Genomic DNA, 51,746 nt, shown 5'->3' with positions numbered 1-51,746 from the left:
CAGCAGCAGCAGCAGCAGCAACAGCAGCAGCAGCAGCAACAGCAGCAGCAGCAGCAACAGCAGCAGCAGCAGCAGCAGCAGCAGGCACACCAGCAGCAGCAGCAGCAGCAGGCAGCTCCTCCCCAACCCCAGCCCCAGTCCCAGCCCCAGGTAGCCACTGGAGCACAGAGCCTGGCTCAGGGATGGTTGCCCAGGTTGGGCACACAGCCAGTGAACCGGGTTGGGCAGTTTTTTTGGGGGCAGGGGGTCAAGATGGGAGGCAAGGCATGGCCCCCGAAAATGGGGTCAGGAGATGAGGATGGAGAACAAGGCAGAAAGTTCAAGGTCAGTCTTCCACTTCTGGTTTCTGCCTCAGTTCCAGCGCCAGGGGCTTCAGCAGACGCAGCAACAGCAACAGACAGCAGCTTTGGTCCGGCAGCTCCAACAACAGCTCTCCAGTAAGCCTGCCTTCCTCCTCAACCCCCCCCACCTCCCCTGTTGGGGGAGAGCCCCAGGGACTGCATAGTGGGGTGGGGAGTGGGGGCAGGGAGGAGCTCCTGTGATTGCCTCAGGCCCAGGTCTTCCCATCCCTTCCCTTGGTACCTGAATAGCCTTTCCCTGCATACCTACCTCCTTGCTTGGTCTCCCAGCCTGGATCATCTCTGGTTTTCCGCAGATACCCAGCCACAGCCCAGTACCAACATATTTGGACGCTACTGAGCCACCTGGAAGAACGGCTTGTGCCCTGGATGTGGCCCCACCCCTTCATCTTAATTCCTGGTCTCCTTTTCAGGCTAGCACCAGTAGTGGTTGGGGCTCTTCCCTCAGGCTCCATTTTTAATAAGTTTTTAGTATTTTTGTTAATGTGAGGCGTTGAGCTGTTGGGTTTTGTATATTATTTATATAGAGACCCCAGAGCTGTTGCACCCAATACACAGAGCTTCTTTGCAAAGGAAGTGTGTGACTTCTGCATGGCTGGCAAGGGTGGGCTCTGGGGAGAGTGTCGGGGGTTGGAGCAACCAACCGGTCAGAGCCTTTTATCCCAGGTCCCATCCCAGTCCCATCCCGTTCCGATTCAACCCTCTATTTACCTTCCATCCCCTCAGTTTCTGAGTTACAGTTGGATTGCTACTCTCCTCTCTTCTCCAACCTGGTAACATCTTGTATAGGTTTGGGCCATGAGTTTCTTAAGGGCAGCTTACCTTTTTAGCTAGACATTGCAGGTTCTTTGTAGCTTCTCTCCATGAGGGCTAGACCGCTGGGGTTGGGGAGGGTCTGTGAGGCAGGAGGATTTTTTTTTTAAGATTTTATTTATTTATTTGACAGAAGGAGATCACAAGTAGGCAGAGAGAGAGAGGAGGAAGCAGGCTCCCTGCTGAGCAGAGAGCCCGATGCGGGGCTCGATCCCAGGACTCTGGGATCACGACCTGAGCGGAAGGCAGAGGCTTTAACCCACTGAGCCACCCAGGCGCCCCTAGGCAGGAGGATTTGAGGGGAAAAAAAATCCATAGAACCTGATTCTTCTGCCACCCATCCCACACACTCACTGGGTTTTGAACAGGCTTCAGGATGGAGGTTGTGACAGACACTGCCTACCTTTTTTGCCACCTCGCGTGCTCCGTGTCATGTACCAAATGGCATCTTAGAGAACTTTCCCTGAGAGTCACATTTTTGGGATGAAAAACAGGCCTGCCATTGGCAAGTGTCCCCATCAAACTGGTGGTGGTGGAAAGCCAGTATGGTTCTAGGGAGAAGAGACACTCAGTAAGAGGGAGGACCCCTTTCTTCTCTCTCCACCCTGTTGCTGGAACTGTTTGTTTTCACATGACCCACCTTGGCAGTGACCCAGGATGACTGTTGCTCCCTCCCATCTTGCAGTGAAGCCGTTGCCCCAGAGTTGCATTGGGAATTGCGGTAGGGTCATTCTCAGTCCCTTTGCCTTCAGGTTTGGGGCGTTAGATCTAAGGCCTGTTCAGGAGGGCAACTGGTTGACTACAAAGGAGTCTTCTGGTATGCGCAGCTGGGGCTGGAAGAGGACCAGCCTCAGCCTGGTGGCTGGGTGGAAGAAGGTAACAATCTGACAACTTCAGGGGAACATCCAAGCCATAGCTGCACTGGGTCACTGGCAAGTGTCAAGTGTGCTGGTAAAACCAGAAACATTGATCAATACCCAAGTTCTAAAAAATAAAAAAAAAAAGAATAAATAAAGCAAAATCCCACTTCAAAGTCCATGGCACCCTCGCTCACACGGGACTCAGCAAGTTTCGGAGCTGTGTGCACAAGGAACAAAACCCCAGACAGGGTCCAGGCAGCCGTGACTGTGACCAAAGCTCACTTCTGATCTGTTCTGTCCTGACATAAACACTCTGAGGAGCTGCAGGCTTGGGGTCACAGCTGGGATAAGGGACACTCTGAGGGACTCGGGTGGGGGAGCAGGGAGTAAACAAAAGGGACAGGTGCACTACACACGGAAACCTGAGACACAAAGACAGTGGGATCTGGAGGGGAGAGCCTGAAATGGTGGAGCAACTGGCCTGCTGACAGTCTCAGTCTGACATGCCCTAGCAGCAGCAGAAAGGAACAACGTTGACCTTTAGGGAGAGTGACAGGAGGAGAGCCAAGTGCCCCCACCCTCCACTGCTGGCTGCTCTTGCTGCCTCCAGGTGCTGAGGAGGGGAGAGGCGAGGGATGCTGAGCAAGGTGGAGGCTTGTCTTTTGTAGAGTATGACTGGGGGCTCCTGCAGGCGGTGCCTCAGTTTCTCCCTTTGTTTCATTGTTTCAAGCTTTGCAGGTAAAGTTAGAGCTAGCTGCCCTGGAAGATTACCTGTCCTGATTTGAGGGATGCGTATGTGAGGGAGAGCCGGTGAGCCAAGCGTGCTTGAGCAGGGGAGGAACTGGGCCATGCCCCAGGACTTGAGCCATCTCTGGCACAAAAGGAGTTAATGGCAGGGACCGCGCCCCCCCGTGTCCGGGCACGCGCAGCGCGCCCCCTCGGTGCGCGGGCACAGCAGCCAGGCTGCCGGAGAACAGATCTCGGGAATTCAGGTGCGGAGCCCTTGGCCTGGAGGCGATATGGGTAGTCCGCGGACCGGTTCAGTCGCTCGCAACAGCCTGGGGAACAGGTGAGGCCGCTTGCCCCGGTCTCTCATCCTCTAGCTGCCCATACCTTGCCCCGATCCTATCCCCTCCCAATCCCTGGCTCCTCCGCTCCCCAACCAATGCTCCCCATCCTTCTCAACCCCATGTTCTCCTTAGACACCCCTGACCCTCAATATCCCCCCGCCCCCGCCGCTTAGCTTCTCCTCTCCACCTCCTCCCTGAATCCCGCATCCCTATCATCCTCCCACCCATGGTCCCTCTATTTCCACAGCCTGGCTGCATGCTCATCAAAATGTCCCTACTAAGGGGCCCTGGCCCTATTCCTGTGTTGCACATTGCCAGTCCCCCCTCCCCCGCAGTGCAGCCCCATCCCTCTTCCATCATAGCATCTCCCAGCCAGGCTCCCTCCCCCACTCTCTGCAGCCCCCCTCCCCCCAGGCTTTTATTCTATCCTCCCCCATTCCAATGCAGCTCTGTCCCCCAATACCATTCAGACCCGCATGGCCCCCAGTACTGCAGTTCTCGATACCAGTCCATTCCTGCACAATGCCCCTTGCCCAATACTGCTCCAGCCCCCAAAGTACCTCAGATGCCACTCTAATCCCCGACATTGGCACTTCCCCTTGTCTTCTCCCAAATTGCAAGTTGGACCAGGATGGAGATCTTGGCCTTAGGGGCTCATAGTGGGTCCTAGGGTACAGAGGGCGTTTGGGGGTCGGCCGATTTGTCTAGGTGTTCAGGGGGGAGGGGCTGCAGGGAATGGACTCAAAGGGGACTGGCATTTGGCACTGAAGGGTTACTGGGAAAGGAGGCAACCCGAAGGGGTTAATGGAATTTGTGGAGAGGGGAGGCACTGAGGGGGTTAATGGTGTGGGGGGGTTGCTGGCGGGGAAGCCGTGTGAATGAGCGGTCTGTGCCCCAGAGTTGCCATGGAGACGGTGAATGGGGGGATTGTGTGAACTCAGCTGCGGACTATCCCCCCCCCCCATACACACACACACCCACTCCCTCCTGCCCCACCTCCCTACTCCTACCCCTTCCTTCCCTTTACCCTCCCCCTCCCAACCCCGGGTGCATTCTGGGCAGTGTCTGGGATCCAACCCCCAACCCCGTACTTTGCTCCCCATTTCCTCTGAGCCCCCACCCCTTTAGTCGCTTTGCACGCTCTCCCTCTTCCTTCTCTCTTCCTTCTTCCCTCCCTCTCTTTCTCCTTTTCTCTCTCCAGCTCTCTATCTCTCTCACCCTCCCTCTGCATCCTTTTCCTTCCCTCTCCCTCCCTCTCTCTTCCTCTCTCTCTCTCTCTCTCTCTCTCTCTCTCACTCTCACACACATTCTCATTCCCCTCTCGTGGTGGCCCATTGCCGGGCGTTCCCAATCTCCCTCCCCCACCCCTTCAGCCAGTTCTTAAAGGAGCAGGCCGGCAATCTTGGAAGGCGGGAGAAATAGGGAAAACTAAATTGTGCGTGCGTGTGTGTGTGTGTACGCGTGTGCTTGCGAGCGTGTGTGTCTGTCCATGCAGCAGGGTCTGTGTGCGCCTGTATGTGTTGGCTGTCTGTGTGTCAGAAAGCCTGTGTGTCTTGAGTGTGCTGCTATTTCTGTTTCTGTCTCCACCTATGTGTCACCATTATGCAGCATGTTTCTCTGGATATTTACCTATGTGGTGTGTGTGGGATTATATTCCAGTAAGTCTCTGCATGCGTCTCTGAATGTCTTTCTCTGTGATTCTCTGGCTCCGTGAGGCTCTCGGTCTCAGAATGTGGGACTATATGAGGGATCTCCATGGGTCTGGAATATCCGTCTCTGTGATCGCAGTGTCTGTTGTGAGCCAGGCTTGGTCTCTCTTGCTCCCTTTTTTGAGTCTTTGAGACTTTCCCTCTCCAAGGGTCTCTGAGTGCGGTGTCTCTCACACTCCGTTGTGTATTTTACACTGACTGAACCCCAATGCCTGGGGTTCTAGGCAAAGTGGTCTCTGTCTCAGTTTTGGTACTTGGTGTGAATTACAGAGAGCCCACAGAAAGGACCAAGGCTTCCGAATTCGGGAGTGGTGAGGGCTGAGGAGAAATGTACAGGAGGGGCACGGGAGGCTCTGGGGACTCTGGTGAGTGGCCATTCTGCCCTCCCTGCCCCCCAACCCTGGTTGATTGGTCAGGGGGGTCTCCATGTGGGCCTTTGTGCCTATCTGCTGCTTTTCCTGCTGATGCCTTGGAACCCCAGAGTGAGGTTAACAACCCTACCCTCTCCTGGTGTGGGAAGTCTTCCTGTGGGGTTAGCAGGTCCCGGGGTCTAGAGAGTCCACTATTCGTGTCCAGCCCAGTGTGCTCAGGGACCTGAGGTCCATAGGTTCCAGTGTTCCCCACCCCCTGTGACCACATGCTGCTCGGGCCCCTGGCTGAGCCCCCATGAGCTCCACTGGCAGAGGAGTTGGAGTTGGGGACTGGAAACTTGGAGTGGCAGCAACTGTCCCTGGGTCAGTCCCCTAGGATTTCCCAGCCTTGGCCAGGCACACAGCCAGGGTCTGAGAAGCTGGTCCCCAGAACCCCAGGCACTGGAGACCTCTCCTACCTGTAGGAGAATCAGCCAGCCCCCAACTGGGGCCCCCAAAGACACCCCCTTCCCTGACTCGGGAGCCCTCCCCTAACCATCTTAGATGACGCCTACTTCCCTCTTTCCACAGGCCTGTCTGGCCCTGAGGGAGTCCCCTTTCTGAAGCTGTGGTGCTTGGACGACCTCTCTACGTTGCCGGGCACCTGTAGGTGTCCCTCGAGAGCTCAGTCTTGAGGTTCAAGTCAGTGTGGCCATGAAGGGGCTGCCTGTCGGGCTGATGCTGTGACCCTGGAGTCTGCCTTTCCTGCCAGTCCCCCTGCCCGGAACATGTGGCTGCGGCTTGGCCCGCCCTCGCTGTCCCTGAGCCCCACGTCCACGATTGGCTGGAGCCTGTGCCTCACCCTGTGGTTCCTCAGCTTGGTGCTGAGGGCCAGTACCCAGGCCCCAGCGCCCACAGTCAATACTCACTTTGGGAAGCTAAGGGGTGCCCGGGTGCCACTACCCAGTGAGATCCTGGGGCCTGTGGACCAGTACCTGGGGGTGCCCTATGCAGCTCCCCCCATCGGCGAAAAACGTTTCCTGCCCCCTGAGCCACCCCCATCCTGGTCGGGCATCCGGAACGCCACACACTTTCCCCCAGTGTGCCCCCAGAACATCCACACGGCTGTGCCCGAAGTCATGCTGCCCGTCTGGTTCACTGCCAACTTGGATATTGTCGCTACTTACATCCAGGAGCCCAACGAAGACTGCCTCTACCTGAATGTCTATGTGCCCACAGAGGATGGTGAGTGCTATGGCCAGGCGCTGTGCCCTCCCTGCCCCCCCCCCCCCCCCATGGTGTTCATGGCTTGCATGTCATTGTGTGCCCTGCAGCATGCCTCTGTCTGTCTGTGAAGATGCTTCTAACCATCACTCTGCTTGGCCTCCTCCCCATCTTCCTCCTCCCTGTTCTCCCTTCACCCAGCATTGTCTGAGCTCCCATGTGTGAGTGACACTGTTCCCAGGAGGGGGCCTGGCCAGGCCTGAGAGCTTTGACAGGTCTAGGGCCAGAGTGCTGGATGGGGGTTCCCTGGGGGAGTATGGGTCCCTGCTGGGCAACTGCCTGTGGGAGGATGCTGGCTCCACCAGGCCCCCCTGTTGCCATTCCGCCTGCTTTGAAAGGTAGTAGGTGTGTGTGGCCAAGGGAGCTGGGTGTGTGTGGGGTGGGGGCCAGCCTGGTGGGCATTGCTTAGGTGCCTCCTCTTGGGCTAGCCGCTGCCTCCTCCCGTGGGGCTCACACTAAGGTAAGTGACAGAAACAAAGAGATGGTGGGACAGGCTCTCTGCCATGTGCCACCTGCAGAGCAGCTCTTGGGGCCTGGGGAGGGGGTTGGGGGGTGCATGCCCCTGGGCAGAGGCCTCCTGTTATTTTTTAGTTTTTTATTCATTTTACAGTAAAGCGGATTTCCAAGGAATGCGCCCGAAAGCCCAACAAGAAAATTTGTAGGAAAGGAGGTAGGTAGCGAGCCGGCGGGGAGGGAGAGAGAGAGAGAGGGAGGGCTGCCTGCCCACCTACCCTTGCCCTTGAGGACCCAGCCTTCCTTCAAGTAGCCTAGGCTCAGGGGGCGGTCGGTGAGCAGGCCTAAGCTCCACCTTAGCCAAGGGCCCTGGCTGCTCTTCAGGGACGATTTGGTGGCCTAAGGCAGGTTCAGGGCAGAAGCTGCAGCAACCCTGTTTCTTCCCATCTTCCCAGCCCGGGATTCCACCGTAAGGCGTGTGCCAAAGACAGAGCCCATGGCTCTCTCTTGAGTCACCTCGCGCTGGGGGTGGGCGGATCTCCAGGCACCCAGGATGAAGCCAGAGGCTCTGCCCTCTTCCTGGCGCGGCAGCCCTGAGCTCACCCCTCCGTACTCTTTCCTGGGGTTGAAGTCTAGACTCAACTCTCCAACCCTGAAGTTTAGACCCAAGTCATCCTGCCAATCACCCCTGGCCCACCATACCCCAGCCAGAGCATAGCTGTGTGACCAGACCGCCCCCCCCTTCCCTGGGCTAGTCCCATGACAGACATTGGGGGAATCTAGGAACCATGGACTCGAAAAGGAGACACAACATCCTGAATTTTGCATTTACCCAGAAATGTACTTCCCTTGTAGAAATAATTCCTCCTGTTGTGGTCCTGTAAAGCACTTTCATACTTAGCTCATAAAATCCTCCCCACATCTCTGGGGTCTTGTAAGGCAGGAATCAGTTTCCCAATTTTACGGATGAGGAAACAGGCCAAAGGGAGTGACTTGCAGCTGCTCGAGGCCCTGTCGCTGGTCTGTGGCAGAGCTGGGACCCAAACCCGGGTCTCTTGACCCTCAGGGCCATGTTCTTTCCACTGTAGCACGAGAGGCAGCTCCCATCTGGTCATTCCTACCTTCATGGCTCTGAAAACAATGGTGAAACAGTGGATGGACTGGGTCTAATTGGAAAACAGTAACAGCTTAAGGAACAGGTGGAAAAATCACAGCCTGATCCCTACAACCTTTTGGCAAGCTTGGAGTTTGTTTTCCTTTGAAATCCTAGGGCAGGGTTGCCCCCCTCACAGTGAGTGGTGTTGTCAGGATTCCTGGGCCAGGATGTTCCCTGCTGAGCAGGAATCTCTAGGGGGCAGATTCTGGCGGAATCCACACGTTCAGTTTATGTGTGCTGAGTAACCCTGGAGCACGGAGTGGGGCCTGAGGCTCTGGACACAGCGTTCTGCCACATCTCCACAGCCAGCCCAGGACCTCACAGGCAGTAGGTGATCAGCACACACTTCCCCACACAAGTGAAGAAGCACTGTGGTGTTGCAGAAAGAGAGCAGGGCTGGGAACCCAAAGCCTAACTGAACCCCAGCTCTCCTGCTAGCTTGCAGTGAGACTTTAGGCAAGTCTTTTCCTGGAGGGGCCTTTGTTCCCACCTCTGAAGGTGATAAGGAGACCATTCAGGCCTTAACATTCTACTAGTGATAAGGAGACCATTCAGGCCTTAACATTCTACTAGAACAGGAAAGAGAGCTGGTGCCAGCTTACCCACATTCTACTAGTCTGTGAATGAATTCAGGAGAAGGGTCTCTTAAACCTCCTCCCGTGGGTTACTTGCTTGGGTGGGGGCTGGGGGGCAGGGAGAGAGGTTGACAGTGAACTTTAACCGTTTCCAGGAGGAATGATCTCCCCAGAGTGCCAGTGAGAGCCCAGGGCATTCCAGTCCCCAGAGTTTGGCTAGAGAGCCGATTGGAAGCTCGGGTCAAATGCAAACATTTAGCTCTCAGGATTGTTGACTGTGGTTAAGGCCATGAACTAGGCACTGTGGGGCCATGGAAGGCTAGGAGGCAGAGGCAAGATTTAGACCTAAACCATGGCTTCATCACCACTCTGACAAAGCTCCCATCCTAGGACTGAAACCTGGTGGGTTCAGCTAAGCCCCTCGGGCCAAGGTGTGAAGTGAGCCCCTGACAGTGTGGGGGAGGGCATTCGGTCATTTCACTGTTCAAATTAGTTCCGTATCCAGGGCCAGCTGGCCATTTGGAACGGAATTTACAGACCCCCGCTTCTTGGAGCAGAGACAGACACCGAGGTCATTAGGCTTGTGGTGTGTATAGGGTAGGCAGAACCAGCCCCGGCTGGGACCCTGCAGCAGCCCAGTGCTGGGACAGGGGATGGTTGGTGGAGCTGGCCTGTGTGATGGGCATGACAACAAGGAGTTGTTCCTTAAGCGCTCAGCTGAAGGAGAAAAGGCATCTATCTTGGTGGGTGGGGGGAGTGGGGAGCAATAGGGTCCCACCTTCTAAGTCCATGCCCATGCAAGTGAGGGATTTCCTGGGGGGGTGTGGGGGAGGAAGACCTGCCCCCTCCCCCCACTTCCACCTCCATCAGGTTGGAGGGAATGCATGTTTCCGGATGAGTAAGTCCCTTCTTCCACTTGGGGGGCTGTCCATCATGTGGGTGATGCTGTCCCGTGCCCCATAGGGTTTCTGAGCTCAGTCCTGGCAGGTGTTAAGACGGTAGGTGCCACTGGAAGTTCGGGAAGCTGGAGGTCATTTCTGCCCCTTGGGGGCGGGGGTGGGGAGGGGTGGGAGGCTCTTGCCCTAGTTGAAAAGCCATTTTGTAATATGAGGGTGGTTCCTGTTTTGATTAATAGCTGTGAGGGATTTCATTCACCAGAGCCCAGACCAGCTGCAAAAGAGGGCTATTTGCTGCCTGCAGGCTGAGAGTATCTGGTGTCATAGACCAGAGGGTAGGCCCTGGGGTGCTGGCAGAATGACCTTGGTCTCCGAACTCTGCCCAGCATCCAGGCAGTAGGCCCTCTGTCTCCACAGCCATGCTCAAGATGCACTTCTCACCTCCTTAGAACAGGAAAGAGAGCTGGTGCCAGCTTACCCACAGGTCCTTAAATGTCTCTCTTCTCTCCTCTGTTCCCTTCTTTTCTCTCCTTCCCTTCCCTCCCCTCTCTCCACCCTGCCCCCCATGCTCCACCTCTTTTCTTGCTGATTTTTTTCCTTCCCTCTCCCCAGTTCCCAGAAAGGTGGCATGGTGCAGTGGAAAGACCATGGGCTTTGGAGCAGACCTGGGTTTGAATCTTACCTCTAGCGCTTCCTAGCTGTGTGATCTTGAGCAAGTCACTTTACCTATCTGAACCTCAGTTTCCCCATCAGTGAAACAGGAGTAGAGAGTACCCACCTCACTGGGGTGTGAGGATCAAACAGTATGGCAGACATAGAGTGGCACACGGTAAACACTCGGTCTATGGTAGGAGCTGTTATCATTATTCCTCTGTTTCCCCCTCTCTCTCTGTCTCTCTCCATCTCTCTCATATCCCTTTCTCCTTCTCCTGTTCCTCCTTTCCCTCCCTCCCCCTCTGGCTCTCTCTCGATCTCAGAGCAGTGCTTGCTGCTCTTAGGCTGGGTTCCTGCTCACAGGAACCCCATTTGCCATCAGCCAGAGCAGGGGGCCCCAACGAGGAAGACCGGAGGGAAAGCTTCATCTCCCATTTCCTCCTCTGGGAATCAGGGTCAGCTGAGGCCCAGCTTGAGCCTTCCCACTGGGCCCAGGTAGCTCAGGGCCAGGGGGGGCCCCAGTTCCCGGCTCTGCCCTAATAGCTCGCATCCATATCCAACATTCTGGCAAGGCCACCTGTCACCCTCAGCGCCTGCCCTGGCTCTCCAGCTCAGCCTGCCTGTGTACACACGTGCAGCCCCTGCCACCCGGGAGAAATCCTTTCCCTGAGTGGGTCTCTGGCTCTCTGCCCTGGCCCATATGCTGCTCCCGCCTTCCCAACTGGAAAGGGAGTTGGCTGAGATGGGGGGGCGGGGCAGGGAGGCGCAAGGAAGCCAGTCCAGCAGGGGCCTGCAACACCATCATCGGCTAATGAAGGTCTGGGCCTCAGCCCACCCATTCCCTTGGTTCTTGCCATCCCTCCTGCCTGTCCTGGGCCCAAGCCCAGAGCTGGCTTGCTGGGCCACACTGCAGTCATGCTGTTTTTGAATTCTCTCTCTGTTTTGTTCTCTGTTCTGTGCTGTTGTGTCTCCCTGTGTCTGGTCCCCAGGATCCGGCGCTAAGAAACAGGGCGAGGACTTAGCGGATAATGACGGGGATGAAGATGAAGGTATTTGGGGGCTGCAGGGCGCGGCGGCTGGTGCATGGCACAGAGCCCCTCCTCTTCTCGATGGGGAGAAGCCCCGTCTGTCTGTCTGTCCGTCCGTTGGTGTGTTTCTGTTCCTATACAAGGCTGTTGGGCTGTTCATCCATCTTTGGCCTGGTGGGCCGCTGGGAGTTCCTTGGTGATGGACCCGGCTGGCTGGAGGGAGCAGGGGACCACCAGTAAAGCTGGGGGGGAGGGGGTGGCAGCCTCCTCGCCCCGGTCCCCTACCCTCGTCCTGAGTCCTACAGTAGAGAAGTGGGCACTGCCAGAAACAGCTTCCTCCCGCATCCTCCGTGGTTCAGCGGGCACCTGCCCCCACCGATCAGCAGGGAGAGTGGAGAGAAAGCAGGGCAGAGGGAGGGCGGGGAGAGAGGTACAAAGGAGACCGGATGGTGAGGACGTACCTGGGTTTCACTGCGGAGACACATGTGTTTCGTGGGAATGCAGGCTCTTGGGAGAGGGGCCTGGCAGGCCGTTGAGCTGAGGAGTGAGGCCTTGACAACCAAAAGGGCTGGAGATTAGCAACACCTAAATCACTACTGTCCACCCCCCCACCCCCTGGCCTCCTCCCAGGAAAAGAGATATGGCCTCAGGGCCACGGACTGCAGTGGTTGGCTCGGGACAGGACCAGGAAGGCTGTGGGCTAAAGTGCCAGGCTGAGGCCAGGACGCCCAGCCCAGTCAGTAGATGGCATAAGATACTTAGGTGATGGTGGAACCAGTCTGCCTTTCTCCTTGGGAAAACAGGTTGTGTTTGCTAAGCAGCACAGAGCATTTCCTTCTACCTTCCTTGCCCTGGCCCTGCCCCTCCAGCCCTGGAGGAGCCAAACAGCTGTGGGGGCGGGGGGGTGTTCCGCTGGTGGTTGGTAGGGCCGCACTGGTGTGGCGGAGTGTTGGTCCAGCTCACACACTGAGAGGCTGCAAGTCAAGGTGATCAGGTCAGGAGCCTTCAGCCTTCTCTTGACTACCCAGACCCAAGGCCACCGCTGTGCTCACTGGGCTTGGGAGTGGCCGCTTGAAGGTTTCTCACTGAATGGCCTTTGGGGAGGCTCCATCTTCATCCTAATGCTGATGGGAGGGGAGGGACTGCAGAGTGGGGTGGAGGGGTCTCTCTCATTCTTAGTTCTGCCCCTCTCCTCTCCCCATCCCCAGTGCTTCCAGTTAAGTCTGCCTGACGCCCCCGGGGGACAATGGGGTAAATGAGCACATGGCTGAGAGACCATGTCACTAAGGTTCCCTCTACCCCATCACTGCCCTTCACTCCCTTTTACCCACATCCTTCCTTGTTCTCTCCCTGTGCCACCCCCTTCTTCCCACTCCTCTTGTCTCTGTCTGCACTGGGGGGGCCGGCTGCTGCCAATGGCCTTACTTCCATGTAACTTGGTCTAGTCTTGGGGGTTTCAAGGCTCCCCAGCCCCTGCTCTCCTAAGCGTGTCAGGTCCCAGGACTCCGGGTGCCCCGGGGGCAGGGACTCTCTTGAGCCAGCTAAGAGACCAGCCCTGCCTCTTCTTCCTGCTCCCCTGTCCCCAGGGCCTAGCCTGTCGCCTATCTAGGCCTGGCTGACTGCCTTCAGCTGGGAGGCTGAAACCTGAGTCTTTAAAACCAATGCTGAAGTCCACCTCCGGCTAAGTCTCTGGCCAATGCTCAAGCTCCGGGCCCAGCAGTCCCGTGAGTCCTGCCCCCAGAGCTGGCGGTGGTGTCCTGGCACCTGGGATAGCTTTGCTGCCCACACCCCCACCAGGGCTGGCGGGGGTGAGGGAGGAAGGGCATCCTACCCAGCCTGTGTCTCACCCCTTCTCCTTGCAGACATCCGGGACAGTGGCGCTAAGCCTGTCATGGTCTACATCCATGGAGGTTCGTACATGGAAGGGACAGGCAACATGATTGACGGCAGCGTCCTCGCCAGCTATGGCAATGTCATCGTAATCACCCTCAACTATCGGGTTGGGGTGCTAGGTATGGTTCTCTGCTAGCTTCCTTGAAGGAGGCCCAGGTTCTCAAGGAAGGAGGAAAGAATGCTGGGGATTTAATGCTGGCCTCCGTTCTCTAATGGGTACCAGTGACCAAAGTCAAGTGATATCACATGGTCCCTAACCAAGTGCTGGGTGCTTGCCCATGTTCCCAGGCTCTTTCCTGGAGTGTTTAGCTGCCACTGGAATTTCAATTCAACCTCCACACCTTCTCTTAAAGGTCACAAGCCAGGTCGCTGCTTTCAGACCATTGCTTGGCTGAGTTTCACAGGGTCTGGAACTTTCTAGTGTCCGTCCCCTGTCCCTACCCACCCAGACCCACTTCCTCAAAGCCCCACACATATACAGATAGTCCTTCTAGCCCATCACATATCCACTTTCTCATGTACCCTCACCTGACTGCACATCCACACTGCCCACCACACACCCCCTTGCATACTATTATTTCTCACACACCCCACAAATACACACATATACCTGTACACATAGAGACCCCCACATCCACATCTATAGGCCGCCTTTCTCACACACACATGCATGCTCCTCCACCACTCCATAAACACTCCACACATATGGTTTTCCCCACACATATCCACATGCCATATACCTCTTTCCACTCCACATCCATACCCCATATGTACACAGATCTCTCAGAAACCCCCACCAGCATTCCCGTCTATCTCTCCCTGTACATCTCTGTATCCACTTTTATACCTATAACACACTACACGTACCCACACTCACACTTCCTTCTACCCCACGCAGACACTCTACACAAAGACTCACACCGTACACATCCACGCTACACATAAACCCCACATGCCTATACCTTGAATGTACATAAATATTCCCTCCACATTTACACACACACACTCACACCCCACCGTGCTTCCCAGTTCCACCTCCACTCGGACACCCACACGCGCGCATATGTCCCTCAGCTTCCCTACCTAAACGCAAACCAATTTTCCCCCTCCCTACGCACATACACCCACACCCGCCCATCCACACCTCCTCACGCTGCACATCCACAAATCCTACACACACACCCCCTCACAAATCCTACACACAAACCCTTCCATGTCTCCATGCCCATCCCAGGCACTATACTTACATAGCTCTCTGCTGTGTACACACACCCATAGACCTCCTACATGAATACCCACATCCCCACGTAGATACATACACACATGTATACACATACACGCACATAGACACTCCTCCCCTACGTACCCTGCGTATATATGTGCAGTACACACACATACATTTTCCCCGCCCCTACCCTGCCTGACAAACACATACACACTCGTGTACACCTGCTTGGCCTCCAGATCCACACACCTCGCCTCACCCCCGTGCGTGTGAGTACCCCACACTTGCGTAGCACATATAGACACACGTACGCATTTCTACTACTCTCTCTGTGTCTACATCCCCATATACTCCCACCCCATCACACAAACACACTCTCACACGTACAGGCTTCCTTCCCAAATGCCTCCTCTTATGCACCCCTGAGTCTTTCCCCCCACATCCTCTGCCAGCCACTGGCTGGGCTTGGTGATGTAGGCTGCCCCTCTGGGCTGTGTCTTCCTTGCTGACTGTTACTGCCTATCTGCGGCCAGGTTCCTGAGGTACACAAGTACCTTAGAGAGGGTGACACAGTGTACAGGGTCTTGCTCCCTCTCAGACGCTCACCCAGGCCTCCGAGGGCACGTGCAGCCATGTAACCCTGTAATATCATGAGAAAGACAACTGACCTGAAGGGCTGGTGTCTTCCAGGTTGCAGTGGGGGTCTAGGCTGTGCATCAGATCCAGAGGCCTGCGTGCTGGACCAGCTGTGGCATGACTTCTTCCCTGGCCCCTTGGCTGACAGGACCTTATCTTAATTTGCCTCTGAGTGTATTGTTCTTGCTAGTTCTAACCCCAGAGGGCCTGGTGTTCCATGCCACTTCTGGTACAGTTCACAAGCCCAGAAAGACAATCTTTTCTTGACTTACCATTGACACTCGGTGGGCTAGCAAGACGCCTTTTTTGGGGTCCAGACTGGAGAAAGGATGTTCCCCGAAAACAGTGAGCCTATGTCCCTTCGAGTGGCCTCTGGATCCTGGGGGATGAAGCATGCAAGGCATCTCCCTGGTCTCTAGGTGATCTGGTGGGCTTGGATTTCATGGTTTGGCTGCTGCTCCTCTGTCTCCCCGAGTTGCCCCAGACATCCTGGTGAGGCTCTCTTAAGTGATCTGTCCTGTTGAGGAAGGGGATCTGAGTCTCTGACAGCAAAGGGGAAGAGAAGGTGGCCATAAAGCTACATGCAAGGGCTGCATGGTTCCCGAAGAGTCAGGAATTTCCAGAAGCAAGGTCACACAGATATCCAGCCATGCGCCTACGGTAGCTGAAGGCCAGAAGGAGCCCTGCCACCTTATTTTCTTAGTGAGACTGATAGAAAATGTTCAACTCGGCTGCTTTTAAAAATCAGAAACACAGAGCTCCATTCTGTTGGTTTTATTGGAAAGCACAGAGAGTACGAAGAATGTGCCTCGGTTCCGTATGATCGGAACAGCTTAGGGAGGCAGAAAAAGAAAGAGTGGAGGAACGGGGAGGAATGTGGGGGGCTGGGAATTGAGGAAGAGAAGGAAAAGACAGAGGGGAGAGAAAAGAGGACAAGATCACACCGAGCAAAGAGACAGGAAAGAGAGATTCAGGATCTGAAGTGTCTCTTCGCAGCTGTGGGCTGTACAGGGCCTGTTGTCGGTGAGTGTTCTCTATGGTACCCAGTGTGCTGGTTCCTGGACAACCCTCCCACTTCCCCAATCTTGAAGCTTATACATCAGAAGTTCCTAACTTTTGGGGGAGCCTTAGACCCCTCTGAGATTCTAATGAAAGCTATGGACCCTACCCGCCCCCCCACCGGGTAAATGTGCACACACGTACACAAACCTATAGAAATGTTTCCATGGACATCACTGAAACTCATCCTAGAAACTCAGGTTAAGCACCTACACCCACCCCACCCGCTTTACAACCCCTTCTCATTTGGGTAACCAAAACAGCACATCTAGGGGCAAGAGTCGTATTCTTTGGGCTTCAGCTGTTAATGATCAACATAATATTATCCAAACCTTGGAAGGAGTCACAAACTGAGATTTGGTCCAAAGTTCCCCCCACCACTTCCTGTGTCTCCTTTAAAGCCTGCTCAGCAACCCAAATGTAGTCTATAAGCCACTGATTGGATCCTGGGTACCTACAAGATGTTTTTGTCTCTCGGTGCCAGACGTAGAACATAGATCTGTCCCTGGCACTTGGAGACTTTGCTGTGTAGCTGTGACTTGGTTGTTTTGGGTCTTTAAGCATCCCAGATTGGGTAGGCTGGATTGGGACCCCCCCAGCGGCATGCACACATTCACCCTCCCTTCAGCTTCTCTGGAAGCACTGAGCTCAGACATATGGTTTACTCTGAGGTGCTTCTTGGGCCATCTTGGGTGATTCATTTATATGGAGACTGTCACAGACCAGTCTATGGATCCCATTTTATTATTTGAGGAGTCCCCGCCATGGGGCTTGAGACCAACACAAGAGACACCGGCGGGATAGCAGACGTGGACACCCCCAGGGCCAGGGAGGTAGGGGCTTGCCAGGTTTTCATCTGGGTTCCAGAATTTGATGATACATCTCTGCTCAGGCAGCTTTTGGGGCAAACAGACAACCTAGTGAAAGTCAAGCCTCGAGGGATGGAGCTCTGTGGTTTGGGTGCAGTGTGCCTGATTCCCTCATCCTCTGTTGATGGGGGGCCCACCATGGACGACACAGTGCAAATCCAGGGCCAAGGGAGCCGGTCTCAGGTTTATTGTGACAGTTTCTGTGGAGGAGTATTTCAGCACTTCTCCTCCCATGGTTTCCGTGGACGGCTGAGTTACTGGGGCCCTAGCAGTGAGCGACTTGCTCTCCTGCACTGCCAGACTTTGTGCACTCTTGGTTGGTCACATTTGTGGGATCACCTGTCTCGGCCCAGTGGATAGAACACTTCACGCAGGACTCTTGTAGTAGAGATGGTTGACATGGCCTCATCTGCATGCTTCAGCGCCACTCATCCCGGGGCTTGGTGGAAGCCAAGGGAGTAGAAAGGGGTGGTTGGCTCCTCCACCCAGCCCCATCAGGCCTTTATTCCCAACCCAGGGAATCGAGACACGTTGGCGAAATCTACTTGACTACCTTGAAGCACCGGGGCTCCTCCCGCTGCTGGGACAGATGCATTGACACATTTCACGGCACACTCCCTCAGCCGGGGCTGAAGCCTGGTGTGCCGTGGCTTCAGTAAGAGGAAAGGGAAAGGAAATACAGAGGAAGGAGAAAGGCAGGGAGACAGGATGGGAGGGCTAAGAGAAGCAAAGAGTGGTTCTTGCAGGAGGGTCTAGGGCTTGGACAGCTGGGGTGGATCTTGGTCAGCAGACTTTTTTAAGACTTGCAGCAGCAGCTTCGGTGTATGAATGGGACAGGCAGAGGAGAAGCAGGCTCCCTTCTCTGGAGGAACAAGGGCCCCTCCGTTCATCCTCATTCAGGCTTTCTTTGATTCCTTCACAGTTCCTCTCCGGGAACCTGGGGGCTAAAGAGGGCTTGTGACTGGGTCTGAGAGGAATAACTAAGTACTTTATGGCCTTAATGGTACCAAATGTAAATTAATAGCACCCTTGAAGAGGGTGAAATGAGCTCTTTCACAGAAGCTAGAAACAGGAGGACCTGAGAAAGACAGGGATGAGGTCTTGCACCTGCTTGAGTCTATTTCAATTCAGCTTCCACCCATGGCCAGCCAGGATAGCCAGAGAACTCCCTGCGAGCTGAGGGGGCCTTTTCAAACATGACCTCCCACAAAGCTGATCCCAGGTGCTGTGAAGGTGCTTTCAAATAGGGAGTCCAAAACGAACCAATCCAGGTATGGGGTGTCCGACGCGTAGGAGCGCCACGACTACCCGCCTGGAAAGAACCCTTCCAGAAGCCTAGGGCAGGAGAAGACGGGAGCTTTCCAAGGAGCGCAGGGATCAAGGAAGAGAGGAAATGAGGCGGTGTGGTCATTCTGGAATGGATGCAGGGGGGGGGGGGGATATAGGACATCTCTGTGGGATAGCCAGCAGGTGGGCGGGAAGGTAGTCTCCATGGCAACAAGTCTCCACAGCAGCAAATCCCAGCAGGTGGGTGGGAAGGTAGTCTCCATGGTGACATGTCTCCTCAGCAGCAAATCCCAGTGGGTGGGCGGGCGGGAAGACCTGTTTCTGTGGTAACACACAGCGCTGACTTGCCCATTTCTCCACCAGATGAAAAAGATGGCCTCACCCAGTGGTTTTCTAACTTTAGCGGCCCCAGATCACCTGGAGAGCTGGTGAAAAATACAGATTGCGGGGCCTCCTCCCCCTAGTTTCTGAATCATTAGGTCTTGGGCAGAGGGCAAATGAGAATCAGCCCCGAGATGAGGGGAAGGAGCCACCCGAGGCCCTGGAACGAGGTGTGCAGGTGGACGAATCCAGACAGGATGGGCAGCAAGCAGGGCTTGGGGACCATTACCTCTTGGGAGCCTCACTTCCTTCAGAGAGAGGAGGAAGGGGAACAAGAAGTAATTACAGACTTAAAGAGTGTGGAGTGTGTTAGAGAGGCCTGTGTTCGATTTATCCTGGCAACAACCCTTTGAAGTATTTTTATCTCCATTTTACAGAAGAGGAAACTATAGCCCAGATATTTTAAATAACTTTCCCAAGGCTATATGGCCAGTAGGCAGTAGAGCTAGAACGCGAACTGAGGACCATCTGACTCCAGGGTGTCTGTTCTTTCCAAACTATCTCGCCGGGAAGCTAGGGTAATGTCTTAAAGAGTACCTCAGGGACCTGGCCATTTGCAATTCTTGCAGTTTAAGTCTCCCAGCTGAAGGCGTCCCCTCGAATAGTCTGGGGACCCCCCCCCTCCACACTGGAGAATGGGAGTGGGAGGCAAGGAACAGATCAATCCTTCCTATATGGATGGGGCTGGAACTTGCATACAGGAGCCATGGTACATGGTAGCTGGGTGGACAGAACACCACCGCATGCCCCTTCCTCTGTCCTCATGCCCTCCCACCCTCCCCGTCCCCATCTCCTGCCTGCCATTCTAACCCCAATCCCCCATCCCTCTGCCTTCACCGTCCTCATGCCCTATGTTGAATCCAGGTTTCCTGAGTACTGGCGATCAGGCTGCCAAGGGCAACTATGGGCTTCTTGACCAAATCCAGGCCCTCCGCTGGGTGAGCGAGAACATTGCCTTCTTTGGTGGCGATCCCCGCCGTATTACCGTCTTCGGCTCAGGCATTGGCGCGTCCTGTGTCAGCCTCCTCACGCTGTCACATCACTCTGAGGGTGAGTAGTGCTCGGGGCAGAACCTCAGCTAGCAATGGGCCAGCTGCCCACCCTGAGCCTTAGGCCTTCTGGGGTCCAGAGCACCCAGGGGAATCAGCTGGCCCTCCTCTACCAGCTTGGCATCCCTTAGGGAGAAGTGGAATGGAAATGTTCCTCTCAGGGAAGAAGTCCTTCTCCCAGTGCAGGAAAGGGAAAGAGAGAATCCTGTTTATATCTTGAGAGAGTAAGATCCTCCTTCGTGTGGGAGTCGAGTTTGGGTGAGTGGGAGTAGAATGTCTATCTGAAGGGACAGTGGGTTTTTTTTTTTTTTTTAATTGGGGGGCAAGGGAAATCTTTCAGTTTGGGAAGGACATGTGACTTCAGGATAGAGATCTAGAGTGGGAATTCATTTTTAGGTGTAAGAAACACTCATTTTCTGCCTTTCTCTCTGAAGAACAAGTCTGTACAGGAGGGGATCTGTCCTTAAGCGGGGAGATGGGTTTGAATAGTGAGGATCACTAACCTGTGGGGTGGGCTTTTTCTGAGAGGCTGGCAATCTGGTAGCTCACACCAGAGCTCCTCCTGAGCTGGGCAACCATAAGGGAGATTCATTCTTAGCCCAGAGGAGAGCATTTCTCCTTGCTTGGCTAGTGACTCATTAAGGAAGCCAAACAGGCCCTTTGTGGCTCAGCAGGGCAAGTTCCCTTCAACTCCGGGCTATAGAGCACATTCTGTCTCTGAGAGGCAAAGATGAGCTTCTCATGTAGAAGAGACCTTCCTGAAATAGGTTCCTTTCCTTCCTCTGAGGAAAGGAAATCTGGGAGAGAGGACAAGGTTTTTTTTTGTTGGAGTCCACCCTGTGAGTGTGTGATATTCTCACAGGAAGACTTTCAGTCCCTCTTTGAAAAAGGCCTATCCCTCTCAGAGAGAAAAATCACCTTCTCTGACCTCGACATCCTGCCTCTGTCCCTCCAGGGACTTCGCCAGTGAGGGAAGACCAGGGTGGGATCAGAATCACACCATAGTAGGGGGAACAGGGACCCCTTTCTCCACAAAGGAGGGTGAGATGACTGATTGTGAGGATGCCCCTGTCTGTAAAGAGGACTGGTGCCTCCTCAGATCGGGAACTTCCCTGGGAGGACAAGGCCTTTCTTGGGGGTAGTACTACATTCTGTCCCCTGAGGGGCCTGGCTCCCCTAAAGAGTTGTTCTCTCAGTCTTTCTGTGACTGATTCACAGAGAATCAGTGGAAAAGTAATCCTCACTTTGGAAAAGTGAGGCTCTCTCTTATGTAGTAATCTATATTTCTGTCCCTCTCTTTCTACCCATGCCAACTGCCTTTCTCTTAGTGCAAAGGAACAGGGTGTCTGAGGGCCAGATTATTCCTCACTTGGGAATGTTGGGACCAGGGACAGCATGATACCCCCTCTTTTTTTTCTTGGGCGGGGAGAAGAATCATCCACTTTTTGAGTTCGGAGGACTGGCTCCCTCTTGGCCAGGGGAAAAACTAGATCTGAGGCATCAGTAGCTTCAGGAAAAGGAAAGTCTCTGTGGAGACTCCACGCTGTGAGGGCATGCTCCCTGGAGACTTTGAGATCCCCAGGCCTTTGCCCTCAGGAATCTTTCCCCAAACTCCCAGAATGTGAGGCTCTCTCCTGCCTGCATTTCTCATCTCTCATGAAAAAGACCCCTTTGTGGTGGAAGCGCCAGCTCCCTGGTGGTGTGCTGGCACAGAACTGGGCCCAGCTGGGCAGGAAGCAAGGAGGGAAGACAAGGAGAGATAAAGAGAGGGAGCATAAGGAAGCTGATGTCTGGGACCCAAGGGGTTAATTCCCGCTGCCATTTCCTTAACCCCCAAGTTACCAACCCTCATTCCAGAACAAGGAAGCAAGGAGCAGGCAGGGGGTCAGTCCAGGTCATGCAGGGGCCCAGCAACATCTCCTCTGGTCCTAATCCATCATCCCCACTGAAAGGTCTCTTCTTCTTGAAAGGTCTCTTCTTCCTTTGTAGTTCATTGCACCCAGAGGGCAGCCTCAGTGACAGAGGAGTGAGGAGAGGTTTAATTTGTCCCTCAGGGAAAGGCAAGGGAGGCCTAGGCGCTGGGGGCCATGATGATCTGAGCTGGTGCTGCATGTCTTCTGCAGGGCTTTTCCAGAGGGCCATCATCCAAAGTGGTTCTGCCCTGTCCAGCTGGGCTGTGAACTACCAGCCGGTGAAGTACACCAGCCTGCTGGCGGACAAGGTAGGCTGTAATGTGCTAGACACGGTGGACATGGTGGACTGTCTTCGTCAAAAGAGTGCCAAGGAGCTGGTAGAGCAGGACATCCAGCCAGCCCGCTACCATGTGGCCTTTGGCCCTGTGATCGATGGCGACGTCATTCCTGATGACCCTGAGATTCTCATGGAGCAGGGCGAGTTCCTCAACTATGACATCATGCTAGGTGTCAACCAGGGCGAAGGGCTCAAGTTCGTGGAAGGGGTGGTGGACCCTGAGGATGGCGTCTCAGGCACTGATTTTGACTACTCAGTCTCTAACTTTGTGGACAATCTGTATGGCTATCCTGAGGGTAAGGACACCCTGAGGGAGACCATCAAGTTCATGTACACAGACTGGGCAGACCGTGACAATCCGGAGACCCGCCGCAAAACACTGGTGGCGCTCTTTACTGACCACCAGTGGGTGGAGCCCTCGGTGGTGACCGCTGATCTGCACGCCCGCTACGGGTCACCTACATACTTCTACGCCTTCTACCATCACTGCCAGAGCCTCATGAAGCCTGCTTGGTCAGATGCAGCTCATGGGGATGAAGTACCCTACGTTTTTGGTGTCCCTATGGTAGGCCCCACCGACCTCTTCCCCTGCAATTTCTCCAAGAATGACGTCATGCTCAGTGCTGTCGTCATGACCTACTGGACCAACTTTGCCAAGACCGGGTAAGGAGAAAGTGGGGGTTGCTCTTTGGGACCCCAGCATGCCTACCCCTCCACTCCTCTATGGTTAGACCTCTTCCTTTGTCTCCTTTTTAAAAGACCTTCCCCCGAATCTTGCTTGGCCCCCTCTTCGTTCCCTTCCTCCTTTTGAGTCTTTCGTGCCATTTCTTCCTTCCAACATGTTGTCGAGGCTTGGAACTCAGCTAGCATTAGGACTGAGCCACAGGGAGAGTTAATGAGAACCACAGGATTCAAGGTTAGATGGTCAGAGGCTGAGTGAAGAGGGGAAAAAAGTGCCTTTATGAAGAGCCTTTCAAGGGTTCTTGGAATAACTGGGCAGCTGAAAAGATTGGCTGATGTTTGGAAGCATGTGAGAAGAAAAGGCATCTATAGCATGACCTTACAGGATGGGCACAGGGAAGGATGAACCAGTTTCCATGATACAGTGGGCAATAGGAATTCAAGGCCCCAGGGAGGAGGAGGGGTGTGGACAGAGGGAGGGACCCTGAAAAAAATGGAAATGTGGGTGTGAGAGAAAGAATTCTGGGCCCTTTCTCACCTAGGTAGAGTGGTGACCCCAGATTTCCATGTGGTATTTCAGGGATCCCAACAAGCCGGTCCCCCAGGACACCAAGTTCATTCACACCAAGGCCAACCGCTTTGAGGAAGTGGCCTGGTCCAAATACAATCCCCGAGACCAGCTCTACCTTCACATCGGGCTAAAACCAAGGGTCCGCGATCATTACCGAGCCACCAAGGTGGCCTTCTGGAAACACCTGGTGCCCCACCTATACAACCTGCATGACATGTTCCACTATACGTCCACAACCACCAAAGTGCCGCCCCCGGATACCACCCACAGCTCCCACATCACCCGCAGGCCCAACGGCAAGACCTGGAGCACCAAGCGGCCAGCCATCTCCCCTGCCTACAGCAATGAGAATGCCCAAGGCTCCTGGAATGGGGACCAGGATGCAGGGCCGCTCCTGGTGGAGAACCCTCGTGACTACTCCACTGAGTTAAGTGTCACCATCGCTGTGGGGGCCTCCCTCCTGTTCCTTAACGTTCTGGCCTTCGCTGCCCTCTACTACCGCAAGGACAAACGGCGTCAGGAGCCCCTGCGGCAGCCCAGCCCTCAGAGGGGTGCCGGGGCCCCTGAATTGGGAGCTGCTCCTGAGGAGGAGCTGGCAGCTTTACAGCTGGGCCCTACCCACCACGAATGTGAGGCTGGTCCCCCCCACGACACACTGCGCCTCACTGCACTGCCTGACTACACACTGACCCTGCGCCGCTCTCCTGACGACATCCCACTCATGACACCCAACACCATCACTATGATTCCCAACTCCCTGGTAGGGCTGCAGACATTGCACCCCTACAACACCTTTGCCGCAGGGTTCAACAGTACTGGGCTGCCCCACTCACACTCCACTACCCGGGTATAGCTCCAGCCCAGAGCACAGCCTAACTCCTGGCTCCCTCCTGCCCAAATCCATGGACACACATGCACCCACAGACACGCAAAGACACACATGTACGCACGCATGCACACACACACACACACAGACACGTACACGCAGATATGTATACACACCCACCTACACCTGACAGCAGACCCACCTGCACAAACATAGACAGATGTGGACATGCACTCGCATGCACAAAAACACAAATAAGGAAGTAAACCTGAACAAACCCTTCAAATGGGGACGCAAGTGAGTCCTTGGGAAACTGAGGACCTGTGGAACAGCAGCTGAAGCCAGCTCCCTGAGCCTGATCACAGACACTCCTGGGGGCCCGAAAGCACCAGCTGGACACCCCCTTGGTGCTCGCCTTCCACCTCTTTTGGAACTGCACCACCCACCAACTCCAGACTTGGGAGTTTTAAAGAGCAGAGTAGCTCTTTCTCCCCCCAGACTTGGTCTTTTTTCTGGGTCTTGTTTTTGTTGATTTTTAAAATAATTTTGGAACACATGCTTCTCCAACCCATGAGTGCAAAGAGGCTCTGGAAGGGAGGCTCCAGGCCCATGTCTGTGTGGCTCTGGCACCCCCAGGGCTCACACAATCCGGCCGAGGAACATGACCACCCCAAGAAAGAAACAGATTTGAGCAAGACCATGGAGTGGAAGGAGAAAGGGGCTACCGCTGGATGGGGTTGGAGGGCCACAAGGGAGAACTCTTCAGCCATCTATCTCTGTGTCCCTGTGGAGGGCTCTAGAGACTGCAGGGTGACCTGCTTTCCCCCAAAGGCCAGGAACACTGGCCTGGCTAGACCAGGGGACCCTAGATTTGGTGAATGAGGTTCTGGTGGAGGTCATTGCTATGGGGCCCCTGGGTGTAATCTGGGTTCTGCCTCTGCCTTTGGGGTAATGGTATCAGAAACTCACCCCATTTTCTTTACCAAGTCTCTTTTGTGTCTGTCATTTCTCTTTCAAAAAGGCGGTGTTTTTTTGTTGTTGTTGGCTTTTTTTTTTTTTTTTTTTTTTTAAAGAAAAGTTCTTAAAACACTAACGGAAACCCATGGAGTTTGTCCTTTGTAAAAATTTTAAACACAGTGTCTTGATATAAAAATAAAAAAATCCAGTTAGCACTCCCAACCTGCCTCCCTTGCACAGGCCTTGCCCCAACAGACCTCCCAGCAGGGTGCCCCTGTGGGCTAGGAATCAAGCCTGTCTCTGTGTCCTGTGCCTTTAAACTGAGACAAGTCTGGGCTACACTCCCCCGCGCCCCCCCCCATGCAGGCCTGTCCAGTCTTAAGCAGGTTGCCCTACCCTTACCCCCCTGCACTGCCCCCCAACGCTCTGGGTTCCTGCTGCTGAAGCCTTCTCTCAGCACCATGGGCCTCCTAATGAAAGGGCAAAAAATAATACTTCCCCCTCCTCTTCTTCCCCCTCCTCCTCTTCTTCCTCCTCCGCCCCCACCCCCACCCCACCGCAGCCAGCCACTGCCACCGGGCCACCACCACCTGCTGCTGCCACTGCCACCATCACCACCATCCAGCCCCCATCCTGGACTGGGGGCTGGGAGGAGGTATGACCTCTCACAGGCTGAAATTCTTTCTCACATTGAAATCCAGTTGGGCATCAGATAGGTGGACCCCCTGGTCTTGGGGGCCTGACAGAGCAAAAGCCCTCTCCTCCCCAGGGATACTTTTTTCTGGTTCTGTGAATTATAACTAGAGAACTTACTGAAGCCCTGGCAGTGATTTCTCTCCAGGATTGCAATCAGGGGCTCCTAGGGGTTTACCCTGCCCCCTCAACTCCTTGGGGGGGAAAGGGGGAGGGGGCATTCAGTGGGCTCTCCACAGGTTTAGCATTATGGTGGTTCACTTTCTTCTCAGCGACTCGAGGGACCGAACCTGGGAGTCTGCTCCTCAAGTGTGACAGTTGGGCAGGGTTGCTGACACCTCGGAAACCAGGAATAGAATTCTTCAAAGTGACCCTGACAAAGTGAGGGAGATAAACCAACACAACAGAATGATGTTCAGATGGGATGAACGCAAGATAGTGCAAAGACCAAAATTGAGAACTAATATACTAATACGGTACGTGGGGTCAAGAGAGTTGGCGATGACTGGTTGGACACAGTTTGGTCAAAAAAGAAAAAAAGAAGTAGGGGGAGGGAGACGGGGTGGGTCACAAGTTGAATGAGTCCATAGTGTAGAGATGGCATTCACCCTCCTCCCTTCCCTTCCTCCCTCCTCCTTCTCTCTCTCCTTCTTCCCTCCCTCCCTTTCTTCTTTTCAAAACTAATGTGAATACTAGCATATAATAACAAAAATATAGGACGGAACTGCTGGGAAGTAATCTTGAGTCCGAGTTTTAGAACGAGAAGTAACCTCAGGGGCATGTAGTCTGATGCACTTATTTTTATATCTGGGGAAATGGGCCCAGAAAAGCCCAGCATTTTCTAACCCTCAGTTACTGTTAGAAGCAGACCCAGGATGCTGTCCCATCGTATATGACATTTTCCGTGGTCCTTTTCTTTTTATTTTTTTAAAAGATTTTATTTATTTATTTGAGAGAGAGAATGGGAGAGCACAGTGGAGGGGAGGAGCAGAGGGAGAGGGAGAAGCAGGCTCCCTGCTGAGCAGGAAGCCTGATACAGGGATCAATCCCAGGACCCTAGGTTCGTGAGTTGAGCCGAAGGCAGACACTTAACCAACTGAGCCACCCAAGCGCCCTGGTTCTTTTCCTTTTAGGCCTTTTCAAACACTCATGGGTCTACCTTTGGTCAACACATTTTCAGCATATGTGGAAAAGCTGGAGAGGTTCTGGAGCCGAGCAAAAGCAATGTCCCAAAGGGACTAGGTCTTTTAAAATTACTACTATTATTATTATTATTTAGGAAAGAGGAAGCTGATGAGGTAACATTCAATAGCTGTGGAGACCTACTGTGTGCCAAGTGTGCTCTATCATCCTCAAAAATTTACCTCCTAAGTAAGGGCAGAGATGATGATCTATTGTCCATTTCTTCTGAAAATGACAGAAGGGGAAAGACTAAATCAGACACAGGGAAAGATTTCGCTACATACTCAGGAAGTCCTCAGTGACAGTTGCCAAATTGAATAACTGGCTAGTAAGGAAAGCCTTGCTATTCATCTTCCTGCAAACAGACCGCTGGATTGCATGAGCTTTTCAGGTCAATTCAAGGTCTTCGTTGTTATGACCTGTGATTGTTTCATCTCAGATATTCCCAAACGGCCTCATCTTCTGGGTGTGTGTGTGTGTGTGTCTATACTCCTCTGAATTAGGAGGCTCTCTGTTTGCAGAGGATTTAGACATCGCCTCTCCTCTAAGAACTCAAGGTGCTGTAGCCAACCCAGATCCAATCTTATTTGGGACCCATCAACGGGAGACTACAGTCAGTCTTTCACACATTTGAAAGGCCTAGGTAGAAAGGTAGCTTGCAAGACAGGCAACCTTCCCATCTAATGGACAGTCAGTCCTGTGCCCAGCTAGCTTGAGGGGTCTCCACCCCATTACTGCCTCGAAGCTCTGAGCCCCAGCTGGAAAGTCCAGCTCCTTGTTCGAAGAGGAGTGGAGGAGAGAGACCCTTGGATTTTATTTCACATTGCAAAAATCATTCATGCCTATACTGGGTCCAGTCGGTATCCCTAGATTTATCTGGTTTCTATAGTAGTCCTTTGGGAAGCTGGACACAGCTATCTTGGGATCTTTTGGTGTGTGTGAAGGGCCAGAGGTTGGACATTGCAGAATTCTCCACTGGAAGTATGATGATCAGGACTGTCAGCCTGGCCCTATGCTAGTTTATATACCATGAGGGATAGAATACAGCCTCTTTGGGGTGCACACTGTCAGGAATACAAAACTGAACTATAATAAAATGAACAAAGTGCAGAATCCAGCATGTGACTTCAAGCGTATGGTAAAGGTTAAAGGAGCTGGAGACGTCCCAAGAAAGGCCACAGTGGGATTTGAGGGGTTGGCTGGAAGAATGGGCATTTCAAAATGGGAGACAAGCTTCGGGATGACTGTGGCGAGGAGGTCTTGGCATGCTCGAGGAGCAGCAAGGGGACTGACTTGACCGAAGAAGAGGGTTCAAGTTAAAGGGCCGGAGATCAAGATCAAGATTAAAGGGCAGGTTGTGGAGTTCTTCATGACAGACTTGGAGTGTCACCGCACGTGTGATAGGACCACCCTGCCCTTTCCTTTTGCTAAATGCCTTGAGAGTGAGAAAATAAGAACATCTCCACCCAGATCCTCTTTTGTTCCTTCTCTTCTGCAAGCAGAAGGATATTCAGAGTAGAAAGGACAAAACGAGCACCAGGGAGAGACTCCTAAAGACAGTCCAGACCAAGAGAGCCTTCAGGGGCTCTGGGTAACTCCATCTCAGAGTCTGGGTCAATAACAAGCCCAGGGGAATTGCAAGGACTTGTGGCTCAAGTCTGAAAACCCCATGGAGAGTGAAGAAGCTGCACACTGCAGCTTAGAGACAGACAAACGTGACTCACACTCTTAGAAATGGGAAGCGATGTTACAGATCAATACGTTTGATATTGATTGAGGGCAAGATTCTAGGACAGATGATTAAAAGGATAGCTGGTGAGCCCTTAGAAAAGGAAGCAAAGACCTCTCAGCCCCTGCATGGTGTCAGGATAAACAAGTAGCTCCCCGGCTCAGCTCATTTCCTTTGCTAAGGTGCCTACCTGTATGGGCAGAGGTGGAGAATGCTATACAGAAGACGTTCCTGGAGTTCATCGAAACATCCTCTCATGATACTCTTGGGACAACACGGAAAAATGTGGGGTGGGTAAAGATAAACCTAGGCGGGTTATTAACCCATTGCCCGATGACACATGACAGGATTCTGTTTTCATGTCACCAGATCAAACTCGAAAATTACATACAGCTGGGAGAGAGAGCCAAAAGGTGAGATGACAGGATCCAGAGAGACGTCAAGAGGCTGGTGTGATGAAAAAAAAAAAAAAATAGAGGCTGGTGTGATGGACTCATTATAAGAAAACAGAAGTTCATAGGGACAAAGACAAGGTCACTTATTTGAAGTCCTGCATTTAACATTGCAAATGTAGGATGTGAAAGATGTGGCTTGAAAGGTTTTAAAGTAAATGAAAGCTCATAATGAACCACTAGTGAAAAGCATGGTTTGGTTGCTACAGAAAGTATTGTGACCTTGGGCTGTATTAATAAAGGTATAGTGTCCAGAATGAAGGAGGTAATCATCGGGTGCTACTCTGCACCGGTCAGACCACACTTGAAGACCTCTCTGTTCAGCGCAGGCATCGAACTCCAAGGGAGATGTCAATGAAAGTACACGCAGAGAAAAAGTGGTGAGAACAGCAAGGCAACTGGCAAATCCCGAGAGATGTGTTCACTGTCAGCAAATCATGACCGGGCTCATGGGGAAGAGGAAGCTGTAGATATGTTCTGTGCATGACTCCAAGGGCTCCGAGATCTAATGGGCAAAAGTGAGAGGAAAGCAGATTTGGGTTCAACATAAAGAAGATGCTTTTTTTTTCTTTTTTTTTATAATGAAAAAATGATAATAAAACTTTCAGCTTATGACTCCAGCCTCTTGAAGTCCTTGTAGAATTTTTTTTATTATTTATTATTTATTATTTATTATTTATTTGACGGAGAGAGAGAGTACAAGCAGGGGGAGTGACAGGCAGATGGAGAAGAAGGCTCCCTGCTGAGGAAGGAGCCCAGCCCCGAGGTGGAGCTCCATCCCGGGACCCTGAGATCAGGACCTGAGCCCTTAGGCACCTAAGGCAGACACTTAACCAACTGAGCCACACAGGCACCCCCTGCCCCTTGTAGAATTTATTACCAACAGTTTTAAAAACAGAGGAGAAAAGAGATCCTAAGCTCAGCATCCCAATATAAGCACATTGCTGTTTTTAGTAAGAATTTTTTAATGATTAGTAGTACTCCCTGGAATTGGAATGGGCTATCCCAAAAGGTAGGCAGCTCCAGAGATAATCAAGCAGCCCCTGGACAACCACTCCATATGGATGGTGCAAAGGCAATGAAAGCATCTGATAAAGGTTCAAACCAGATGACCAGCGTTACTGAGATTTTATGATGCTTGAGCGGGTGGGTCTCATGGAAAGGTATTTAGGAAAATATTTCTGGAGCCCAGGTGCAGGGCAGGCTGGAGGAGGAGAGACTAGAAACAGAGATAAGAACAGGTTAAGAGGTATCTACTCTGAAGGCTGAGACTATTTTCACTTCCAGCACCCACCCCCCAACCTCAAAATTACAGTGTCAAAGGCAGCCTTAATGGTTGCCTAATTCCCCTCCCTTATGATCTAGTGCTTGATTCCCTGCTGCAGTCTCCTTGACAAATAGTTATCTTGCCTCTGCTTAAATACCTCCAGTGATGTGAAAACCTTGTTCTTTCAAAGCAGACCATTGCACAATATTTGGGCATCTTAAACCTTTATAAAGTTCTTCCTTGGGGTGAGTTCAAATATGTTTTTCCATAACACTCGCCCTTCCCTCTTAACAGCATCCTTCTTACAAAACAAAACAGGGCAAATCCCTCTTCTGTGTCACAAACTTTCCAATATTTGAAAACTGGTTCCTGAACCACCGCCATCATCCTGGGGATCCCTTCTCCAGGCTAAATGGCTCCGGTAGTTCCCGTGTGATGATTTTCCATCCTCCCACCCTCCTGGTGTCCGTCTGTCTGTTTCTCGTGCATGCTCCAGGCTGCTAATGCCCCTGGTCATGTGTAGCGTCTGGGGCGGAAGACAGTCTTCTACTGTGGTCTGATGAGTGGCGGAGAAAGCCCAGCTGTGAGCTCTGGCATCCCAGCCACTGAGGCCTATAAGCACGTGGGGCAGCTAGCGTCAAACATCATGAGCTTAACAGGCACCGCCGACTCCTGAAACCTTTTCACACAGATTATTCTTAAGGCGTGGCTCTCCTACCTTATCCTCAAGTATTCAGTTGTGACAAACTAGACTGTGAAACTTCACATTCCATTTTCCTGACTCATTATGGCCTCCTGGGATCTTCCAGAATCCTGCTTCCTGTCATTTACAAATTTGATCAGCAGGCCATTGATGTCCTGATCCAAGTTGTTAATTAAATTATCGGACAGACCAGGGACCTCCCTCCAGGCTGACAAAGATGCATTAGTCGCCAGCTGCAAATACACCTCACTGTCCTGTCTTCACCCCACATTTTCCACAAGGACATCTCACGCCAGGACATCCTCAAACAAAATAAGACTGAATTCTAAAATCTTCTTTGGAAACAATGGAGTGAGGAGAGAAGGGAGCAGAAAGGAAACAAGAGGAGTCTGACCTTTAGATCTCCTATTTCCCCAGTCCCCACGATGAGCCCTGTGGCTTCAATCTCAATTGAATTGGAAACAATTTCCAGCCCTCAGCTCAGCTATATATAGAAAGTTGAAGACTGAATTTAGGGTCAGAAAACGTGCATTCGGAGATGCTTGGATGGTCTGTCTGTCATACGGCTGCCTTTGGCTCAGGTCATGATCTCAGGGTCCTGGGATCAAGCCCCGCATCCTCACTGGGCTCTCTGCTCAGCGGGGAGCCTGCTTCTCCCTCAGCCTGCCGCTCCCCCTGCTGGTGCTCACTATCTCTCTCTGACAAATAAATCAATAAAATCTGAAAAAAAGAAAAGAAAACGTGCATTCAGACCCATCTCTGCCTCTGCCTAGCTGTGTGACTTTGGGAAAGTTGTTTAACTTCCCTGAGTCTGCTTGCTCATCTGTAATATAGGAATGGTAGCACCTACCTCACAGGGCCCTTGTGAAGATTAATGGGAAAACGGATGTAAATGTGCTTCGTAAACTGTAAGCACCATACGGATGTACGAAACTATTATTATTATTATTTACTGAGTGCCTACCATGTTCATCAGTACAGGATTTTAAAAAAAAGACAAGATATAGCCCTTGTTCTTGGGGAGCTCATGATTTTGTACGGGAGATATGTTCACAGATATCTATAATATAAAAGAGAAGAATAGGGCAAATGGCCCAAGTCATTACAGCAGCTTAGCAGAGCGGGAGGTCTCTTCAGACTGGAGGAAATCTAGGAAGGCTTCATGGAGGTCTCTCTGCACCTCCACAAGTGGGACAGAGCCGACCAACAGGAATGGCTTCGGGAGGACAGCATTTTAGGTGGAAGAGCCTAGGAGTGGGAATTTATGGAGTGTGTCTGAGGCGCCAAAAGCAGTCCTGTTTGCCCGCTGAGAGGCAATGAGGCTGGTCTGGTCAGCAACATGGTAACTTCAACAGACATGGTCATTCCCACGACAGAACATGTAGCCCTCAGGCGCGGGGTGGGGGGGGGGGGGCCGAGCAGCATTTGAGCAGAGCCTTCTAGGTCTCACGTCTGTTATTCTTCAGCTAACTTCCTTGGGGGAAAAAACAGCTCTTGGGCAGAAGGGTGGAGGCGTCTGGAAAGATTCCAGGAAAATCACCTTTTGCCTTATCTGCAGTTGAGACATAGGTTTCCAGGAAGGGCAGAGACCAAGGCCACATCTAAATTCTAGGAATCTTTACCTGGCAGTGGCTCTTGCTTAGGGAAGCAAGTGTTTTCACTAAAGCAGAGCTAGCTACGGTATCCAAAAGCCTTCTTCAATTCCATGTGGGAAGCAGAGAGGGAGAGGAAAATAGTTCAAGGGCTCTCAAGGTCCATTTCCCGACGGTTTCTTCGGAGTTATAATTTGGTGCCACCTGGTGTCAGAGACAGAATATAGCACACAGTGTAGCAGCTTCCTTCCAAAGTTGAGGGCACTGTGCAGCACCTTGGCATTCTAGGGATGGGGTTAGCTTCCTTCCCTTAGGGTAGACCCAACCATTCAGGGGCACTTGGGGGTCTGGGTAAGGGAAAAGAGGGAGGAAGGGAAACCGCTACTCTGGGCCTCATGGCCATCCTTTCCTCTGCCACCAAAGTTGCTCTTGTCCTCAGAGTACTCCTGGGAATGTATATTTTGCCATGTCCCCACTCCCTCCACCCACAGCCCACTCACACACGCTCTCAGGATGGCTTCCATATCCGCAACAGATGCTAGAAGCTCTCTTTCAGACCTGACCGCGAGAAACTGTTATGTGTCCCTAGGGTGGTCAAGGAAGTCCTAGTAAAAGGGTCAGGTTCCTCCACGCGCTCAGGTTTGCCTGTCCGTTCCCCCCGAGTAGGCTCTACCGTTCTAGAATGACTGAGTCCAAGCTCCTCCAAAAGAATTCCACTCTCTGAGGCTACACTTAGGCTTCCTACAGCCCTTCTGAAAGAGGAAGGAAGGGAGAACCAGGGCCTCAGACAACAGGAGAGATGGTGGCTCCTTTTCCCTCAAACCCCATTCTTGAATAGACTCAAAGCTATCAATAAAACTGAAACCGGATTGGTTTGATGATGCCTCATCGATGGGACAACAGCAGAGGGTAAACCGAGGGGGTGGCTTGAACTGGGATGGCCAGAACTGGGCAAGGACAAGACCGAGCCAGTGAAAAGGCCAGCCCATTCTCAGATCCCCCCGAGGTCTGATTTTCTGTTGTGTGCTACCCTCTCTGGGCATTGACTTTTCAGGCCCTTCTGAGTGCTGATGAATCCTGGGCCAGCTCTCAGTTTGGAGTTTGGATTGTGGGTGGGAGCGTGAAGGATTGTGGGCCTAAGCGCAAAGGGAAAGAATCTGTTAGACTGGAATGATCCCACGCTTGGGTCACTCCTTTTATATGCCCCAGTTCTTCCCGGGTCTCTACAATACAGGGGGACAGGATGGGTGCCCCCTATTCGGACAGGCCCAGAAGTTAACAAATCCCTTTTTATCCTGTCCTGTAGCTGCAACAGGGTTGCAAATGTTTGCAAAGTAACAGCTGCTAGGAGACTAAGGGAGAAGGATACTAACAAAACACCACACAAACAGATGAATTTATGGGTTAACTTGCATTTCTTATCCTATCCTGGATCAGCTAAAGCCAAACTGCAGGTGAACTTCTTTGGTGTAATGTTCAAGGCAACCTTTCAAAAAAAAAAAACAGGTGAGAAGTCAGAGGTTAGCCCAAGCAGCTCAGCCTTTAGCCTAAAAGATAACTGGTGAGATTGGCCGTCCCTGGGGAGAGCGTAGGTGATGCCTTCTGGTTCTGCAGTCTACCCCCGCCTCGGGCTCCCCAACCGCTTCATTCTCCTAGAGACAGGAGAGCGTCCGGGAAGCCCCCCCCCCCCACCCATCTTGTTTTGATGTTGTATTTTAGGACACGTGTTCTGACAAACAGAAGCGTGCTTCGGAGTCCACTAGGGGAAAAATCTGGGTCCTTCAGGGGCCGTTGCCTATTATTCTCAGATTGGTATTTCCTTTAGTCCCCTAAGGTGGCCATGTGACCTTGACAGCAAACGCCATGTTTCCAAGAAGCCGGCCTGTGCCGGATCAGACTCCTCTGACGGCCGCCGGCGCTCGGTCTTTTCCGATTTCAAAGCCGTTAGAGCCCCCAACGAGACCCGAATTCCGGTCTGGGAGGGGAGGGCCCCCCCAAGGCTTTCATGGCATTTGCGGGGCGGGTGTGATTGACAGCGAGTGCGGCTAATGAATGTCCGGCTCCTTCCCAGCTAGCATGACTACTTCCGCTCTCTTGCCCAGTTTATTTTTGATGACTCATCCCTCAAATTCTTCGTTCAGTTCCCTTCCTGGTCCCCGCCCCGCCCATACTTTTTCCCTTGGCTCCTAGCTGGCCCCCACCCGTGGGGGACAGATTTTGGCGAATCCTGGCAGGGACCGTTTTCTGCAGTGTACTTTAAAACATAGAGGAGCCCCAAACGACTGCTGTATAGGAGGAGAGAGGAGGTTCACTTGCTTATAAGGAGCTTAACCCGTCACTGTTCTTCCAGCTCTTCCTTTCAGATGATGGGGGTGGGTGAAGGAGAGACGCCAGCAGGGGTTCTGCCTCTGTTTCCATTCAATTTCCAAACGTCAGGCAGCTCTGAGTAGGCTGCATGTCTCCCAAGAGGCGGCCTCACCGAGGGAGCAGTCCGGGGAGGCAAAATTAGGATGGGGAGTTTTCAGGTATTTCTGTGAGGTCTTGAGCATCTGGTCTGGGCACCTGTGGCAGCTTTGCTGGGGACCGAAGCCCTAAAGAGGAAATAGACTAGGAGCCTTTAATGAGTGGGGAGAGGGAAGGGGGGGAGCTGAGACTGAGCTAAGGAGCTGTCCTGGACCCAATCCACTTAAATAGGTGAATGAATGGACTTTCACCTGGGCAAGGGCCCCTAGCCATGCTGTGCCCGTGCCCGTCTTCACAGCATGCTTTCCTGGATAAGGTCAAGTCAAGCCAGTTGATCTCTAGCAGGAAGTTGGCAAGGAACTGGCTGAATTTGTTGCCTTTGGGCACTTGTAGGCTCAATTGCTCTTTCATGCTCACACAATCATCACCACTTCTCTGCTGTGTCTCTTATGCCACAGCCAGAGCCTGTGATTGAAAGCTTCCAGTTCCGCTTAGATTTTACACCGCCTTGTGCAGGGCTTTGTGCATAGTGGGTGCCCAGCAAATTCGCCGGGGCCCAAGTCTCATACCAAAGGCTAGACACTCAGGGACCACCAAGTCTGCAAAGTGCTCTGAGACTCGGGCATCTATTCCCATCTATTCCGGAGGGAGCTTTTGCACTTTGGTATTGTGTCTCCAGGAGAAAAGAGGGGCTTGCCGCTTGAGGAAACAAAGAAGGTGCTGAGAAATACGTAAGCACCTTCCTTTTCTAGTCCCTCCTAGCCAGCCCCCCTGCTCTCCCTTTGGAGGCCCCTTGGCTAAGTCCCATCCACAGCTCCTTTGCATTGTCCAGGCTTGCCTCTCTGGCCTCTGAGAGGAATGCGGCCAACCAGCAGGAAAGAGGTGACACGCTTTCTGCCCCTGCTGGGGTGAAAAGTAAGTGAATAACACAAATCCCATCCCCTCCCCAGCTTGTGCTCCCACCTTCTCTTTCTCATCACGAAACGATTCTGAAGCATTTCTCTGTGCAAGGTTCTGGCTGTTCTCTTCCGTTTACACGCAGTCTTCGTCCTGACAATCAGAGGCAACGAGGGCTGACTGACATGGGGGAGTGCAGAAAGCACATTCACATGGGAGAGGCAGGCGACGTGGGCTAAGATGTAGTATAATGTGTAGTTCAGAGATGTTCATGCCCATGATCCACCTTGGGGTCAGGCATCAGGATAAACACAGGTAAGTGCAGTGAAAAGTGGGAGTTGGCATTTGTGAGAGTTTTAGAGCAAGGCGGGTGGGGACGCACTTTGTTGTTGGCTCACCACTGCAAAGGTTCCTGGAGAAGGGGGGACTTCAGAACTAGCTGAGTGACAGAACCCAATGGCTGTAATGTATTTACATCGTGAGGTGGGGGTGGAATGGCAGACTTTGATCAGGAAACCTTGAAGAGCCAGTGATTGTTATTCTATCTCCTCCTTCCCTCTCCACACACGTTGATTGAGTGCCAGCTCTGTCCCAGATACTGGAAACATACAAATAATAATGATAGCAAATAGTCATTGAGTATTTACTATGTGCCAGGTGCCACGTTAAGGACATCATTCTATTTAAATCTCATATGGACCTGGGGTGCCTGGGGGGGGTGTAATCGGTTGAAGGGTCTGAGTCTTGGTTTTGGCTTGGGTTGTGATCTCACAATTGGTCCTGGGATTGAGCCCCGTGTGGCACACACTCAGCATAGAGTCTGCTTCAGATTCTCTCTCTCCCTCGCTCTCTCTCTCAAATAAAATATTTTCAAAAACAATCTCACAGTGACCTTGTAATATAGCTATCATTATCATGCCCACTTTGCAGGTGAGCCCACTGTGGTTCAAGGAGATGAAGTGACTTGCCCTGAGATGACGCAGTTGGCTGTAAGTGGAAGAGGTGAGATTTGAATCTAGGCAGTTAGAGTCTGGAGCCCATGAATTTAATCAGCCTGCTTTACCTAATCTTCTGGTTGGACAGTGGAAAAAAGGGGGGGGCTCCATTTTTAGGCAGGGGAAGCGAGAACAGAGATGGTCAAAGAATTGAAGGCAGATCAGGGAAAAGCAGAAGATCTCAGGAGCAGCAGCGGCAGAGGCCCCAGCCAGCTGTTTCAACGGGTGGGTGGAGCAAGCACCTGGAATGCAGCAGATGTTAGGAGGAAGCCCCAGGCAGCCAGGTGGTTGGCAGCCAGTGATGGAGGCTTTGTGGTGCCTGGGCTTCCAGAGCGGGATGCCATACATCAAAAGTTTTGGCAAGAGCTGGATAAAGCAGGACACTTGTGAAGACCAGGGTGTCACAAAAGGCACCAAGGTAAGAACAAGAAGCTGGGAGCACTAGAGTAGGGCCTTAAGGTTGGGGCCTTTTTTGTTTTTGTTTTTGTTTTTTAAGGTTTACTTATTTGACTTATTTGAGAGGGAACACAAGTTGGGGGCGTGGGAGAGGGAGAAGCAGGTTCCCCGATGAGCAGGGAGCCGGATATGGGACTCCATCCCAGAACCCTGGGATCATGACCTGAGCTGAAGGCAGACACTGAGCCCCCCAGGTGCCCCAGGTTGGGGCTTTTATATAACAAATCAGGAAACAGCCCAGTTCTTAGGGCTAGGAATCAACTCCATTCATTCACCTTCCCATCTATTCTTCAACAATTTTGATGTTCTCACTGTATTGCAAGTGCTGTGCGAGTCCCGGGGGCGAAGACACAATATAGTGAGGGGGCCAGACCTTTAAAACAGGTATCGACAACACTGTGCGATTAGTTCTCTATTAGAGGCACAAAGAGACTGTGTGTGTGGTGGGGGCAGAAGACTGGCTTTTCTTGGGAGAATTCACCAAACATATTAACTCTGAGCCAGATCTTTTTAAAATTTTTAAAAATTTATTATTTATTTGACAAAGAGAGAGAGAGAGTGCGAGCATACAAGCAGGGGAAGGACAGGCAGAGGGAGAAGGTGAAGCAGTCTCTCCACTCAGCAGGGAGCCCAACGTGGGGCTCCATCCCAGGACCCTGGGATCATGACCTGAGCTGAATGCAGAAGCTTAAACCACTGAGCCACCCAGGTGTCCTTCTGAGCTGGATCTTTAAAAAAGAGGAGAAATTTCCCAGGCTCTGAATGGTGCAGAGGATTTCAGACAGAAGGAATAACATAGGCCAAAACATAAAGTGTTGAAGGAGTAGGCCACACTAGGGGAACAAGAAGCAGTTCATACTGGACCGTGGGGTATATCATAGCGGTATATCATGGGGTATATCGATTGTGAGTCTGAAGATGACTCGTGGCCACATTATGCAGGCTTCTGTGGGCAATGCTGAAGATCCCAGACATTCTCCCACAGGCAAGGGGGAGCCACCTGTAGTCTCTATGATGGCAAGTGACTGGATTGCACTGGGGTTTTAGGGAGATTATATGGGAATTAGTGTCCAGATGCACTGGGGGTAAGCAGATCCCTCAAGAGGTTATTGCAGTTGTGGAGGCAAGAGATGACGGGAGTGTGAGCTGAGATACTGACAGAGAGGATTAGCACAGGAAAACGTTCCTGAGGGAGAGTTGACAAGACTCAGTGACTGGGGAGAAAGGAGCCATGGACAACTCTAGAGATTTCTTATTTGACACCTGGGTCTATGGTGACATTATTCGCATAGAGAATGAGAATTTAGAATGAGAAGCAGATTTTATGGGAGGAGATAGGGAGCTCAGTCTGGGATAAACTGAGTTGGAAGTGCCTGGTGGTGTTCTGGTAACTGTTTATCTACCAGGTCTGGGTGGTGAAGGGAGACTTTACTTGCTAATTCCTGTGGTGTAGATATGCCCCTCTGCCCCCCAGCCATGTGATAGCCACCCACTTGCAAAATTTCTCAAAGACCTGTGGAAAGTACTGTCCCAGGTAGTCTGGGATACAGGCTTCTGATAGCATTGCTTAAATGATTTTGGGAACACACCACTGGATTGAGTCAAGATTTTCAGAACTTGGGGCATCAGCCTGGGTCAGTAGATGAAGCATGTGACTCTTGATCACAGGGTTGTAAGTTTGGGTATAGAGATTACTTTAAAAACGAAAAAAGATTTTCAGAACTCCGGTGAAGAAGCAAATGGGTTCATAGAACTGCCAGTCAGAGATCAAGCAGATCAAGAATGAATTCCATGGGACTGAGTGAACTGAAGGATAATTACGACTTCTGTTCGGAATATTGCTGCTGGATTTAAGGAACACTTTTCTTCTAAATTATCTATACTTGCAACAACTGGTAGATCATCCTTTTGTAAACAGAAAGGAAACATTAATCTTTTCTCCCTAACTCATCTCTCCAGAATTTGAAAACTCTGAGTATTTTTATTTCCGTGGCAATATAACTGTTTGCATAAGTTCAATAAGAATCTGTCCTCTTCCTAATAGGACATAATTGGAAGCATTGCCTATATAACCAAAACTTCAGTCAGAATGTCATATTTGAGAATGATGTGCACAGAATCAGATATGACCAGTTTTAAGGAACTAAGGTTGACTTTATGGAACCAATGCTTGCAAAGCCCTCTTGAGAAAACTGTCTGATACCTAGATTCCAGGGTTCCTAGCCTTACAGGTGAATAAGGAGGGTCACTTCCAGGCAGGACCAGGAATCTTAGGCTGTTCAGGGAGGAGGGGGAATCTTGAGAAGAGAGGACTTCACCCAAATCTATAGGTATTGCAGATGAAATCTTGTGGCAAGTTCTTGGCTGGACTCCAGAACGCTTTTAAAGGTCTAATGTGAGATTCCTATGAGAAGTTCCAGCTGGGACAGCTGGGTGGCTCAGTCGGTTAAGCATCTGTCTCTGGATCTCCGCTCAGTTCATGATCTCAGGGGTATGAGATCAAGCCCCAAGTTGGGCTCTGCTTCTGGCTGTATGCTGAGTATGGAGCCTGCTCCCTCAGCCCCTCACCCACCAAAAAAAGTTCCAGCAAAACAGACTTTAAAAGGCTTATATGGTCACTTACCATTCTTGCCATATTTATGTTAATAATCAGGCCAAATCTAATGAGATCAGACTTATTTTTTAAGCAAGAATCAAAAAGGTGAGAGTGACTATAGAGAGAAATTTTATGTCTCAATCAAAAACCATAGCATGCCTTTGTGGCTTATTAGATTCTCCTCCCATTCATTGTCTTTGAGCTGTTTTTCAACCCTTGGTAAACTCATTTTACTCACTACCTTGCTATCTCTCTGTAAATTAGACTGGATCTTGTTATCCTACACATTATGTCAGTCCTTACTAATTCTTAATTCCTTTCATCTCCTCTGATATCTGGCTACAACTCTCTAACTTGGCATTTCCAACTTTCCCCCCACTCTCCTGACTTGGTACCACTGAGAACTAAAACCTGACTGCCGAGAACCTTATTGGGACTCCAGGTTGTCTTGTAGCTGACATTTCCCCCAGAATCGAAAGAAGCCCTATAAGCTGAAGCTGGGCAACTTAATGTGAACGTGAGAGGAGTCATCCCCATGGCAGAACACATATGGGCAACCCGTGCCTGCTGTTGTGTGGACGACGTAAGATTTTCACTGGGAGACTTGCACCTTCCATGCCCTCCCTCAGGAAATAACCATGCAAACTGCCAATCAGGAAGTCTGTAGGGTTGCCGCTATTGTTCTCATTCCACCACTGAAAGATGCTCTGAGCCCAGTGTACGGACACTTCCTGACTAGCTGCCCTTCGGGCTCAGGAGCTGTATTTATAACTTTCTCTAACCATTAATCTTTGTTTTTTCTTTTGTTTTCATAGACATTCCCTTTACTGAATGCCTGATGGCTCACACCACCCAACAAATATCTTCTACTACCAAATCTCAACAACTGGTTCTTTTTTTTTTTTTAAGATTTTATTTATTTATTTGTCAGAGAGAGGGAGAGAGAGAGAGTGAGCACAGGCAGACAGAGTGGAAGGCAGAGTCAGAGGGAGAAGCAGGCTCCCCGCAGAGCAAGGAGCCCAATGCGGGACTCGATCCCAGGACGCTGGGATCATGACCTGAGCCGAAGGCAGCTGCTTAACCAACTGAGCCACCCAGGCGTCCCTCAACAACTGGTTCTTAATGAGCAAAAGAGTGATGAGACAATAAATGGACTTTAATAGTTTAGAAGAAAGAAGGAAGTCTCTTCTTTCTTTGAACAGGAGGGGAGATTGACAAAGACTCTCCCCTTGACCACATTTTAGTCTTCTGTGAGTCCTCTTTTCAGTAGGCCTCAACTGTGGCCCTCACTCTGTCTTTGGCCTGCCATCCCAGTCTTAGCAAAGACTCCTGCTAAATTATCCTCCCACTGTTGGTATCTGATCAAGTTCTCCAGTCCCCACATTTGATGTCTATGTCTTTGGCCTGCCTCTAGCAGGACTGTTAGGTCAGTTTAACAAGAATCCTCCATCCTTGACATCTCCTCTTGGTAATTTTTCACCCACTGATGCCCTCCTTCTTCTCACTGGCTATAAATCCCTACTTGCCTTTTTTTGTATTCAGAGTTAAGCCTGATCTCTCTTCCCCATCTTGAAAACATCTTCCTTATCATTATGTGAGGCAAAATTTGATAATACTTCAAGGAGAAATAGATAAAGCCACTATTACAACTGGAGACTTCAACACCCCTCTGTCAGAAATGAACAGATCCAGTAGGCAGAAAATCAGTTAAGAACATCGTTGAACTCCCCAGCACCATCAATTAACTGGATACAGTCAACATCTATAGACTACTTTGTTCAACAACAGTGGAACACATATTCTTCTCAAGCTCATATGGAACATTCACCAGGAGAGATTATGTTTTGGACCAACCCCACCCCCCCACATTTTGACAAATTCAAAAACAGAAATCATACAATGTCTGTTCTCAGACCACAGAATTAAAATAGGAATCAATAACAGAAGAATAACTGAAAAATCACAAAATACATGGAGATTAAGCACAGTTCTGAATAACACAGAGGTCAAAGAAGAAACCTCAAGAGAAATTTTTAAATATTTAGAACTGAGGGGCACCTGGGTGGCTCAGTGAGTTAAGGCCTCTGCCTTCGGCTCGGGTCATGATCCCAGGGTCCTGGGATCGAGCCCCGAATCCGGCTCTCTGCTCAGCAGGGAGCCTGCTTCCTCCTCTCTCTCTGCCTGCCTCTCCGCGTACTTGTGATCTCTGCCTGTCAAATAAATAAATAAAATCTTTTAAAAAAATATTTAGAACTGAAAGAAAAACTAAATATAAAAATTTATCAAAATGTGTGGGATGCAACAAAAACAGTGCTTAGAGAAAAATGTATAGCATTAAATGCCTGTATTAGAAAAGAATAAAAGGTATAAAATCAGACATCTTAAGTTTCCACCTTAGGAAACTAGGAAAAAAAGAGCAAATCAAATCCAAAGTTAACAGAAGAAAAAAAAAAGAGGAAGAATTAGAGCAGAAATCAAAGAAATTGCAAACAGGAAATCAATGGAGAAAAATCAATGAAACAGAAGCTGAGTCTTTGAAAAGATCAATAAAATTGATAAGCATCTACCCAGGCTTACAGAAAAAAAAAGAAGACACAAATTACTAATATCATAAATTAAAAGAGGGGTAATCACTATAGATCCATGAACATTAAGAGGATAATAATGGAATACTACAGACAACTCTATGCTCACAAATTTGATAACCTAGATGAAATGGACCAACTCTTTGAAACATTCAAGTAGCTGAAAGAAGAAATAGAAAATCCGAATAGGCCTATATCTATTAATGAAGTTGAATCAATAACCTTTCCAAAACAGAAACCGCTGGACCTAGAGGGATGCACTGGTGAACTCTACCAAAAATTTAAGGAAGGAATTACATCAGTTCTCTATGATTTTCATAGAAGCGAAAGGAATACTTTCTAACCCATTCTGTGAGGCCAGCATTACCCTAAAATACCCAAACCAGACAAAGACATTACAAGAAAACCAAGGCCAATATTTCTCATGAACATAGATCCAAAAATCCTCAATAAAATATTAGCAAATCAACTCCAACAATGTATAAAAAGAATTATATGCTTTGACCAAGTGGGGTTTATTCCAGATATGCATGGCTGGTACAACATTCAAAAATAAATTAATGTAATCGATCACATCAATAGGCTAACAAAGAAAAATCACACAATCATATCAATGGATATAGAAAAAGCATTTGATAAAAATCTAACACCCATTCATGAAAAAAAAAAAACTCTCAGTAATCTAGGAATAGAGGGAAATTTCCTCTACTTGACAAATAATCTCTAAAACAAACAAACCAACTACAGCTGACATCGTGTTTAATGGTGACAAACTCAAAGCTTTCCCATTAAGATCAGGAGCAAGGCAAAGATGCCCTCTTCAAGGGCTCCTGGGTGGCTCAGTGGGTTAAGCCTCTGCCTTCCGCTGAGGTCATGATCCCAGGGTCCTGTGATGGAGCCCCACATCAGGCTTTCTGCTCAGCAGGGAGCCTGCTTCCTCCTCTCTCTCTGCCTGCCTCTCTGCCTACTTGTGATCTCTGTCTGTCAAATAAATTTTTAAAATCTTAAAAAAAAAAAAAAAGATGTCCCCTTCACACCACTCCTTTCAACATTGTAGGGGAAGATCTAACTAATACAAATGAGATAAGAAAGGGAAAAAAGGTTATACAGATTGAGGAGGAATAAATAAAACTGCCTTTGTTTGCAAACGACATGATTGTCTATAAAATCTGAAAGAACTGACCATAAGTCTCCTGGAAATAATAAGCAATTATAACAAGGTTGCAGAAAATAAGGTTAATATATAAAAGTCAATTACTTTCCTCAATGCCAATAATGAACAAGTGAAATTTGAAACAAAAACACAATACTAATTTACGTTAGCACTCCCCCAAAATGAAATATTTGGGTATGAATCTACCAAAATATGTGCAAGATCTATATGAGGATAACAAAACCATAGAATTAGATAGATAGATACTCCATGTTCATGGACTGGAAGACTCAATATTGTCAAGGTGTCAGTTCTTCCCCACTTGACCTCGAGATTCAAAGCAACCCTACTCAAAAACCTTGCAAGTTATTTTGTAGATATCAGCAGACTGATTTTATGGAATTTAAATGGAGATGCAAAAGACCCAGAATAGCTAACACAATACTGAAGGAGAAGAACTAATTTGGAGGACTGTCAGTCCACCAAATGTCAAGACTTATTATGAAGCTACAGTAATCAAGACCAGTGGCATTGACAAAAGAACAGACAAAGAGATCAGTAGAACAGAAAAGGAAACCCAGAAATAGACCCACATAAATATAGTCAACTGACCTTTGACACAGGAACAAAGGCAATACAATGGAGCAGAGATAGTGTTTTCAACAAAAGATGCTGGAACAGGTGAACATCTATATGCAAAAAAAAATTTTTTTTAAGAATCTAGAAAGAGGGGCACCTGGGTGGCTCAGTGAGTTAGAGCCTCTGCCTTCGGCTCGGGTCATGATCCTGGGGTCCTGGGATCGAGCCCCACATTGGGCTCTCTGCTCAGCGGGGAGCCTGTCTCCTCCTCCCTCTCTCTCTGCCTACTTGTGATCTCTGTCAGATAAATAAAATCTTTAAAAAAAAAAAAGAATCTAGAAAGAGATATTACACCCTTCACAAAAATTAACTCATAATGGATCATAGAGCCAAATGTACAATACCAAACTATCAAACTCCTAGGAGATAGCGTAGAAGAAAACCTGGATGACCTTGGGTAAGTCAATGACTTTTTAGATTCAACAGCAAAAGCACAATCCATGAAAGAAAGAGTTGAAAAGCTAAAAATTAAAATGAAAAACTTGTTGACAGTGCCAAGAAAATGAGAACACAAACCACAGACTGGGAGAAAATATTTGCAAGAGACACATCTGATCAAAAACTATTATCCAAAGTATACAAAAACCCATAAAGCTCAATAATTATAAAACAAACAACCTGGAACGCCTGGGTAGCTCAGTCGGTTAAGTGTCTGCCTTCAGCTCAGATCATGATGTCAGGGTCCTGGGATCGAGTCCCACATCAGGCTCCTTGCTCAGCGGGGAGCCTGCTTCTCCCTCTGCCTGCCTCTCTCTCTCTCTGACAAATAAATGGATAAAATCTTTTAAAAAAAGAAAGAAAGAAAAGAAAACAAACAACCTGATTTAAAAGTGGGCCAAAGACCTTAACGGATACCTCATCAAAGAAGATATACAAATGGCAAAGAAGCACATGAAAATACACTCCACATTATATGCTATCAGGGAAATGCGAATCAAAACAGCAATGAGATACTCCCACACACTTGTTAGCTGTCCCAAGTCAGAGCACTGACAACACCAAATGGCAGGGAAAATATGGGGCAACAGGAACTGTCATTCATTGCTGACGGGCACACAAAATGGAAGACACTTTGGAAGACAGTCTGGTGATTATTTATAAAACTAAACATATTCTTGCCATACTCTCCAGAAATTGCACTCCTTTCAACCCAAAGGAATTGAAAACTATGTCCAAAAAAACTGCACAAATATGTTTGCAGTGACTTATTCAGAATTGCCAGAACTTGGAAGCAACCAAGATGTCCTTCAGTAGGTGAATGGATAAGCTGTGGTACATCCAAATGATGGGATAATATTTGTTGCTAAAAAGAAATGAGAAGTGCCTGGGTGGCTCAGATGATGAAGCGTCTGCCTTTGGCTCAGGTCAAGATCCCAGGATCCTGGATGGAGCCCTGCATCAGGCTCCCTGCTCAGTGGGGAGTCCGCTTCTCCCTCTCCCTTTGCTGTTCCCTCTGCTTGTGTGCTCTCGCTCACTCTCTCTCTCTCTGTCAAATACATAAATAAAATCCTTTTTGAAAATTAAAATATAAAAATAAATGAGCCATCAAGACAAGGAGGAAGCTTAAATGGTTATTATTCAGTGAAAGAAGCCGATCTGAAAAGGATATCTATTTTATGATTCTGACTATATAACATTCTGGGAAAGGCAAAACTATGGAGAGAGTAACAGTGATTGCCAACAGGAGTTGGGGCTTGAGAGAGGGATGAATAGGTAGAATATAGAGGATTTGGAGGACAACGAAAATACTCAGTATGACACTACAATGGTGAATATATGTCATTATACATTTGTCTAAACCCATAGACTGTACTACGCCAAGAGTGAATCCTGAGGTAAACTATGGATTTTGGGTGGTTATGGTGTGTCAATGTATGTTCATCAATGATAACAAATGTTCCACTCCAGTGGGCGATATCGAGAATGGAGTAGGGCAGAGTCCTGGGATCGAACCCTGTGTCAGACTCTCTGCTCAGCAAGGAGTCTGCTTCTCCCTCTGCCTCTGCTCCTTCTCCCGCTCATGCGTGTGCTCATTCTCTCTCTCTCTCTCTCTCTCTCTCTCTCTCTCTCTCTCTCTCTGTCTCTTGCACTCTTTGTCAAATAAATAAAATCTTAAAAAAAAAAAAAAGAAACAATAGTTTAGCTCATCCCACGCCCCACCCCCAAAACCTATGAAGAAGATGTCATGCTGGAGACCAACATATTTTCTGTCAAGAAATTCTACATAATCACGTTGTGACAGATAGCTATCTCATGAGTTGATTTCTTGATGAGTCATGGAAATGCAGTTAAGAATGATGTTGAAAAGGGTGCCTGGGTGGCTCAGTGGCAGTGGCTCAGCCTCTGCCTTCGGCTCAGGTCATAATCTCAGGGTCCTGGGATCGAGCCCTGCATCAGGCTCTCTGCTCAGCCGGGAACTTGCTTCCCCCTCTCTCTCTGCCTGCCTCTGCCTAGTTTTGGTCTCTCTCTCTCTCTGTCAAATAAATAAATAAAATCTTAAAAAAAAAAAAAAAGAATGATGTTGAAAAATCCATAAATTCGAGCTCCAGTAAGAGTCATGAGAGTCCCATGGGGGTGGGGATCAATTAGGAGAAAACATTAGATCCACATTTCCTATGTACCTCACTACAGGGCACTTTTTTTTTTTTAAGTAATCTCTACACCTAACGTGGGACTTGAACTCACAGCCCCGAGATCAAGCTCTATGGACTGATCCAACCTGGTGCCCAGAGGGTACATGTTTATTAATGGGGAATTGTTGAGTGGGGAGCAAAGGGGGGATCTGGACTGTTTAAATACTTTTTTTCTTGTCTCTATAAACCTTTAGTTGGATGTATTCACCTCAGCTTAATATGTTAATGATGGGCACTGTTATATCCACAAATGGTCACTGTCTAGGAACACAGAGGAGGGAACATAATTTCTATCACAAGAAAGGTTTGGGAATCTGAGAAGTCTTGACAGGAAATGACATTAGAGCCAGAATTTAAAAGACTAGTGGAAATGCTGGTGAAGGTAGGCTTACAGATTTAAATGTTTCTGTCATGTTTGTTGATGCCAAGGGGTTTGGTGCAGATAAAGTGCAGGGCTGGACTGTGAAGGGGATCTTTGGGCCATACTAACAAGTTTGGACTTTGTAGATAAGGGGAAGTCTTCTGAATTTCTTAAAGCTAGTCATGTGTCCAGAATTGGAAGGAGGAAAACTGCAAGTGCGGAGACCAGCTAAGAAAGTTCCATAATTGAGCATAAGGGGATAAGAACCCATGCTAAGGGAGAAGCATGATGTTGGAGGATAGTGAGGCGGAAATAGGGAAGTAAGGCAGCTGAGCTAATTTAGGAAATAAGGATGATGTCTTGATTTTAGCCTGATCATGGTGAAATTATTAAGCTCTTGAGCTCTGAAACCAGGAAGAATCTTGGTTCTGCAACATCCCAGCTGTGTGACCTTAGACACATTATTTAACACCTCCGAGCCTCAGCTTCTTCATCCACAAAGTGGGCTCAGAAAATACCTACCATATAGGAAGGACTAAGCGGAGTAAGCACTCACAAAATGTCAGCTATCATTTTTAGTATTACTGTTTATACAGCACGCTAAGTCTCAGTAACTGATAGAAATATCCAAGAGGCAGTTGGAAATGTGAACCAAAGTGCAAAAGGAAAATTAAACCAGAGGTTTCTGATTCACCTTGTGGAGATAATAGTGGATCTCAGAGAGTGACTGAGCCTCTGTGAAGGGCAGAGAATGGAATTTTGCAGAACTTTTGCATTGAGAAGTGATAAAAGAAAGGGGTCAGAAAATTAGAGGCACAAGAGGGAGGGAGAGGTCCTTACCGTAGAAAGGATCTGCAAATTGCCAGACCCAGCAGCTTCACCCAAGTCCTCAGTCCCTGACACCTCTGCAGCATTGGACGCAAGTGACCTCTTAAACCCTTCTTTTGGAAACTCTCTTGTTCAGTTTCCATGGCATTCTGTTCTCTTCTACCTTCTCTGATAACGGTTAGAAATTCTCCGCCGCAAGCCGTGTAGCTTACTGGTTCCAACCCCTTCATTGTACAAAGGAAGAGATTAAAGAGCCAGAAAATGGAAGTAGCTTATTCGAGGTTGTTCCTTCCTCAATTGTTCCTTCCTTGTCTGTTTTTTCCCCCTTTTTCTCACTTCCCACAGTCCTTTGCACTCTGCTCTCCTGTACTCACTTCCTCTTTCCTCTCATCTGTTTCCATAGCTTTCAGGTCTTAGGTTGCCAAACTGAACTCTCCTACCTTGCCTCTCTCCAGAGCTGCTCTCCCACCCTTCCAAGAGCTAGCTAGATGTTCCCTGAACACCTTGCACTCGGCTATATGAAACATAATCATTCCAGATAAGGAAGCTAGCTTCCTTCTTTGACTCCACCATCCTATTAATGGCACCTCCATTCTCCTAGCCAGCTAATCCCTTACCAGATATGACAGGTTAGTCCTATATAAATGTCCACGTAGTGCAGGGGTTAAGCACACTGCCATTAAGGGACAGAACTGCCTGGGACCAAATCCTGGCTCTGTGGCCTTGGGTAAGTGACTTAGTCTGAATCAGAGGCCATTAGAAACAGGAGAGACCTTAAAGATATATATTTCTGGGAATGCCTGGGTGGCTCTGTTGTTTAGGCATCGACTCGATTTTGACTCAGGTCATGATCCCAGGCTCACGAGATTGAGCCCCAAGTCAGGCTCTGTGCTCAACGTAAAGTCTGCTCGGGATTCTGTTTCTCCCTCTGCCTTTGCCCCTCCCCCTACTCTCTCCCCCCCCCGCCCTCTCTCTCAAATAAATAAATCAATAAAATCTTTTTCTAAAAGATAATCAATAAAAGATTTTATTTATTTTTTAAAGATTTTAAAAATAATCTTTTTAAATGGAGATGGAGAGAGAGAGCACAAGCTGGGGGCACAGCAGAGGGAGAGGGAGAAGCAGGCTCCCCGCTGAGCAAGAAGCCTGATTCGGGACTCGATCCCAAGTCCCTGGGATCATGACCTGAGCCAAAGGCAGATGCTTAACTGACTGAGCCACCTAGGTGCCCCAATAAATAAAATCTTTTTCAAAAATATACATACTTGGGGCACCTGGGTGGCTCAGTGGGTTAAAGCCTCTGCCTTCGGCTCGGGCATGACCCCGGGGTCCTGGGGTTGAGCCCCACGTTGGGCTGTCTGCTCAGCAGGGAGCCTGCTTCCACCTCTCTCTCTGCCTGCTTCTCTGCCTACTTGTGAGCTCTGTCTGTCAAATAAATAAATAAAATCTTTAAAGAAAAAAATATATATATATACATATTTCTTCAAATTTCACCTTTTTCAGAAAAGAAATGTGCATCCCTGAAAAGTAAATCCCTATAGCCTGCAAAAAGGGGTCAGGACTGCAATGTTCTACACCAGTATTGCCTCTCGCTACTCTATTGGATCTGTCACCACTGCCACCTCCCGAATAAGATATTTATCACCTTGTGCTTGGATTATTTACACAGTCCCCTCTACCTACTCTTGCAACCTCTCATCTACCCCATCCCCCATTCATCCTGCCAAGTTAATTGGCATCATTTCCATCTGGTCATTCTCCTCGCTGTAGAGCTTTTAGGGGTCCCTCGTTGCCTACTAGATAAAATCCAAATGTCCAAGCGAGGCATCATAACTCTTCCAAAATCTGGTGTCAGCCCACCTGTTCATGCTTCATTACCCACACTATCTTTTATACCCCAAGGCCCAGCCATGCCCAAACTCTGTGTTCCTTGAGCAGCTCATGTACCTTCATGCCCTGTTGCCTTTTTACATACTGTTCTCTGAACTTTGAGTGTCCTCACTTTGATTTTTCTCCTGTCAAATTCTTACTCAAGAGCCAACTCAAATATCCTAGGGCATGAAGACTTTTCAGGTCCCTAGTCCGAATGAACATCTATGGTAATATATGTGACAGGGGTTGCCATCATAGATTCGGCTTGTAGAAAACGTGAGTTCCCATCTCCCTCTTCCTTTTTTTCACTTGTGTTCTCACAACATACTGCTTATACCTCTGCTTACCTTATATTAGACCTGGTTATTTAAACAATAGTGAGACTCCTCTCATTCACCTTTGGGAATAGCCCCTAACAGAGCTCCTGGGACACAACAAATATTTAATGAAATGAAGCAAAAACCTTGGAGCCAAGTCTTGAACTGCCCCCTCATGAATAATTCAGCAAGACCAATTCCTGTTGCTCAACATGGAGAGACACATTGAGAGAAGAGAATTCTGGGAGAGCTTGTTGGTAAGTCTCCAACAGTGTGCTTTGAAACAGTCTCAGTAACTTTCAACTTGACAGGTAAGTTTCTTATCCCTACATTCTTTAAGGTGAGCTGAAGTTTGTGCAGGACCCTCACCCTCCCACCCCCCAGCCCGAGGCAGTGAGTGGATTACCATTAAGTGAAAAGCCTTGACCAGTGCTGAAGAGGTGAAAGCAGGAGCTCTTTGGAGCCATTTATAAAAGGGGGCTACCATCATCCATTCCCTGGAAAGGGAATCTTGACCGAGGTTGTCACATCATTCCCCTCGGAAGAATGGGTAACCATGATGGATGATGCAGGCCAAGTAGCCTGGCATGTGTGACAGGCCTTTATTGTCTCTCAGTGGTGGGATCTTCTCCAGGCCATTCTGGACACAGCTTTTAGCTAAGGCTGCTGTGCAGCTCATTCCATTTCTGGAAGTGATGCCTGGGGAATGGCCAAGATGAAAGATGGCTGCATTACATGAGAGGAGCTTCAAGACAGGCCTCAAGTTCACTCCCTTGTTGGCCACCTCCATTCATTCATTCAGTTGTCATTTATCAGACACCTACTGTGTGCCAGGAACATAGGTTTTGATACAGAGATGAATGGCCCCTGCCCTTAAACAAGTATTATTCTAATGGAGAAGACAGACAGGGAAATGGACAATATGGGGGACTCTTATAAGTGCCATCTCAGAGAAATACAGTGCAGAGGAGAAACAGGGGGATAGAGAAAGTGGAGGGAATAAAACCTAAACTCCTGAATGTAGCACAAAAACCTGCTAGCTACCTCTCACCACTCCTCAGTCTTTGTATGTGCAGAGATACACATACACATTGTATTAGCTATCTGAGCTAAGTTTCAGAGAATGAGGAAGAGTTTGTAAAGAAACAGGGAAAAGCTGGGCGCCTGGGTGGCTTAGTCGGTTGGTTAAGTGTCTGTCCATGGCTCAGGTCCTGATTCCAGGGTCCTGTGGTCGAGTTCCCCTTTGGGCTCCCTGCTCAGCGAGGAGTCTGCTTCTCTCTCTGCCTCCTGTTCTACCTGCCTATGCTCTCTCTCTGTAATAGATAAATGAAATGTTAAAGAAAAAAAGAGAGGAAGAAAGGGAGGGAGGGAGGGAGGAAAGAAGGAAGGAAAGGAGAAAGAAAGAAAGAAAGAAAGAAAGAAAGAAAGAAAGAAAAAAAAGG

General features: G+C 49.9%; 2 protein-coding genes across 7 annotated transcripts in view; both read left to right on the top strand.

The window, feature by feature from the left end:
* The window catches only part of MED12 (mediator complex subunit 12), a 21,703-nt gene extending 20,772 nt beyond the window's left edge, over window positions 1-931 (top strand). Inside the window, 3 exon segments of the mRNA XM_059385803.1 lie at window positions 1-150; window positions 356-437; window positions 656-931. The exon segment at window positions 1-150 is cut by the window's left edge and continues 10 nt beyond it. Coding sequence (XP_059241786.1) covers window positions 1-150; window positions 356-437; window positions 656-699 — 276 coding nt within the window. The 3' untranslated portion in view covers window positions 700-931.
* A 2,028-nt stretch (window positions 932-2,959) lies between these two features.
* Window positions 2,960-28,985, top strand: NLGN3 (neuroligin 3). 6 transcript variants are annotated; one of them, XM_059384683.1, is made up of 9 exons: window positions 2,960-3,101; window positions 5,753-6,406; window positions 7,056-7,115; window positions 11,169-11,228; window positions 13,070-13,219; window positions 19,422-19,607; window positions 21,730-22,519; window positions 25,454-25,546; window positions 25,857-28,985. In XM_059384683.1, the coding sequence occupies exons 2-9, from the start codon at window positions 5,950-5,952 to the stop codon at window positions 25,897-25,899; spliced, it is 1,839 nt and encodes a 612-aa protein (XP_059240666.1). In that variant the 5' UTR covers window positions 2,960-3,101; window positions 5,753-5,949; the 3' UTR covers window positions 25,900-28,985. The 6 variants fall into 6 exon arrangements, with proteins under 6 accessions (XP_059240666.1, XP_059240660.1, XP_059240663.1 ...); XM_059384677.1 differs by lacking the exons at window positions 25,454-25,546; window positions 25,857-28,985 and adding an exon at window positions 23,118-25,109 and having other exon boundaries at window positions 2,962-3,101; XM_059384679.1 differs by lacking the exons at window positions 2,960-3,101; window positions 25,454-25,546; window positions 25,857-28,985 and adding exons at window positions 4,514-4,537; window positions 23,118-25,109.
* Window positions 28,986-51,746: the final 22,761 nt, after the last annotated feature.

Source organism: Mustela nigripes, chromosome X (genome assembly GCF_022355385.1).
Source record: "Mustela nigripes isolate SB6536 chromosome X, MUSNIG.SB6536, whole genome shotgun sequence".
NCBI lineage: Eukaryota > Metazoa > Chordata > Mammalia > Carnivora > Mustelidae > Mustela > Mustela nigripes.
This window is presented reverse-complemented; position numbering and strand designations above follow the sequence as displayed.

Bases quoted from the DNA above. Each gene is read 5' to 3' on its own strand.
- NLGN3 (XM_059384677.1), top strand. From the start codon at position 5,950: ATGTGGCTGCGGCTTGGCCCGCCCTCGCTGTCCCTGAGCCCCACGTCC. The intron at 11,229-13,069 runs GTATTTGGGGGC...TTCTCCTTGCAG, and splicing joins TGACGGGGATGAAGATGAAG to ACATCCGGGACAGTGGCGCT. The intron at 22,520-23,117 runs GTAAGGAGAAAG...GTGGTATTTCAG, and splicing joins ACCAACTTTGCCAAGACCGG to GGATCCCAACAAGCCGGTCC.